The sequence below is a fragment of the Papio anubis genome, chromosome 14 (genome assembly GCF_008728515.1).
Source record: "Papio anubis isolate 15944 chromosome 14, Panubis1.0, whole genome shotgun sequence".
NCBI classification, from domain to species: Eukaryota; Metazoa; Chordata; class Mammalia; order Primates; family Cercopithecidae; genus Papio; species Papio anubis.
This window is the reverse complement of record NC_044989.1, coordinates 9879918-9949933: the sequence shown is the minus strand read 5'-3', so window position 1 is coordinate 9949933 and position 70016 is coordinate 9879918. Positions and strand designations below refer to the sequence as shown.

General features: G+C 50.5%; 2 protein-coding genes and 1 pseudogene across 5 annotated transcripts; 2 read left to right on the top strand and 1 right to left on the bottom strand.

Moving 5' to 3' along the window:
• Positions 1-15037: 15037 nt before the first annotated feature.
• Positions 15038-15151, top strand: LOC116270430 (annotated as a pseudogene).
• Positions 15152-25313: 10162 nt separating this feature from the next.
• Positions 25314-49172, top strand: CYS1 (cystin 1). Its single transcript, XM_003908266.3, has 3 exons — positions 25314-25824; positions 40031-40083; positions 47011-49172. Exons 1-3 carry the CDS (start codon positions 25507-25509, stop codon positions 47114-47116), a joined length of 477 nt encoding a protein of 158 aa, XP_003908315.1. The 5' UTR covers positions 25314-25506; the 3' UTR covers positions 47117-49172.
• Positions 49173-51146: 1974 nt separating this feature from the next.
• Positions 51147-63613, bottom strand: KLF11 (Kruppel like factor 11). Of its 4 annotated transcripts, none has more exons than XM_009183669.4 (4): positions 63209-63613; positions 59946-60215; positions 57908-58853; positions 51147-53741 (listed from the first exon to the last, which is right to left on the bottom strand). In XM_009183669.4, the coding sequence occupies exons 2-4, from the start codon at positions 60204-60206 to the stop codon at positions 53461-53463; spliced, it is 1488 nt and encodes a 495-aa protein (XP_009181933.1). In that variant the 5' UTR covers positions 60207-60215; positions 63209-63613; the 3' UTR covers positions 51147-53460. The 4 variants fall into 4 exon arrangements, with proteins under 4 accessions (XP_009181933.1, XP_003908312.1, XP_003908313.1 ...); XM_003908263.4 differs by lacking the exon at positions 63209-63613 and adding an exon at positions 62581-62794; XM_003908264.4 differs by lacking the exon at positions 63209-63613 and adding an exon at positions 61890-62170.
• Between the last annotated feature and the right edge of the window lie 6403 nt (positions 63614-70016).

The window sequence follows — 70016 nt, the reverse complement described above, 5'->3', positions numbered from 1 at the left end:
AATGAAAACTGGCCAGCATAGTGGCTCACACCTGCAATCCTAGCAGTTTGGGAGGCTGAGCAGGGAGGATGGCTTAAGCCCAGAAGTTCAACACCAGCCTAGGCAGCATAGTCAGACCTTGTCTGTATGAAAAATAAAAAATTAGCTGATTGTGGTGGCATGCATCTGTGGTCCCAGCTATTCAGGAGGCTGAGGCAGGAGTATTGCTTGAGCCCAGGAAGTTGAAGCAGCAGTGAGCCATGATCAGGCCACTGCATTCCACCCTGGGCAACAAAGCAAGATGCTATCTCAAAATAAATAAAAATAAAAACCACAACTATGTGCTTTGTAACTCTTAGAATTTAGAATCCACAGATTTCAGTATGTTTCTTATGCTTATTTAAAAATTCTTAGTCTGTCTGGGCACGGTGGCTTACGCCTGTAATCCCAGCACTTTGGGAGGCCAAGGCTGGCAGATCATGAGGCCAGGAGATCAAGACTATCCTCACTAACAGGGTGAAACCCCGTCTCTACTAAAAAATACAAAAAGTTAGCTGGGCATGGTCGCGGGCGCCTGTAGTCCCAGCTACTCAGAAGGCTGAGGCAGGAGAATGGCATGAACCTGGGAGGCGGAGCTTGCAGTGAGCTGAGTCGCACCACTGCACTCCAACCTGGGCAACACAGACTCCGTCTCAAAAAAAAAAAAAAAAGAAAAAAATTAAAATTCTTAGTCTGTCACATCTTTTTTTTTTTTTTTTTAAGAAACAGGGTCTTGGCCAGGCTCAGTGGCTCACGTCTGTAATCCCAACGCTTTGGGAGGCCGATGTGGGCGGATCAACTGAGGTCAGGAGTTCGAGACCAGCCTGACCAACATGAAGAAACCCCGTCTCTACTAAAAAAAGTTACAAAATTAGCTGTGCTTGGTGGCGCATGCCTGTAATCCTAGCTACTCGTGAGGCTGAGGCAGGAGAATTGCTTGAGCCCAGGAGGTGGAAGTTGCCGTGAGCTGATATGGCGCCATTGCACTCCGGACTGGGCAACCAGAGCAAATCTCCATGTGGAAAAAAAAAAGAAAGAAAGAAACAGGGTCTTGCTCTGTCACCCAGTCTGGAGTGCAGTGGTGCAATAATGGCTCACTACAACCTTGAACTCCTGGGTGTAAGTAGTCCTCCCACCTCAGCCTCCCAAGTAGCTAGGACTACAGGTGCACACCATCACACCCGGCTAATTTTTTTTTATTATAGAAACAGGGTCTCACTATGGGTCCCAAGCTGGTTTGAATTCTTGGCCTCAAGTGATCCTCTAGCCTCAGCCTCCCAAAGCACTGAGATTACAGGCCTCAGCCACAGTGCCTGGGCTTTGTCCATTTATTGATCGGGTCATCTATCACTTTCTCATTGATTTATGGGGGCTTTATATGATTTGGACAGTATCTCTTTCTATTATATATGTTGCAGTTTTAGTTTCCTGTTACTCCATTTATGTCTTTTTTTTTCTTTTTAAAAAAAGTATTAAGCTTTATTTTGAGATAGTTTAAGACACACAGAAGTTGCAAAAATGGTAGAGTTTCTTTGTACCCTTCATCCATGTTACTCAACATCTTACATAACCATAGTACATTGTCAAAATCAGGAAGTTGACAGTAATTAAATTACTAACCTTGTTTGGATTTCACTGGTTTCTACATGCAGTCGTGTATTTGTGTGTGCGTACGTGGTTCTTTGAAATTTTATCACATGTGTAGATTTGAATAACCATCACCAAATCAGGATACAGAACTGTTCCATCACCACAGAGAGGATCCCTGTGTTGCTCCTCATTGTTAACACCTAGCCTTAACTCCTGGCAACCACTAATCTGGTCTCCATCACTGTAATTTTTCTTAGAGAATATTCTATAAATGGAATCATATAATGTGGAACCCTTTGAGATTAATTGCCTTTTTTTTTAAACTATAAATAATGCCCTTGAGATTCATCCAAGTTGTTGAATGTATCAACAGTTTCTTCCTGTTTATTGCCAAGTAGTGTGCATTTCCTTAGATGGCTGTGCCATAGTTTATCCATTCACCTGGTGCAGGACATCTGTGTATTTTGCTTTCTTGTTTTATTTATTTTTTTTGAGTTAGGGTATCACTACGTTGCCCAGGCTGGACTCGAACTCGTGGGTTCAAGTGATCCTCCCACCTCAGCCTCCCAAGTAGCTGTGATCACAGATGCATACCACCAGGCCCTTGCTCATATCTTGCTTTCTAACTAATTAATTTCTATTCTTATCCCCTCTCAAACATTGGTTGACTTTACTTCTTTTTTTTCTTTTTTTTTTTTTTTTTTTTGAGACAGAGTCTGTCTGTCACCCAGGCTGGAGTGTAGTGGCACCATCTTGGCTCACTGCAACTTCCACCTCCCAGGTTCAAGTAATTCTCCTGCCTCAGCCTCCTGAGTAGCTAGGATTAAAGGCACCCACCACCATACCCAGCTAATTTTTGTATTTTTAATAGAGAAAGAATTCCACCATGTTGACCAGGTTGGTCTCGAACTCCTGACCTTCAGTGTGATACACCTGCCTCAGCTTCCCAAAGTGCTGGGATTACAGGCATGAGCCACCGCACCCGGCTGCCCTTACATTTTCTTTTGAGTACGGCTTTGGCAAATCCCACAGGTTTTAATGGATGGTGTTCTCACTTTTGCATTTTTTAAATAGTCTGAGATGTGGGTTTTGATTTCCTTTATTACCTAGATCTGGTTTATTTAGAATGTTAAAACTTTTCATTTCCATGTGCTTTGATTTTCATTTTGAGTATCTTTTCATTCAGATTACATTGTTAGAATCATTAGATCAATTTTAGAAGAACTGACATCTTTATGATATTGAGTCTTCTAATCCATGGCCATGGTATATCCCTCCATTTATTTATGTTGTCCTTAATTTTTTTCAGTAATTTTTTTTGTAGCTTCCTATATAGCGATCTTGCAGATTAAAAAAAAAAAAATTTCCTGGATATTTATTATTTCTTATTCTATGATAAATAGTATCATTTAATTTCTTTATTTTCTAAATTTATGCACTGATACATATAGACATTGTTTTTCATGTTATTAACCTTAAATCCCACAACCTTGATCAATTCGTAAATAATTTGGTTTATCTGTGGACTCCTTTATATTTTCTTCATTCACAGTCATGGTGCCTGTAAAGAATGACAGTTTCATTTCTTCCTATCCAATTGTTATGCTCATTTTTATTTTATCTTATTATCATTATTATTATTTAGATACAGGATCTCACTCTGTCTCCTGGACTCAAGTGCAGTGGCACGATTGTAGCTCATTGCAGCCTCGAACTCCTGGGCTCAAGTGATCCTCCAGCCATCACACCATCTACATGGAATCTAATTACTTATATATTTGGTTTACATCTACTATATTAGTATTTGTTTTCTACTTACCCACCTGTTTTGTGTTCTTTTGTCTCTTTTTGAGACAGAGTCTCACTCTGCCACCCAGGCTGGAGTGTAGTGACACGATCTTGGCTCACTGCAACCTCTGCCTCCTGGGCTCAAGCAATTCTCCTGCCTCAGCCTCCCGAGTAGCTGGGATTACAGGCGCCAGCTACCACGCCTGGCTAATTTTTGTATTTTTAGTAGAGACAGGGTTTCACCTTGTTGGCCAGGCTGGTCTCGAACTCCTGACCTTAAGCGATCTGTCCGCCTCGGCCTCCCAAAGTGCTGGGATTACAGGCGTGAGTCACTGTCCCTGGTGTTTGTCTCTTTTCAAATATTCTTTGGAATTAAAAGGTTATTATTTGGCTGTGCCAGGCCTCACCAGGTGCATTCTACCTAGTGACTTCAGCTTATATCACATGGAGAAGAAAAATTACCAACCTGAGTCCCATCCAAATTCCTGAAACACAAAATTATGAGATAAAATGGTGGTTGATTTAAGCGGCTAAAAGACAGAAGTCTCATTTTGAAAGCTTAAGGCCAGACATAGTGACTCACGCCTGTAATCCCAGCACTTTGGGAGGCCAAGGCAGGTGGATCACGAGGTCAGGAGATCGAGACCATCCTGGCTAACACGGTGAAACCCCGTCTCTACTAAAAATACATTTAAAAAAATGAGCCGGGCGTGGTGGCGGGCGCCTGTAGTCCCAGCTACACGGGAGGCTGAGGCAGGAGAATGGTGTGAACCCGTGAAGCAGAGCTTGCAGTGAGCGGAGATCGCGCCACTGCACTTCAGCCTGGGCGACAGAGCAAGACTCCGTATCAAAAAAAAAAAAAAAAAAAAAAAAAGGATAACAGGAGGGAACACTTACCTCATCTTCTGGGCCTTTAATTGCTCTGAATCATCATAAGACAAGGGAAAGGAGATCACTTTTATTCAAATTTTGTGACTTTTATCATTAACTTTTCAAAAATCCTTTTTAAAAATGGTAGTAAAATACATATAGCATAAAACTTACCATTTTAGCCATTTTTCTTTTTTTTTTTTTGAGACGGAATCTTGCTCTGTCGCCCAGGCTGGAGTGCAGTGGCACAATCTCAGCTCACTGCAAGCTCTGCCTCCCGGGTTCACACGATTCTCCTGCCTCAGCCTCCGGAGTAGCTGGGATTATAGGCATGCACCACCACGCCCAGCTAATTTTATATTTTTAGTAATAATGGGGTTTCTCCATGTTGGTCAGGCTGGTCTTGATCTCCCGACCTCAGGTGGTCTGCCCGCCTTGGCCTCCCAAAGTGCTGGGATTACAGGCGTGAGCCACTGCGCCCCTCCAACTTCTTCAATTTTTGAATTAAAATTTATTTTATGTTTCCCATGATAAAACCAACGCAGGCTGGGTGCAGTGCCTCACACTTGTAATCTCAGCACTTTGGGAGGTCAGGTGGGAGGATTACTTGAGCCCAGGAGTTCGAGACCAGCTGGGCAACATAGCGAGACCCTGTCTCTACAAAAAAGAAAAAATTATCTGTGTGTGACGGTGCACACCTATAGTCTCAGCCACTCAGGAGGCTAAGCCGAGAGGCTTGCTTGAGCCTGGGAGATTGAGGCTACAGTGAGCTATGATTATGCCACTGCACTCCAGCCTGGGTGACAGAGCCATAACACAAAAAAACTAGTGCATATTCATTGTAGAGAGTAAGAAAAAATAGACAGAGTAAAATCATCCCTGTTATTATCAACCAGAAATAGGCACCAGTGGAGTTTAGACACATTTTTCTCCCTTAAGATTTTCTTAGTCATGGACAGCTCTTGTTCTTGCCTGCCTACGCTTTCCCCTATCTGTAGTTAGCAACTCTCCACATTTACTGGGGATCACCCTCCCCCATCCCCGGTCTGCAAGATTTAAGGGAGCCAACTCCCTCCCTTCCCCTCTTCCTTGACCCCAAAGGTCTAGGGAGGGACATTTTCTATTCTCCTGACCCATTAGGAACAGGCAACCCACACAAGCCTTACAACAGAAGCTGGATTTCAGGCCATCGGCTGCCTGTGCAGGGAGAGAGAAACCGTCTTTCTCCTGTATGTGAAGCTTGGAGAACTGAGGCGAGGGCTCTGGGGAGCACAGAGTGGAAAATGGAATCCACAAAGAGGAAAGCAGAACTGAGACAGAAAGAGACTCTTCATGAGAACAGACAGGCAAGGGAGTGTTTATTGGCTCCTGTGCTCCCAAAGCCCAGAGTGGCTCTTCCACTGTAACTGCTCCTAAACACGAAACAGAGCCAGAGGTTAGCCATACCCTGCTGCCTCCACCTGCATCCCCAGCACTACACCGTGTGGCTGTGCTCGCCCCATGGCCACCTGATTCCTAGGCAGCTGATCTTCTGACCTGTAGCAGCCCCCCTTCTCCTGTTTCCTGCCCCTCCTAAGACTGCGTGCGCACGTATGTGTGTCCAGTTCTGCTTTGACCTAGAAAGCAATTCAAGGGGAAGAATGTATCAAGCAAAGAGCTCAAAAGCAGTGCAGAAAATATCTAAATATTAATGTTACCTTGAGTAGAAAAATAAAACTATTTCAGCTGGTACTTAGTTCTTTAAAATCTGAACCTTTTACTTGCTTCCTCATAAAAAGACTCTAGTGATTAAGGCCTGACAAAAGACATCTCCCTGACGTACAGACAATATTCCATAAATAAACACCAACACTCGAATAGAGAGATAGTCCTCAACTTATGATGGGGTTACACCCTGATAAAGCCATCATAATTGAACATATAATTGGAACATGCATCTAATACACCCACCCTACTGAACATCACAGCCCAGCCTCACCTGCCTTAGGTGCTTGGAGCACTTACATTACCTACAGTTGGGCAAAGTCGTCCAGCAGGAGCCTATTTTAAACAAAGGGTTGGATTCCGTACGCAGATGGGCATTGTGTAGACATTATGGGATCCGTAATCACAAAATACAGTATCCAAAGAACGCTGGCAACACAGTGCACTGTGGAGTGCTGGCTGTTTACTGCTTGTGATCGCCAGGCTGACGGGGAGCTATGACTGCCCATCATGGCCAGATAGTCCCCTACTGATATTGCTAGCCCAGGAAAAAATCAAAATTTGAAGTACAGGTTCTACTGAATGTGTATCTCTTTCACAGCATTGTAACGTTGAGCAATTGTAGTTGAGCCATCCTAAGTCAGAACCATCTATATGTAAAACAAAACATTAAAAATCATTATGTTATGCTGGGTGTTCGGTGGCTCACACCTGTAGTCCCAGCGACTCGGGGGGCTGAGGCAGGAGCATCGCTTAAAGCCAGAAGTTTGGCCGAGAGCGGTGTCTCACGCCTGTAATCCCAGCACTTTGGGAGGCCAAGGCGGGCGGATCACGAGGTCAGGAGATCGAGACCATCCTGGCAAACACGGTGAAACCCCGTCTCTACTAAAAATACAAAAAAAAATTAGCCGGGCGTGATGGCGGGCGCCTGTTGTCCCAGCTTCTCAGGAGGCTGAGGCAGGAGAATGGCGTGAACCCAGGAGGTGGCCGAGCTTGCAGTGAGCGGAGATCGCGCCACTGCACTCCAGCCTGGGTGACACAGCAAGACTCCGTCTCAAAAAAAAAAAGCCAGAAGTTTAAGACTAGCCTGGGCAACAAACATAATGAGACCCAATCTCAAAAATATTTATGTATATACGTGTGTGTGTGTCTGTGTGTGTGTGTGTGTGTGGTCTTAAATATTTTTTAAATTATTGCAAATTTATATCAATTCTCATAAGTGATTTAAGCCATATTTACATATTATTATAATTGATTCACTTGAATACTTTGCTATTGCAAATAAATAAAATGCTCACAAAGTCACAAAGAGCATTGTTGGGAGCCCCTGCAGATGCATCCCCATGCCCCACTCCACTCTGTGCAGGGAGGGAGGGGAATGCCCTGGCCTGGGTGGAAGCAGCAAACAGCTTCCCCATGGCCTCATTCCAGCAGGTTCAACTGATGGGAGGGAGTGTCCCTAGGAGACAGAGGGAGGAGATGAGGTGGGCGATTCTCTCTCACTCCGTGAGGGTCACCATAGGCTGTCTGCATCCCTCGATCAAAGGTCTCAACTCCTATCCTCATACAATCCTGCTTCTCTGGGTCTGGTAACTGCTCGCTCCCCACCCCACTGTTCCTAGCCCCAGGGTACAGTACCACCCTTAGGGTTTCCTTCACCTGCAGAGAGTTCGGGTGGAGACCCATGAATAGGCCAGGCATGGTAGCTCATGCCTGTAATTCCAGCACTTTGGGAGGCTGAGGAGGGCAGATCACCTGAGGTCGGGGCTTTAAGACTAGTATGAGCAACATGGTGAAACCCCATCTCAACTAAAAATACAAAAATTAACTGGATGTAGGGGCAGGCACCTGTAATCCCAGCTTCTTGGGAGGCTGAGGTAGAGGTAGGAGACTCACTTGAACCCAGGAGGCAGAGATTGCAGTGAGCCGAGATCGTGCCATTGCACTCTAGCCTGGGAGACAGAGCAAGACTCCATCTAATAAAAAAAACGTTTTAAAAGACCCACGAATAGATTTAGCTTCAGAAGCCTTTTGGAGAAGCACTCTTTGGAGTGCCTTGCATTTGGTCAAGGCTGATTTTCTGACGCCCCAACGAATGCTGCCATGCTGATTGCAGGTTCCAGGTCCCCAGAACGCTGTGGGACTCTCTTCCTCCCCCTCTGAACACTCATCCCTGAGATGCTCCTTGACAAAGAGCTCTGGGAAGTGTTACCTACTCACCTCGTCTCCCTCCTGGAGCTCTCATTAGCAGAGTGAAGGTCCTGAGAATTCTTGCAGGAAAGAAACCTGTGTAGCTTTAGTGGACTTAGGATAAAATTGGATCAGGTAGCCTGTCCCTTGGCCCTTCTTCTGGGCTCCCAGGCCCACCACCTGCCCTCACCGTCTGGATCTTCCCCTGCAGCTGAGGGTGGAAAAGAAGGCCAAGGAACACTGCGTTCCCTCCCCAGCCTCCACCAAGACCCCCCCTCACTCTTGCGGGCTTTTCAGGAAGGAGAGGGAAACCATTCACGCCATTTTTCCAGTACCATAGATGTTATTAAGAGAGAAGAAACGCATTTGAACCAAAGCAGCAGGTGTAGGGATGTGTGCGTGTGTGTGTGTGTCCTTTATTCTACCGAAAGCCCCATCTCCCACTCAGATCCTCAATGAGTCCATTTTTCCTTTTCCTGAGCACACACTATGTGCCAACATTTACGAGGGAGTGTCTTGCCCTTGGAGTTGTTAAGGATGATTATCTTTAAACAATTGCAGAGTGCAATCCTCACACATAACAGGTGCTCCACAAGTGGAATGGAACGACATGCTGTGTTTGGGGCCAGACATAAAGATCTTATTAATCTCTGTATTTCCTCCAGCACTGGGCCCTACCCATGGCAGGACCACATAAATAATAAATTTTGTTAAGAGCCAATGATGATGCAGGGTAGGGGGTAGGGTCATCAGTCTCCCAAGCGCTGCCCTCCTCAAATACACAGAGGACCCTAATCCAATAGTGTGCTTTTCCCCTTGGCATCTGTCAAGCCCCTTGGTCACTCTCACCCCCTCCACTGAGGGGCAGATGACTGGGGCTGCCCCCAGTCCTCCTTTGTGGAAGTTCCAGGAGCCCGAGCTCTGGGGTTGTCCTGGAAATGTGTGCCGCTGGCGGCCGCTGGGGATGCCCCAGCCTCGCGGTAGCTCAGGGCCTCTTCCTCCAGGCAGAAGTAGTGAAAAGCTCTGGCTCCCCTGCTGGTAGGAACTGAGAGAAACTGACCTGAAACACCGCCTGAAGAGGCCAGGTGGGCCTTGTTTGGAGGCGAGGGCAGGACGCAGTTGTTCATTATATAGAAGACAATGGGACATTTTTATTGCAGAAGAGATGTTTTATTGCAGAAGAGACATTTCTTTTCCACACTGCACGCAGGTGTTGACACAGTCTGCTGAGCATCAAAAAGAGCAGGAGGCTGGGTGCGGTGGCTCACACCTGTAATCCCAGCACTTTGGGAAGCCGAGGCAGGCAGATCACTTGAGGTCAGGAGTTGGAGACCAACCTGGCCAACAAAGTGAAACTCTGTCTCTACTAAAAATAGAAAAATTAGCTGGGCGTGGTGGCGTGTGCCTGTAATCCCAGCTACTCAGGAGGCTGAGGAGGGAGAATCACTTGAACCCAGGAGGCCGAGTTTGCAATGAGCCAAGATCGCACCACTGCACTCTAGCTAGGTGACAGAGCGAAAGTCTGTCTCAAAAAAAAAAAAAAAAAAGCATGAATTTGGAGGACAGACCTGTGGAGCTGTGGAGCCCCTCTCTCCTCACTTGCTGCTGGGCCCTGGGCCAGCTCCACACTCCTCTGGGAGCCACTGCGCTGGGAGGCCTTCACCTGCTACCCTGCACAGTCCTCCCACCGGTCCTCTGTCCTGTGATCCAGGGGAGCTGCTTCCCCCTCCCCAGGCTTCTGCTTGCCCACCTGGAAGGATGGCGTTTAGACTGCACCAGCTCTGTCCTTTGAGCTCTAATTTCCAATCCTATTCATATGTCCAGAGCCAAAGGAAAAATAAGGTTGTGCTTTTGTTTTGTTTTTTGTTTTTTGAGACGGAGTCTTGCTCTGCTGCCCAGGCTGGAGTGCAGTGGCCAGATCTCAGCTCGCTGCAAGCTCCGCCTCCTGGGTTTACGGCATTCTCCTGCCTCAGCCTCCCGAGTAGCTGGGACTACAGGCGCCGCCACCACGCCCGGCTAGTTTTTTGTATTTTTTAGTAGAGACGGGGTTTCACCATGTTAGCCAGGATGGTCTCGATCTCCTGACCTCGTGATCCGCCCGTCTCGGCCTCCCAAAGTGCTGGGATGACAGGCTTGAGCCACCGCGCCCGGCTACTAAGGCTGTGCTTAAAGCAGCCCCACCCATCACCAGAACAGGGTGGCCAGGGCTAGGGCCTCAAAAACGGTCATTGAGTTGACAGCAGCCTTCAGCTGGTGATACGTTCTCCATTCAGTTACCAAACTTTTCTCATGAACTCCAGGGAACAGGTTTTTTCCACGGACTTTCTGGGAAACTGTATTTCGAGTTTTAAGTAGCTGTCTTTTGCAAAAGCATTTATAGCTCACTGTTTGAGCCTCGTTATCTTCTACACCCTGTACTGATTGCTCAACATGCATAATCACTTTTAATTGTATTCACTTCTCACAACAACATAGTGAAGTGGGCATTTATTATTCATCGCACTTGAAGGCGAGGTGAGATGAAGTAGTTTATCCACAGCACACAGACAGGAGACCCCCCCTGAATCCAGAGTGCCTCCATTTCCCAAGTGCCGCTGCTCCATAGAGCTGGAACTTGGGAACAGACCCCACTCCTGCTCCAGACAGACAGTGTGCATGTGGCCAGAAATATCCCTGCTCTAGAAGAACAAAAACCTACGAGGAGCAGTTCTGAGGACCATTTGCCCAGGCTTGTCCCAGAGGAGACAGAGGCTCTCATACATCTCCTCTCACACTATTCAGCAAGGTAACAAATAGGTATTGAGGTTCAGACACTGTAAATGCAATGAATAAGTATAATAATTAATAAACATAATCGATAAGTATATTAAATTGTACCTTAGAAGGCAAAGGGCTATGGAAAGAAAATAGAGCAAAATAAAGGGATCTGGATTGGCCAGGCGTGGTGGCTCACACCTGTAATCTCAGCACTTTGGGAGGCCGAGGCAGACGGATTACCCGAGGTCAGGAGTTCAAGACGAGCCTGGCTAACATGGGGAAACCCCGTCTCTACTAAAAATAGAAAAAATTAGCGAGGCAGGAAACAACCCTCTTGAGATGCCTGTCTCCGCTGACAGCACGAATGGTGAAGGAAAGGGTTTGGCCCCCGCAAGCGCCTTCAGGATCAAAGTATCAGCTCCACAGTTTGCTACCGAGGTGGAAGAATGCTGCCATTTGGAAGGAGAGACCCCACCTCACCCCAGCTCACTGGGACCGCTGTCCCAGCCATCCAGCTGGGCTCTGGACCTTTTGTTTTGTCCTCTCCATTCCATTTCCTGTGTTGAGCAGCTGAAACTCACTCTATAAACTCCCCGCAGCCCTCAGAAGGAAAACCAACCTGCTCGGCAGCAGTCAAGCTTCTTCTAATCTGGACCCTCCCACCTCCCCTCCCATCCCTCCTGGCTTACTGGGCTGCTGGTGATCTTCTCTCTCGGCTCCATGACTGAACCGCCCTTCTCCATTGTCTCTGCCTGGTGAACCCCCAATTATCTTTTTCTCTCTCTCTTTTTTTTTTCTTTGAGACAGTCTCACTCTGTTGCCCAGGCTGGAGTGCGGTGGCATGATCTCAGCTCACTTCAACCTCCACTTTCCAAATTCAAGCCATCCTCCTGTCTCAGCTTCCTGCGTAGCTGGGATTATAGGTGTGTACCACCACGCCCAGCTAATTTTTGTATTTTTAGTAGAGATGGGGTTTCACCATGTTGGCCAGGCTGGTCTCAAACTCCAGACCTCAAATGATCCACCCACCTTGTCCTCCCAAAGTGCTGGGAGTACAGGCGTGAGCCAGCACACCCAGCAACCTCTGTTTATCTTTTAAGAAGCAGTTCAAAAGCTGCCTCTGCTGGGAAGTCTGCCCTGATGCCCCCAGGCAGAGATACTTGCCCCCATGACTTTGTGTGTGAGCTCTATCCAATTTATCCCCTGGACTGCAGTTACTTGTTCACCCTTTTATCTCCCCACCCAGCGTACATGCTTTTTGAGTGCAGGGTCGGTCTATATCAAGCTCATCTCTCCACAGTGCTTAGCACAATGCCTGAAACTAGCAGGGCCGCAAGTGCTTGCAGAATTATAGACGAGATGTTCCCTAGACGTTAGATTCCGTCTCCATATGCTAAAGGCACCCCCATCCCTACACTCAGCATGGGGCCTCACATGCAGCTGGTGCACAGTCAGTGCATGTGAGCTAGCTGACAGGCTAATCAGAGGAAGATCAAATCAAGGGAAGTACCTTACTTAAGCTCTCCTCTCCCCACCCAGTGTTCTGAAACATGCAGCTAGAGGTGAGGGAGGGGCCTGCTGCGAGCTGAGCTTTGTAGCTAAGACCCGAGTAGTGTTACTTGGACTGCTGGAGTCCAGAAGAGCAGGATGGCCCGGTTACCATGGCAACCTGAGCTTGCTCTAAGGGCAGCTGGTGTTCAGATCTCATTTGGACTTGGAGATGCAGTGGAGAGCCTAATGGGGTGATGGTTCAGATGCCACACAAATCCAAATAATCCCCTCACGCATTTGGCCGCTAGAAGCGGGCACGTGGGTGCCAGGTTATATGAACTGGAAGATGGACCATGATCATTTTAGGATTGGAAGATGCTGACCTGGCTCCGGTCTGGGAGAGAGTTCCCTCAAGGACAGGGACACATGCTTTACAGATGCCACTGAAGCCATTTGTGCAACTGTCTGCTGGTCTATTAGTGTCAGTGGCTTGCTGGTGATGGAGGGCACAGCCGGGAGCCAGGATCCTGGCCTCAGGTTAAGGAAGGTGTCAGGAGAGCACAGTCCCTGGAGGGAGACCCCAAGGCTCCCCCATGGATTAGCTGTGTGACTGTGGGCGAGTATCTTGGGCTCCCCAAGACTCCACGCCCTGTCCTTCAAGTGGACGTTCACAGAGCCTACCCCATAATGCTGCTGAGGGAACTTCAGAGCCTCATAGGGTGCCCAGCACACCACAGCCCTCAACAAAGGATTGCTCTGGAGCACGTGCTGGGTGGCTTTGGAGAAGTCACTACCTTCCTCAGGGCTCTGTTCCCAGAGTGAGTATTATCCAGGGTTCCTTCCACTGCAGACTCCAAAACTCCGTGTGTTTGCTGTGTGCTCATCCAGCACCCGCGTGGTGCCACACAGGCCACGTGCCCAATGCCATTGTGGGGGCAGGAAGAACCTCTCTTCACTTTTGGATTTCACGTTCTTCAAAATGCAGGATGCTTTTTAGAAATCAGATTGCTCAGCCTCATGCCTGTAATCCCAGCACTTTGGGAGGCCAAGGCAGGTGGATCATTGAGGTCAGGAGTTCAAGACCAGCCTGACCAACATGGTGAAACCTCGTCTCTAAAAATACAAAAATTATCCAGGCATGATGGCAGGTGCCTGTAATCCCAGCTACTCAGAGGCTGAGTAGGGAGAATGACTTGAACTCGGGAGGTGGAAGTTGACATTTTACTCCAGCCTGGGCAACAGAGCAAGACTGTCTCAAAAAAAAAAAAAAAAAATGACCAGGTGTGGTGGTTCACGTCTGTAATCCCAGCACTTTGGGAGGCTGAGGTGGGTGGATCACCTGAGGTCAGGAGCTCGAGACCAGGCTGACCAACATGGTGAAACCCTGTCTCTACTAAAATTACAAAATTAGCTGGGCGTGGTGGCGCACGCCTGTAATCCCAGCTACTCGGGAGGCTGAGGCAGGAGAATTGCTTGAACCTGGGAGGCAGAGGATGTGGAGAGCTGAGATTTACCATTGCACTCCAGCCTGGGCAACAAAGGCAAAACTCCATCTCAAAAAAAAAGAAAGAAAAAGTCAGATTGCTCTTTTCCTCACTCGAGCAGTGAACTTAGTCCACATGGGAAGTAGCACCATCTCTTGCTGTTCTGCCCTTGCCTGGCACACTGACCTCCTTGAAGGTCCTGTGTCCTTAGTACCTCAGTACCTTCCCTTCTCATTTTTCTCTGCTTGGAGGCACTCCTACTTCTTTCTTTTTTTGAGACAGGGTCTCATGCTGTTGCCCAGGCTGGAGTGCAGTGTTGTGATCACGGTTCACTGCAGCCTCCATGCTCTGGGCTCAAGGGATCCTCCCACCTCAGCCTACTGAGTAGCTGGGACTACATGCATGCACCACTATGCCTGGCTAATTTTTTTTTTTTGTAAAGATAAGGTCTTACTAAGTTGCCTAAGCTGGTCTTGAACTCCTGGGCTCAAGCAATCCACCTGCCTTGTCCTCCCAAAGTGCTGGGATTCCAGGCGTGAGCCACTGTGCCCGGGCCTTCCTTTGTATTTTGTACCTGTTATTACATGTTTCTCCAGTTACTTTAACTATTTAACATCTGTCTCTCCCACTGGCCCCTGAGCATCTTGAGGGTAGGAATTATGGATTATTCATGCCTATATCCCCAAATGTATCACGTGGTAGGTGCTCTATAAACATTTGTAGAATTGAATCAAATGGAACATGTGGGGTGTACACTTGTGCAAACAGATTGAGCTTCTTTTCTGATAATTTCATTTTGGTGTAAGTTTGCTTTCAGTTTAAGTAGTCAAAACATTTGGATAGCTATTTTTTTTTTTTTTTTTGGATAAGTATTCTTGAGTGGACTAAAAATAGCTTTTAATTGATTTCTAGTGCCGATGGTGCAAAACTGGAAATCTAAAAGATTTTATCCTTTTATTAGAGTCTGAAGAAGAAAAGAACAAGGGAGGGGAAATGCTTTTAACATTTTATCTGCCCCCTTTCCTGTGCCTTTTTTTTTTTTTTTTTGAGACGGAGGCTTTGTCACCCGGGCTGTAGTGCAATGGCGTGATCTCGGATCACTGCAACCTCCACCTCCCAGGTTCAAGCGATTCTCCTGCCTTCCTGTGCCTAAGGTTAACACAGTGCCTTAAGAGGCTAACACAGAAGGGCAAAGTAAGTCTTCATAAAACCCAAAGACTCTATGAACCCCTCTCTGGATCCTGTCTGGAGTCACAGCTGGAAAAAAAAAAAAAAAAAAAAAAAAAATTTATTTTTTTGGGGGAAAAAAAAAAAAAAAAAAAAAAAAAAAAAAAAACATATTTATCTGCTGGGATAAAGAAATTTAGAAGAAGCAGAAAGGAAACATGATTTTCAGATCTAGTTTCTCGTTCTTCTGAAAGGAGGAATTTAAACTTGAGGGAGGCTAATTTATTTCCTCTTTTTACTTTGGGTTTCGTAACTCAGCAATCTTCCCTGAGGCCCCAGGTGAGAACAGTGAGCTAGCTATGAAGGCAGAAATAAGTAACTAAAGATCTTAGGTGGTTAATATTAACGTCCTTTGCTTTTGTGAATAAACCATATCACCTGGAATTAATAGGTGAAACGTAGAGAACTATTAACTAAACCAGGGATTGGCAACCTTTTTCTGTAAGGGCCAGATGGTGACTATTTCTCAGCCATAGTGATGCAAAATCAGCCAAAGAAACATGCAAACAAATGGGTATGTAGCTGTGTTGCAATAAAACTTTATTTGCAGCAACAGTTGGAAATCAAATTTGGCTTGCTGGCTACAGATTGCTGACCCCTGAATGCAACACTCCATTTTCAGGTCTAAGTATTCCCATTCTCTTAAACGCACCATCTTAGCTCAGGATGTTCTAACAGAATACCACAGACTGGATGGCTTAAACAATAAACATCTCTTTCTCACAGTTCTGGAAGCTGGGAAGTCTCAGATCAAGGCACCAATAGATCCAGTGTCCTGCGAGGGCTGTCTTCCTGGTTTGCAGACAGCCTTCTTGCTGTGTCCTCGCATGATGCAGAGAGAAGAAAGGGGCAAGCTCTCAGGTCTCTTATATGGACACTAATCCCAGTCACGAGGGCTCCACCTCATGACCTAATTACTTCCCAAGGACTCCACCTCCTGATACCAACACACTGGGGTTTAGGATTTCAACCTGTGAATTTTGGAGGAACACAAACCTTCAGTCCATAACACACAGCATGCTTATATAAAAGGAAGAGATGTCCACCAAAGTTGTAAGGTGGCACAGGGACCAAATTATTATTATTATTTTTGTTTTGAGATAGAGTCTCACTCTGTCGCCCAGGCTGGAGTGCAGTGGTGCAATCTTGGCTCACTGCAACCTCTGCCTCCTGGGTTCAAGCGATTCTCATGCCTCACCCTCCAGAGTAACTGGGATTACAGGCATGAGCCACCACGCCCAGCTAAGTTTTGTATTTTAGTAGAGATGGGGTTTCGTCATGTTGGCCAGGCTGGCCTCAAACTCCTGGACTTAAGTGATCTGCCTGCCTCAGCCTCCCGAAGTGCTGGGATTACAGGTGCAAGCCAGAGCTCCCAGCCGTGACCAAATTATGAATGAAAAAAACACACCTCTCAGGACTGGAAAGATGTCAGATGAGGCCGGGAACACTGGCTCACACCTGTAATCCCAGCACTTTGGGAGGCCGAGGAGGGCGGGTCACCTGAGGTCAGGAGTTCGAGACCAGCCTGGTCAACATGGCAAAACCCCGTCTCTACTAAAAATACAAAATTAGTCAGGCATGGTGGTGCATGCCTACAGTCCCAGCTACTTGGGAGGCTGAGGCAAGAGAATCACTTGAACCTAGGAAGCAGAGGCTACAGTAAGCCAAGATCACACCATTGCACTCCAGCCTGGGCGACAAGAGCAAAACTCCATCTCAAAAAAAAAAAAAAAAAAAAAAAAAGATGCCAGATGTGTGTGTCTGAATGGTAGTTTCAGATCCAGAAAGGATGACTCACCTCCCACCTGGGTAGACATCCCCTCCATCCCCTCTCTTTATTCCTGGTGCCTTCAATGGCCTATCTGGCTTTCACTAACGCCCTGTTTTACCTAGTCCCCACTGACTTTGAGCTCTGAGGGGCCATGAAGGGAATGGGCTGAGATGTGGGGATTTGCTTTACAGTTGGGAAGGCCACAAAGCTACAAAGAAGCATGGGCCGGTTCCGTGACAGAGAAAGCCCAAGATAAGCAACTAGAAATGTCAAATTTTAAAAATGTGTAGGAATGATAATTTGCTTATTACCCAGAGAGATTTTATGTGACTATCATTAAAGTAACTTTTACCAAAAAAGTATAATCACAATTATTAAAATCTTAGTTTCTAAGAATATATTTAAGACTAAGTCCACTATCAAACGTATTCATGTTTAAAACCCCCAAAGAGATACAGAAGGTTGATCTTTGACAAGTGCAAACCTAGACCAGGTACAGGAAACACAGTCTCATGACTGTAATCCCAGCACTCTGGGAGGCCAAGGCAAGAGGATCACTTGGGGCTAGGAGTTCAAGATCAGCCTGGGCAACATAGTGAGACCACTATCCCTACAAAAAAAAGAAAAAAAATAGCCAGACATGGTGCCACGCACCCGTAGTCCCAGCTATTCAGGAGGGTAAGGCAGGAGGATCACTTGAGCCCAGGAGTTCAAAGTTGCAATGAGCTATGATCGTGCCACTGCACTCCAGTCTGGGCAACAGAACGAGCCTCTGTTCTTTAAAATAAGAAGAAAACTGCAAAGCTGACTCCATTACTCTCCAGGGGCGCTGCGTGGCTCATAGAATTAAGTGCACGTTTCCTTACCTTGGAGTCTCAGTGAGGACAGCTAGGCTGTGCCACAGCAGGAAACAGCCCCCAGCAGAAATGGCTTCTGACAGCAAAGGTTTGGCTGTCAGCCAGGCTGCACATCCATCACCAGCCAGCCAGGGGATCTGCTCCACGACTCCCCTTCCAGGCCCCTGGTTGATGGAGCTGCCACCACATTGAGCGGTACCAGTTGCTGCAGCCAAGAGAAGGAGAATTTGGATGGGATCTTTCACCAGGATCGAATGCTCTAAGCCAGAAGTGACACCTGATCACACAGGGGAGGAGTGCCTTCCTGCTGTGTATCCAGGAGAAGATGTTTGGAGAACAGCGTTCAGGGCTATCAGACATGGCATTTTGGATCTCCCCTATTTCTCCAGCCTCATTTCCCATGACTTGAACAGTTCATAAGAACGTGATTAGGAATGTGTATGTTGATCATGTGTGTGTGTGTGTGTGTTTAGGGCAGAGGGAGAAATTCCCTGGCAAGAGAGAGGTTAGTTTAAAATGAGGTCATTACCCAAATCACTGAACTGCTCAAACTTCTGGGTTAATAGTGTCAGAGGAACTAGCGGGGCCTTAGCTAGCTCATATTGTACCTTCCTCTAGGGGGATACAGCCCTGCTCCATGAGGACAGCTTGGTGAATGGAACATGGCTGACCTGCAGCCTCTATTTGCTTCTTGGTCAGGCACTCTTGTTTAGTGAACAACCCGTACAACCCTACATGTAGGGTGACCAACTCATCTGGTTGACCTCCATGACCTGGGAATATTCTGAGTTCTGGGGAAACAGAAATAGGTGGTCACTGTATTAGTCCGTTCTCACATTGCTATAAAGAACTACCCGACTTTGGGGGGCCGAGGCGGGCGGATCACAAGCTCAGGAGATCGAGACCATCCCGGCTAACATGGTGAAAACCCATCTCTGCTAAATATACAAAAAAATTAGCCGGGTGTTGTGGCAGATGCCTGTAGTCCCAGCTACTCAGGAGGCTGAGGCAGGAGAATGGCGTGAACCTGGGAGGCAGAGCGTGCAGTGAGCCTCCGAGATTGAGATCGCACCACTGCTCTCCAGCCTGGTTGACAGAGCCAGACTCCGTCCCCCCCCCCTAAAAAAAAAACACACTACCTGAGACTGGGTAATTTATAAAGAAAAGAGGTTTCATTGGCTCACGGTCCTGCAGGCTGTACAGGAAGCATGGCTGCAGAGGTCTCAGGAAACTTACAATCACGGCAGAAGGGGAAGCAGAAGCCAGCACATCCTACATGACTGGAGCAGGAGGAAGTGGGAGGGGGGGACACACTTTTAAACAACCAGATCTCATGAGAACTCACTCACTATCACGAGAACACCAAGGGGGATGTCCACCCCCATGATCCAATCATCTCCCACCAGGTCTCTTCTCCAATTCAACATGAGATTTGGGCAGGGACACAAATCCAAACCATATCAGTCACCCCACCTACATGGTGGCCCTGGGTAATGGTAATAGTTCCATATATTCAGAGCTCAGCTGGTCTATTCTGTTACGTTTGTCATTTATTTGGTTACAGATAGCATAACGAAAGGACCATGGGGTCTGGACAGACAGTGGGTCGAGTCCCAGCTCTGGCTGTCACCGACTTCAAGACCTTAGGCCAGCTCCCCACTCTTCGGAGCCTCAGTTTTGCCATCCATAAAATACAGGCAGAAAATATCTACCTTACAAGGTTGGTGTGAGGCTCATTTAACGAGCCACGGTCGGTAAAGGGTCGGGGCAGGGCCTGGTGGCTTCTCAGGAAGTGTCCGCTGTCCCCGTTGGGTGGAGGTTGACTGCTCGATGAAGGAAAGTTGCACTCCGCAGGACAGGCGATCGGGCAGCCAGGGGACTTGTACAAATGTGCACAGGCATTAATCAGTAATCGCCATGAGCAGGCTGGGACTTCAACTCCACTTACCAAGTTAAACAGCTACAAGTTAAAGAGCTAAGAGATGCTTTTAATATTTAACCTGGGCCTTGACTACAGCACTGTATTCCATTGAGCTGATTCATTGACTGGTTGGTTCTCAGATCTCTAATGAAAAGAAAGAACTTAAGTATCTTCCCATGTGTCTGGGACCATGGGATGCACGTGTGCAGAGGTGACCATCCCCACAGGCAGCTTCCACATTAGAGAAGTTGATATCCACTGTGGGGGGCTTGAGCTTAAAGTTGGACATTTTGTTTGTTGCACACGATTTTTAGCCAACAGTATTTAAAGGTTAACCTCTGTAATAACTATTGCATGTTAATGGCCAAATTTACACAGACTCAATTCCCTTTCCCAGCACTGCCCTTCCTCTCCCCTCATACCTTGTCCTCAGAATGATAAATGACCCCCACAAAGTCTAGGGTCCTAGTGTGTTTTCAGTGGCCTCCAAATCTCATGCTTAAAACTGTGGGTTCATGGACAGGGGAGTCAGCTCATGGCTCACTTTGTGTAGCAGATTTGCAAGGAGAAGGAAGCTTATGTTCACTGAGGCCAGTGACTGTGGACACTGGACCTTTCTCAGCTGCTGTTGTGCACAGACCCTGGAGACAGGACAGTCCTTTCACGCAAACATCATCCTACTCAGTGGGCCAGGGATGTGCACCTGAACCTGGAGCAGCTCCAGTTCAGGGCGGCCAGCTTCCTGCCTGCTCAGCTAATCGAAGCCTGCCCACCCCACCCCACAAACCCCCCACCCCCCACCCCCCGGTCTAAATTCCTAGCTGGAGTAAAAAGCCAATGGGAAAAGAGTCTTATATACACGGCAGCAGAGTGAAACCACATCAGCTACCTGGTCATTTTTTTTTGTCTTAAATATAAGCAGGAGTCAGTGGGGGATGATGCCCTTGTCGCATGTAAAGATCTTAATCGCTCCTTAGATCCGATGCTCACTTCTCACTCCCACCTCCTTTTATACCCGCTGATCGCATCCCGGAGTCTCATCTGTCAGTTCATTGACCCTGTTTCCTCTCCAGCGTCTGTTGTCATGACATAGTGCAATTGCTCAGCCTGTGCAGCTCTCTACTGTCAGCCTTCCATCTTTCAGACATGCGTTGAAACCTCTCCTTTGTGATTTTCCCTCCTTCCTATAACTCCTCCTCTATCCCTTTTTCTTTTATCTTAATTCCAGCAAAGTCTCAAGTACCAAGGGAAGGCAACTCTGCACCCGAGCTGCTGTTTTGAGCCAGAAGCCACAAGATGTCTCTAAACAACGAGAACTGCTCTAGTCATGGAAAGTATGCATCGTAAATTCCAGTGGAAAAGATGGAAACCTTTTGTTTAGATGGGGCACAAGTCATTATCATTTTACTTCAGATTGTTTTACAGTGTTATAGAAAGGGCCAAATCAGCCATAACCAAGACCTGCTAACCCTGAGGACCTCATGTATCTTATTTCTTAGTAAATATTGAAAGGAGTTCTGTAACTCATTGATTGTCCTTAATGAATAATGGTGACTCACCCTTATATTTTGTTTTCCCCTCTTGATGCTGAAACCATGAAACCAAATGCAAAAGCTTGGACACTTTGGAAAAAGACAATAGCAATTATGTGGGCTACTGCTGTCCAAACATAGCAGCATTCGTTAATGGCACTGTGGCTCTCTCAAGTTACCGATTAAGCATTAAAAATAGAAACATGGCTTGCTTATGTTTCAAATGCTGTCTCATTTATCACCCAAATGCAAATACTATTTGTCTGCATATTCATAAGAACCAGCACCTGCACAACACGTCTTTCTTACATAATGGCTCGGGAGTGCCATGAACAGTGGGAAACTGCAGCATATCTGAGCTGAGAGAGTGGATCTGCGGGTCCTGAAGCAGGGGCCCTGGAGTGGGGTTTTGAAAGGTGGGTTGGTTTGGCAGGCCATCATAATGACTGGTCCACGAGTCATGGTGGGAGCAACTGGCTTCATCTGCAGATAGATGCCAGGCTACTCCTGAAGCCAAGGAAAACATCATTCAGGTGCCCGAGTCTTTCTGAAAAGTATCATCAACTGTAGTCCTCTTCCAAGGTTTAATTTGTTTAAGGAAAGGAAGTTCTATTTTCCAAGAGTTAAGCAGAGAGCTCCCAAACTGGGCTTCACCTTCCACCCACCATCACCAGCACCCACGAGCACTATCACTGCATAAAAGAGTCCTTCAGCTGCAGGTGTGGCTGCTGGATATTTTCTTTTCTTTTCTTTTCTTTTTTTTTTTTGAGACGGAGTCTCGCTGTGTCGCCCAGGCTGGAAGTGCAGTGGCCTGGTCTCAGCTCACTACAAGCTCCACCTCCCGGGTTCACGCCATTCTCCTGCCTCAGCCTGCCGTGTAGCTGGGACCACAGGTGCCGCCACCAGGCCCGGCTAATTTTTTTTTTTTTTTGTATTTTTGGTAGAGACAGGGTTTCACCGTGTTAGCCAGGATGGTCTCGATCTCCTGACCTCATGATCCGCCTGTCTCAGCCTCCCAAAGTGCTGGGATTACAGGCGTGAGCCACCGCACCTGGCCCGGATGTTTTCTTAAGAAGGATTACACCCCATTTCAATTCTCCAATATTCCTGAGATGTGGCTAACTCTTTCGGACAAAGATTCTTGGTTAATTCTAGAGATGATCTTCGGGGTATTCGTCATGTGGAAAGTTTTCAGGTTGTTTGCTTATTACGGGAAGCTTCTAATAAAATCAATCTGGGTTTTCAGCTTATTTGATGGAAGCCAGGTCTACAAATGTAGCAGATTTTAAAGTGTTCTCTCAAAGTGGAAAGAATGCAGGTTCTGGCATTCCTCCCACTGAAGCGGAGCTAATGACAAGTTTTGGGAAACAGTATTGGAATCAAGGGTGGCCAGAAAAATTGATTGCCCTGGGAGGTGAACGCAGGGAGCTGTGGATGTATTTAAATGTGAGTCACATGACTAGCTTCTACTAAGGCAGGAGCAAAACATGATTTCCTTTAAATGATTAAACTGAGTGAATGCAAGAAAAATCTTGTTTCCCTCTAAATGTTGTTGCTCTTTGGGGCTTAAAGAGTTTCAAGATGAGATTTGTTTTCTTAAAAACTTGTTATCAATAGCTTCCAAATGAGACACATCTGTGGACTTAGTGCACCAAATGACATCTGTGTTTGGCCCCACATCCTACACCTGGACGGTTAAAATGGCCCATCAAAAAAAGGTGGGGGGAGAGGCCAGGCATGGTGGCTTATGCCTGTAATCCTGGCACTTAGGGAGGCCAAGGCAGGTGGATTACCTGAGGTCAGGAGTTCAAAACCAGCCTGGCGAATATGGTGAAACCCTGTCTCTACTAAAAATATGAAAATTAGTCGGATGCGGTGGCCCGCACCTATAATCCCAGCTGCTCAGGAGCCTGAAGCAGAAGAATCGCTTGAACTCGGGAGGCAGAGGTTGCAGTGAGCGGAGGTTGCAGTGAGTGGAGATCGCACTGCTGCACTCCAGCCTGGGCAACAGAGCCAGACTCCGTCTCAAAAAAAAAGGTGCCAGGGATCATAAATATTTTCTTTTTTAAATTTTTTTTTCTTTTCTTTTCGCTTTTTCTTTGTTTTGTTTGTTTGTTTTTGTTTTTTTTTTTTTGAGACGGAGTCTCTTTGGTTGCCCAAGCTGGAGTACAGTGGTGTGATCTCGGCTCACTGCAACCTCCGCCTACCGGGTTCAAGTGACTCTCCTGCCTCAGGCTCCCAAGCAGCTAGGACTACAGGTGCCCTTCACCATGCCCAGCTAATTTTTGTATTTGTAGTAGTGACAGGGTTTCATCATATTGGCCAGGCTGGTCTCGAACTCCTGACCTGAAGTGATCCACTTGCATCAGCCTCCCAAAGTGCTGGGATTACAGCCTCTTTTTCTTTTCTCTCTCTCTCTTTCTTTCTTTCTTTTTTTTTTTTTTTTTTTGAGACAGAGTCCCGCTCTGTTGCCCAGGCTGGAATGCAATGGCGCGATCTTGGCTCACTGTAAATTCCACCTCCTGGGTTCAAGTGAGCACACAGGCTAATTTTTGTATTTTTAGTAAAGACGGTTTCACCATGTTGGCCAGACTGGTCTCAAACTCCTGACCTCAAGTGATCTGCTCACCTCAGTCTCTCAAAGTGTTGGGATTACAGGAGTGAGCTACCACGTCTGGCCAGATATAAATACTTTCTTGTTCTTTCTTTTTTTTTTTTTTTTGAGACAGAGTCTCGCTCTGTCGCCCAGGCTGGAGTGCAGTGGTGTGGCCTGGGCTCAGTGCAACCTCCACCTCCCAGGTTCACACTATTCTCCTGTCTCAGCCTCTCAAGTAGCTGGGACTACAGGCGCCCGCCACCACGCCCGGCTAATTTTTTGTATTTTTAGTAGAGACGGGGTTTCACCGTGTTAGCCAGGATGGTCTCGATCTCCTGACCTCGTGATCCACCTGCCTCGGCCTCCCAAGGTGCTGGGATTACAGGTGTGAGCCACCGCGCCCCGCCTCCTGTTCTCTCTTAATAATAAAAATAAATGGATGTGAATTTGAGTCCCATTTTTATAGCATTTTCTTAGGCATAAATTTTTTAATGTCTACTCCTGAAGTGATAAAATAGTAAAATTTCAAGTCTGTGGTTGGGAGAGTTTAGCCGAAATTCCATTTTCACAGTTATTCTGGAATCCAATCAATCAGGGTAAGAGTGAATGTCAAGTCAAGAGAGGTGAGTTAAACCCAGGACTTTTGAATTGCCCTGTCTTGGAAAGGCTGGAATTTAAAGTTGCAGTAGGTGGGCAAGGGAAGGAAGTAATCACATCTAAGTAAAATACAGGACCAACCAACAGGAAGGCTTGCTGAGTTTGAGTTCGGCAGCTTTGGAGCGTTTTCTACTCTGGGTTGTGGTTAGTTCACTTAAAAAGAAAAGCGGTTAAGGAAGAAAAAAAAAAAAAAAAATCCAAGACCAAAAGTTGGACTTCTGACCTCCATCAGGTATTTCCTTTTGCTTCTTTCCTGGGGCGGGGGGCGGGGGTGGGGGGGTGCTCTGCCTTTCTCCCTCATTTTTAAAGTTTTTCTTTCCCAAAAGTAATGACTATTTGGAGGTTTTGATGAGGCTCGACCTTCACACATCCAGTCTCCACTAGGGCAACAGAGGGAAGGAGAAGGCTGGAGGGGACAGTCGGTGCCCAGAGGATCGCCCCTTCCCTCCCGGTGCGTCTTAGGTCTGGCGGACACTGAAATGTCTGGGCGCACTGACCGCCGGATCCCGCGAAGGCAGCGCACGCAGCCCTGGGGGTCTTCCCCTGCCCGCCCGCCCCGCGCATCGCTAGGGGGCTCAGGCGCTGGGAAGTCCCCCGACGTTCCCGCAGCCTCCCACGGGCCCCGGGAGCGTCGTCTGGGGAGCGTTTCCATAAATGAACAAACCCAGCCGGGGCCCCCGCGTGTTCAGCAATTCCACGCGGCCGGTACAGGGCTGACCCGAGGGCGGGGAGCAAGGGGGCCCGTGGGTGGAAGTTGAGGGACTGCAGGGGGAGACCCGGGAGGGGAGGCCGCGCCCGCACCCGGTGCCCCTCGCCTAGGGCGGGTGTGGGCCCCCTCGGGGCACCCGTGCAGCCCCTGCCTCGCCCGCCCCTCCCCAGGCTCGGGTTCGCACCCCCGCCTCGGCGCCCTAGCCCCTGGCCGCGGCCGCTTCCCGGGCCTCGCCCCGCGCCTACCCCTGCAGCCCGCCCCGGCCGCGCCCCCCAGCGTCCCCGCCCCCGGCCGCGCCCCCTCACCGGGGCCTGCTCGGCGGTCCCGGAGGCGGCGGGCGCGCCATGGGCAGCGGCAGCAGCCGGAGCGGCCGAACCCTGAGGCGGCGGCGCAGCCCCGAGAGCCTCCCCGCGGGGCCGGGAGCTGCTGCCCTGGAGGGCGGGACCGGGAGGCGGATGCCGGTGGCGGCGGCCGAGGCCCCGGGGGCAGCGGCGGAGGAGGCGTCCGGCCGCGACCCCAGCCCCGTGGCGCCCCCCGACGGCAGGGACGAGACGCTGCGCCTTCTGGACCAGCTGCTGGCCGAGTCGGCGGCCTGGGGCCCCCCGGAGCCCGCTCCGCGCCGCCCAGCCCGGCCCCGACCCACGGCGGTCGCGGGGAGCGCGGTGAGTGTGGGAGCCGCAGGGCCTCGGGGGACGGCAGGGACCCCACTCGCCGACCGCGCGTCCCCGCCCCAGCCCTGGGCGCCGGTCGCGCTTCGTCCCCTTCCAACCTCCGACCTGCGTGTCCCCAGCCGCCCCGGCCTCCCGGTCCCAGGGCCCCCGGGTTTCCTCCCTCTCTGCCCCGTCTCCGGGTCTGTGTCCAGGCCTGGGGGCGATCACGCTGGGAGCGGTCGGGGAAGGACACCCCTAGGCGCAGCGCGCCGGGCTCCCGGCTCCCCTCGGGCCTGCGCCCCCACCTGGCCTTCCCGGGCCGCCCTGGAAAGGGGCGCCGGGGGTGGTGGCACAGCCGCCAGACGGTGGCTCAGAAGCGCCCTGCCGCGCCCACCGGTCTGGATCCTCGCCTTGCTGGGAAGGCAATTCTCGTGTTACTGCTGTTTTTAAGATGCTGCAGAATCTCTTTTGCGCTTCCTATTCTCTCTCCCTGAATACTCGTAATAACAGTCCTGCTGTTCTTAAAAAAACAATAAAACGAGCACTCTGGTTTGGCAACCGTCTTCGCTCCAGCAGAGCTGAATGAACAAGATCTTTAACAGCCGCTCCCGGGCTCGGGGAGGATGCCAAGGGCCGCGTCCTCTTTCCTGGGGTCCCTGGGAGGCTTTGCTTAGCAGCCGCTGGGGGCCGAGGGAGATGCCTTCCTGGGCGGCCAACCCACTGTGGAACCCTGGAAAGGCCCCAGGGAGGGTGGGGGAGAGGGACAGCCCCAGGCGACAGTGCACAGAGCTCTCTCCCTCCGGCCCTGGTTCCCTGCTACCCTCCCTTGGGTCTTTAAAAAGGAAAAGCGAGCTGCAGTGAGTAGGGCTGAATTATATAACAAGATTCCTTTAATACCACATCAGCCTGCTGTTATATAACACTGACTGGCCAAGTAGCTGAGAAATTTGGGGGGAATTCACACACAGCAAGGAGGCAGTTACTTTTAGTGTTCATTTTCAAGTGCTTTGGAAACTCAGAGGTGAAAATGAGGGGCAAATAAAGAGTGGATGTTGTGCGCTCTGATTTGCTGATATTCATCATGGTGACTGCTCGTTCTTTAAGTCACTTTCCAGCTATCCTTTGAGCACCGATCCCGCTATGGGCGCTAGGGATGAGGCCACACGGCGTAGCCCTTGCCCTAAAGTCTGCAGCTCAATGGGGGAAAGTAGAAAGCAGGGCGATGAGAGATATGTATCCAGAGGCCACAGGAGAAAGAGGCTAATCCCAAGGGAGGCAGGGAGGCATTCCCGAAGGGATGAATTTGGAAGTTGTCCTGAAACTGGAAGGGTCTGTGGATGTGATCCAGGCAGCAAGTTCTGTGCAGAGAGAACCTCATGCCTAATATCACTGGTGGCTGGGCCAGCTGGTACCCGGGCATGGGTCAGAGAGGTCTTAAGAGAATATGCCAGGCTGCAGTGCGCCATGCCAAGGCTATTCCACGTTAGCGAGTTTGGATTACTATGAAAGCTCTGGGTATCTGAAAGGTAAGGATTGTGACAGTCTGTGTTTTAGAAAGGTCACACCGACAACTGTGGGGAGGATAAACTGAACAGAGTCAGACTAGGGATAACATGACCACCTGTGTGTGGGGGTGGGGGAGTCTGCAATGGTCCAGGTGGCTGAGTCCTGAACCGAGGCAGTGGCGGTGAGAAACTTGCAGAGGAGACGGTTTCAGGAAGTATTGAGGAGGTCAGCCAGCTGCAGTTGCCCTTCTGGGTGTGAACTGTGTGTATCTTTTTTTTTTTTTTTGGAAAGGAGTTTTACTCTGTTGCCCAGGCTAGAGTCCAGTGGTGTGATCCCAGCTCTCTGCAACCTGTGACTCTCAGGTTCAAGCGATTCTCGTGCCTCAGCCTCCTGAGTGTCTGGGATTACAGATGCCCACCACCACGCCCAATTTTTGTATTTTGAGTAGAGACGGGGTTTTGCCATGTTGGCCAGGTTGGTTTTGAACTCCTGACCTCAGGTGACCCGCCCACCTTGGTCTCCGAAAGTGCTGGGATTGCAGGCGTGAGCCACCTCACCCAGCCGACTGTATGTATTTTCTGCACCATAAATGTTTCTTGATTGAATGAATGAATCCTAGAATCACAGATTACTCGAGGTGTAAGGGAGCCCTTGGGTCCAATTCATTATTTTCAGATAATGCCTACATACTACAGATGTGCGCCACTACACCCAGCTAATTTTTGTATTTTTAGCAGAAACGGGTTTCACCATGTTGCCCAGGCTGGTCTTGAACTCCTGACCTCAGGTGATTCACCACCCCCCCCCCACTTGGCCTCCCAAAGTGCTGGGATTACAGGTGTGAGCCACTGTACCCAGCCAATAACTACTTTTAGTTTCTTTAGGAAGAAAGGAGGAAAGGAAACCTTTTATAGCTTCATAACTATCTAGCATTTTGGAGGAGAGACATATTCTTCATAAGAAAACATCAAACTTGAGTGACAGTTATTCTTTTAAGCACTCACATTTAAAAATTTTAACCACTGTTGACTGGGAATGTCTTAGGGACTGTCTGTTTATCCCCGAATCATCATTCTCAATATTATGTTTTGTTTTGTTTTTGTTTTTTGAGACAGAGTCTCGCTGGAGTGAAGAAATGGGGAGTGAAGTGGCAGGCACAGAAGCTGGGGTTGTGCTGGGGGAGGGGAGCTTCTGTAGTCATCCAAGTGAGATGTGGGGTCGTTTGGACCAGGTTGGCAGGTGGTAGTGAGGGGTGGTTGGCTTATGGACTTACTAGTGGGGTGACTGGGATGTGTGAGGAAGAAAGGAATCGAAGGTGACCCCAAAGTTCTTGGCCGGAGCAGCTGGAGGGATGTAGTTGCCATGAACAGACACAGAAAATGTGGAAGGGGCAGGTTTGGGGTGTCATTAACCAGGAAGTTGGTTTTCAGTATGTTAAATTTGAGATGCCTGTCAGACAACCAAACAGAGATTTCAACTGAGTAGATCTTTGTAAGAGTTTAGCAGTCAGGGGAGAGGTCAGGTTTGGAGTTCATTTAGGAGCCATTAGAACATGGGAGGATTTAAACCCATGAGATTAGATGGGATCACCAGTGACGATGCTGCCAGCATGTGCTTAGGAAGCATGGATGGGCACCGGGCTCTGTCCTGGGAGCTTCATGTATGTGAACTAACGTGGGGCGAGGCCAGGGGTTGAGCACGCTGTTCACAGGTTGAGGAGATAAGGGCATCCTAAAGAACAGCCAGTGAAGGGGAGAAAACCAAGAGAACGCAGCATCCGGAAGCCAAGGGAGGAAGGTGCTTAGGACGGAGGGCGGGCTCAGCTACTGGAAGTGCTGCTTGGTGGGATACATGCGGAAAGCCTGAGAGCTGGTGGTCGCACTGAGCCACTCGGAGGTCTCGAGGTCCTTGGTGAGAGATGGCTCAGAGGGGCGGGAGGCGCCTTGGGCTGGAGTTCATGGAGAATAGGACACAAGGAGTGAGGCGCAGTCAGTTCTCGTAGGAAGGCTCTTTTTACAGCACAGCAGTAGTGGATGGCAGTAGGGATGGCGCTGCTGGACATGGAATTCACCAGAAAATCTTAGTCCCAGAATGGGCTGGATAAGAGGAGGTTTTGAGCATTAGATGCCCTCCTGAAATTTGAAGGAAACCTTGGAGAAGAAATTTTGGTTTGATCAAGTAGACACAGATTCAGTATTTTAATTTTAATTTAATTTTTTTTTGTTTTTGAGATGGAGTCTTGCTCTGTCGTCCAGGCTGGAGTGCAGTGGCATAATCTTGGCTCACTGCAACCTCTGCCTCCCGAGTTCAAGCAATTCTCCTGTCTCAGCATCCTGAGTAGCTGGGACTACAGGAGCACGCCACCACGCCTGGCTAATTTTCTTGTATTTTTAGTAGAGACGAAGTTTCACTATATTGGTCAGGCTGTTCTTGAACTCCTGACCTCAGGTGGTCTGCCTGCCTTGGCCTTCCAAAGTGCTGGGATTCAGCATTTTTACTAGCAGGTAGTAATTCAGACTGTTTTCCTCCCTCTACCTATAAACCTGGGTCACTCAAGATCAAGGGAAGTACGTTATCTGAGACTTTTTCTGTTTTGCAAGAAACAAATAGTGTCCTCTTCTTAGGCTGAAGGACTCTGTCATCCACCATTTTTGGGAAGGTTCCATTTGCTGTAGCCATGGAGCATCCAGATAATTCTTTCTTGCCTGTTACCCTAGCCAGGACTTTCCAGTAATCCTGGCATGCAGCTGCTATGGAACTCACAGGGTAAAGAGAGCAGTTGCAATGAGTGCCTGGTGGGACAGCAGCTCCACAGAAGGACGCCAAGTTGATGGACAACTTAATGGACTTGCAGCGAGAAAAATCACTGTCCTGAAGACGGTGACTATCTGCCTGCGTTCAAGTCTGTAGCAAAGAATACAAATTTAAGTGGCAATAAGTAATATTTCCATCGATCCAGGGGACAAGAAGAAAGGATGGTGCAGACCCCCAAAAAGCTCATACCCGTGTTGGGAAGGGGTGCGTAAATGAGTGTTTGCAAGTTTCCGTGAAAGCATGTTGCAGAGGCATGTTCCGGTACGTCTGCACACGCAGAGGCGTGGGAATCCCACCCGAGGCGGAAGTCTTCCAGTGGATCTGGTGTCTGAGTTGGTTCTGAAGGATCACTAATGTGTTCCAGCAGTTGACAAAGGGTGGAGCTTTCCATAAAGAGGAAACAATGTGTAGAAAACCCCAGAGGTCCAGAAGCGATTTTTTTTTTTTTTTTTTGAGTTGGAGTCTCACTCCGTCTTGCCCAGGCTAGAGTGCAGTGGCATAGTCTCGGCTCACTGCAACCTCCTCCTCCTGGGTTCAAGCAATTCTCCTGTCTCAGCCTCCTGAGTAGCTGGGATTACAGGCATGTGCCACCATACCTGGGTAATTTTTGTATTTTTAGTAGAGACGGGGTTTTGCCATGTTGGCCAGGCTGGTCTCGAACTCCTGACCTCAAGTGATCCACCCGCCTCAGCCTCCCAAAGTGCTGGGATTACAGGCATGAGTGACCGCACCCAGCCCAGAAGCGCTTCTGAACAGCCTGAAGTTTCTGTGCCATTCAGCTAGGCGATGTTGGAGAGCAGAAACCAACGAGACAGGTTTGGGTCCCATTTTCACAGGATTCCAGGCTAAGAGGTTGAACTGTCCTGTAGGCAGTGGGGAGCTAGGCGAAGTTTTCTGTGTTTCATTAGTTTTAAATGTTTATTTTAAAAATTAGACGAAGTAATACACAGGCACACGACGGGACATTGAAAAGATGCACTGCAAAGAAAGTTTCCCTTCCTCCTTGTTCCCCAGCTCTTTCCCCAGCTCCTCACTCCAGAGACAAGCAGCTTCTCAGTTTCTTGTGTGTCTTCCCAGCCTGTGTAATAAAAGGATACACAGTCGTGGGGGAGGTTGTACTAGGGGAGACTGCATGGGGGCAGGAGCCCAGGTAAGGGAGGAATTCAGGTAAGAGGTGGAGGAGGAGGTGAGGTGAGCCACTGAGTGTGACAAGCAAGGGAAAGCGAGTTTCTAGAAAGACTCCAAGATTCCCTGCTTGTGTGGTTGAGAAGATCAGAACGCCATTAACGAGATGGGCCTAGTTTTGTACAAGTTGAGTTTTGAGTCCTAGGTGGATGATTTCCGTAGGCTGTCCAAAATTCCTGTCAACCGCAAAAAGTGGTTGGAGCTGGAGCTGTCATTTTGTGGACATCAGCATTTGGATAGTGGCTGATGCCATACCAGAGTACAGTTGCTGAGGGAGAGCGTGTGGATGGGTGGGGAAGGATGCCAAGCCCGGAACATGGAGAACATCAAAAACTGAAGGAAGAATTGTTGTTTCTGGAGTTCTATAAAAAGAATAGGATTTGAAAATGTTAGAAGCCCAGTGCCTCGACAGCGGGGAGGAGCGGGCAGCTTCAGAGGCTCTCTCCCTTCATGGTCCCTGGCTGCTGGCTGCTGTAGGTGATTAGAAGCCTGGCTGCATCATGGTCAGGGGTACAGCCTCACGTTTCCTGCCCTGCTGAGACACCGTGGTGGCTGCTGCTGAGTACTGGGCACAGCAGGGTGTAGAAATGCCGTGGACAGGACGATGCTGGCTCATGCACTCTTTGAGAGATGCTGACCAAGAGCTCTTAGCCTTGGAGCTTTGAGTCCCATAGGACTAGGGCAGACCCTAACTAGACTCCGGGGAGGAGGGTCAGAGCAGGGGTTTGTGCACAACAGAGGCCCTTCTGCCCCTAAATGCCGTGAGCCCATTACCCCGCAGGGAAAGCAGCCCCCTGCCCAAGGCCACCCATTCCGATTCCCATCAAGCTCTGTCTCTTAATGGTAAATGGCCAGACCGCTGTCATTTCTTGATATTGCTGAAATCTCAGATGACTTGAGCTTAAGGGACCTCACGGATGGTTCAGTCCCACCTTCTTATTTACATCGGAGGACTTTGGGGCCCAGCAAGGAGTGGGAGGATGCCTGTGTGCAGGTCAGACCAACCGCAATCCACACCCTGCTAGCACGGACAAGTCTCTCAGACCCTGAGTCCAGTGACAGCCTCTTTGGGTCTCCCTTGCCTTTTTCCCTGTGGCTTTGGAAACACCTCCTTCAAGGCAAGGCCTTCCCAGTGGAGACAGGCCCTGGACTGGCAGCCCACAGCCAGGCGGGTTTCCCAGAGCCCCTTGTCGTGTCCTTGTCATGTTAGCCATGCAAGACAGGTCTCATCGCAGAGCCCACCTGCACCGCTCCCACACATCTGCACTGGTCCCCCACGCAGAGCCCACGTGTACCACCCTCCCACGCAGAGCCCACCTGTACCGCTCTCCCTCAGAGCCCACCTGTACCACTCCCACACACAGCTAGCCTGTACGGCCCCCTGCCCCATGCAGAGCCCACCTGCACTGGTCCCACACATCTGCACTGCTCCCCTGCGCAGACTCCACCTGCACCATCCCCCCAACGCAGAGTCCACCCACACCACTCTCCCACTCAGAGCCTGCCTACACTGCTCCCCGACGCAGACCCCACCTGCACTGCTCAGCTTCTGTTGCCTGCAAAGCCCTGCAGTGGAGCTTTGGGAGGGCACTGGGACCTTGGCCTCTGTGTGGGGAGTACAGTGCCCTCTGTTGGTGAGCAACAGAATGCGACTAGCAAAATTGTGAAAGCTGAGTCAGGTCCAGGAGAGCCCTTGTAGGAGCTTCTCTACTGTACATGTTCAAGTTTCCTTAAGAAAACATAGAAAAGCCAAACAAACCAAACCTGGGCTTCAAAGAAGGATAATTCTTAAAGAAGAAGGGGGAAGTGTATCCATATGATGGAATAAAAGGAATGGAATTGTTCTGTCAATTACACATACAACTGGTATGTGTGCATACGTACATAGAAAGCTGCTAAAAATTAAGAGTCAATGGAAGAACTCTTTCAGGAGAAGGAATCCACTGCATATTTTATTTTTGGTAAATATGCAGTGGATTTTCTAAAAAGTAACCTTTGGGCCAGGCATGGTGGCTCACACCTGTAATCCCAGCACTTTGGGAGGCCGAGGCAGGCGGATCACCTGAGGTCAAGAGCTCGAGACCAGCCTGGCCGACATGGTGAAGCCCCATCGCTACTAAAACTACAAAATTAGTAAGGTGTGGTGGCGCAGATGCCTGTAATCCCAGCTACTCGGGAGGCTGAGGCAAGAGAATCGCTTGAACCCAGGAGGTAGAAGTTGCAGTGAGCCAAGATTGTGCCATTGCACTCTAGCCTGGGCAACAAGAGCGAAACTCCATCTCAAAAAAAAAAATAATAATAACCTTTGAAACTTTAATTTTCACAAAAACTTTGGTTTTAAGAGTCAAAGACTTTAAGAGATGATCTTATTCGGTTCTTTCTCATACATTTTCTGCTTCTTGTTTAGCTGTGGTTGGTCTTTCCAAAGCCCCCCTAGAATCTCGAGGGATGACACCCCTCGCGCGTACACAAACATACACATACAAACACGTGCACTTGCACACTCGACCTGAGCTCAGCCCAGTTCCCAGGGTCCCAGTCCAGGTGCCGCCGGCTCCCCATGTCCAGGTGTCTCAGTGACCTGCAGGTGGAGGCAACCCCATGGAGGAGCCCGTGTCTGCAGGAGGCTGGAGCCACCAACTGGGGCTGCTGTGTCTTCGTTTTTCATACCAGCTCCCCCTCGCTGCTTCAGCAAGCTTGTGTGTTCTGGGAGTCTGATGCTTTTTCCATCTGAGAAAGTCAAGTTAAAGGCTTAAATAAATTGGCCAGATAAACGGCCACACAATAAAAACTCAGGCACAGAGAAAAACACAGGTGAAAACGACAGAAACAGCAAGCCTGAGCCATCAGGGAAATTGCTTCCTCCTGCACCCACGCTGGGGGGCCGTTCATGCATTGGATGGCATGCCATCCTTAAGGCTGCCCTGAGGCTGCAGTGTCTTCTTGTTAGTAGTGAGCAGTGCAAAGTCAGGTCCCTACGCCAGGCATTCCAAGCCCCGTGCTGCAAGGGTCCCGCCACCATTTCAGAAGGGCAGCAGCAGGCAGCTCAGTGTCCACCCTGACAGGCCCTGGGCTTGGCTGGGTGTCCTGCCTTAGCTTTAAGAGGTTCTCAGAGCCAGGCGCGGTGGCTCACGCCTGTAATCCCAGCACTTTGGGAAGCTAAGGCGGGTAGATGGCCTGAGGTCAGGAGTTCGAGACTAGCCTGACCAACGTGGTGAAACCCTGTCTCTACTAAAAATACAAAAAAATAGCTGGGCGTGGTGGCAGGCACCTGTAATCCCAGCTACTCAGGAGACTGAGGCAGGAGAATCGCTTGACCCCAGGAGGCAGAGGTTACAGTGAGCCAAGATCATGCCACTGCACTTCAGCCTGGGTGACAGAGCAAGACTCCATCTCAAAACAAAACAAACAAAAAAAGGTTCTTTAAGGCGGGTGGATGGCCTGAGGTCAGGAGTTCAAGACCAGCCTGGCCAACATGGCGAAACCCCACCTCTACTAAAAATAGGAAAATTAACCAGGCTTGGTGGCACACACCTGTAATCCCAGCTACTCTGGAGGCTGAGGCAGGAAAATCGCTTGAAACCTGGAGGCAGAAGTTGCAGTGAGCTGAGATCACGCCACTGCACTCCAGCCTGGATGACAGAGCAAGACTCCATCTCAAAACAAGTAAAAAATTAAAGAGGTTCTCCATCTCAACCCATTTACACAACATCATGGGGAGTGCACGATAGAGGTCAGGGCAAAGCCACACCTGTCAGAGGGTACTGGGCTGGGCTGGGAGAGGAGGGCACCCTGGGAGCTCCTTGGCGTTGAACCAAGTACACCAAGGCCTGGAAGGTGAGGAGAGGGGAGCGTGAAGACGCTGCTGTTGCGATCTCTTCTCACCCTTGCACTCCCCCTCCTCACCTGCTGAGCATTCACAGTGACCCTAGATATAGAAGTGTGTGACTTCAGGGTGTGTGTTTGGCCTTTATCTTGAAGTCTTTTTTTTTTTTTTGAGACGAGTTCCTTATTTTCCTGTGTCACCTTTAGCCAGGCGTGCATTTTATCTCGGCTCACTGCAAGCTCCGCCACCTCCTGGGTTCTCACGCTTGCCTTCCTGCCAGCCTCCCCGAAAGGTGCCACCACAGGCTCTCACGCACCGCTAATTTTGTGTGTGTGTTTTAGCAGGAGAGTTTCGCAACGTGTTGGCCAGGATGGTATCCCACTTCCCCGGGACCTTGACACCATGCTCACTTCGGCCTCCCGTGGTGGCAGGGGATTAAGCAGGCGGAGCCACCTGGCCTGGCCGCATTTTGAATTCTAACAGGGGACATGAGCTGTTGGATCACCCAGCCTCTGTCTGGCTTCAGTGACAGGCATCTCACCGCCTCCTGGGGCAGCCTCTCCCTCACAGGCAGCTCCAACTTAGCCCTCTGTGTTGAAAACAACCCACCTCCCTGTAGTGCAGACACACTGAGCCCCTGGGACAGGCAGAAGTGTGGCCCATTTACACATGAGCTTTTCAGATATTTGGGGCAGCTACTCTGATCACTCAATTTATGTCATGGAAACTTTGGACTTTGACAGGTTGCTTTCTGGTCTTATTACACATTATCCGGAAGTTTCCACTGCCTTGCATTCCTAGGTTAATTCCATTAGGCTCATGAAACCTGTATCTTCTATGATTTAAAAAAAAAATTTTTTTAAATAGTTTTTTCGGCCAGGTGCAGTGGCTCATGCCTGTAATCCCAGCACTTTGGGAGGCGGAGGTGGGTGGATCACAAGTTCAAGAGATCGAGACCATCCTGGCCAACATTGTGAAACCCCGTCTCTACTAAAAATACAAATACTGGCTGGGCGTGGTGGCAAGCACCTGTAGTCCCAGCTACTTGTGTGGCTGAGGCAGGAGAATCGCTTGAACTCGGGAGGCTGAGGTTGTAGTCAGTCAGGATCGCGCCACTGCATTCCAGCTTGGTGACAGAGCAAGACTCCATCTCAAACAAAAACAACAACAACAAAATAAAAATAATTTTTTTTTTCTCCAGAAAGGGTAATAGAAGATAAACTCTAAGTCTTTGTATATCTGAAAAGTTGGTCATTTTCGTCTCGATCTCCCGACCTCGTGATCTGCCCGCCTCGGGTCACCCAGGCTGGAGTGCAGTGGCGCAATCTCACGTCACTGCAAGCTCTGCCTCCTGGGTTCATGTCATTCTGCCTCAGCCTCCCAAGTAGCTGGGACTACAGGCACCCACCACCACGCCCGGCTAATTTTTTGTATTTTTAGTAGAGATGGGGTTTCACTGTGTTAGCCAGGATGGTCTCGATCACCTGACCTCGTGATCCACCCATCTCGGCCTCCCAAAGTGCTGGGATTATAGGCATGAGCCAGCGCGCCTGGCCATCTTCATTTTCTTAATACCTGATTAATAGTTTATTTGGAATTAAAATTCCGTGTTCAAAACAGCTTTCCCTTATACCTTTGCAGCCATTATAACAGTGGCTTCCAGCGTCACTGATGAGCAGGTGAGGCCACCTGACTCTTGGTTTCTTGTAGGTGGCCCGTCTCCGCCTGCTCATCCCTTCCTGGAGACTTCTATTTATTTAATTTTTAAAAATTAAAAACAAAATTTTTTTTGAGACAGAGTCTCGCTCTGTCACCCAGACTGGAGTGCGGTGGTGCAGTCTCAGCTCACTGCAACCTCTTCTTCCTGGGTTCAAGCAATTCTCCTGTCTCAGCCTCCCCAGTAGCTGGGATAAGAGGTGCCCGCCACCATGCCCTATTAATTTTTGTGTTTTTAGTAGAGACAGGGTTTCACCATGTTGGCCAGGCTGGTCTGGAACTCCTGACCTCAGGTGATCGACCTGCCTCGGCCTCCCAAAGTGCTGGGATTACAGGTGTCACCCACTGCGTCTAACTGGGTCATCTTGATTATTCTTTCATGCGCCCTCCCCCTCTAAATGTCTGTGAGTCCTTTTACAACCATTTATATTTATGAACCAAAAACTGGTTGACTAGCACATACAGCTGGAGTGGGTTTCTTTGTAGTCGTGTATACCCATTTACCCAAAAGTTTTTTCCTTTGAACAGAAAGATCTTGCAAGCTCTAAGAAGTTGTAAGCTCAACCCAGGCACCTCTTATGTTTGCAGCCTAAATTCTCATCACCTGGATGGTCCAAAATACTTCAAAGTCTAGATTTAATTTAAAGTGGTTTCAGACTAGGGATGCCTGCTATGTGCCTGGCAAAAGCAAATGCATCCCCTCTCTGGAGGAAGGCCTCTTAGGCCTCAAAGAATACCCACAGGGAATTTTTCAAGGATGACAAGCTGCAAATGACAAAAAATAACCAACTCCCCAAAGAACCAAGTGAAGACTTAGAAGAAACAATAAACAAAAATATACCAACGAAGAGCTCAGTTACTAAGATCACCAGACACAAATTAGAATCAACTGCGTTTATTATGTTTAAAGAAAATACCTGCAAAGGACAAGGACTATAGAAAGTGACCTAGAAGATCTGAAAAAGAACCCAATAGGACATCTGGAAATGGAAAATATAATAAGCAAAATGAAAGATATCAATGGTATGGGTTTAACAGGTTAGACAGAGATGAAGAGAGGATCAGTGAGATGGAGAGAGGGAGATAGAAATGACCCAGAACACAACGTAGAGAAACAGGACCTGATAAAAGATAGCTGGAGAAGAAACTACAGCAAATAATCATATTCGGTCATGATGTGACGGAAACTTTTTCTTTCAATAAAGGATTAAGATGGAGGTGACTGTCATCATCACTTCTTTTCACTGTGCTACTGGGGGTGGAGGTCCCAGCCAGTGCAGAGAGGTTAGGGAAAAAATGCAGAAGGACCAGAAAGGGAAAAATCAAATGGTCATTATTTCCAGATCATGTGAATGGGAAGTAAGAAAATTCAAAGGAATCCATAAATTACTAGAACTAATAAGAGAGTTCAGTCAGACTGCTAAGCACAAGATAAATTCACATATCGCTGGCCAGGCCCAGTGGCTCATGCCTGTAATCCCAGCACTTTGGGAGGCTGAGATGGGAGGATCGTTTGAGTTCAGGAGTTTAAGACCAGCCAGGGCAACACAGTGAGACCCCATCTCTACAACAAATGAAAAATTAGCTGTTCATGGTGGCACGAGCCTGTAGTCCCAGCTACACGAGAGGCTGAAATGGGAGGGTTGCTCGAGCCTGGGAGGTGGAGGCTGCAGTGAACTATGATCAGGCCACTGCACTCCAGTCTGGGCAACAGAGCAAGACCCTGTCTCAAAAAAAAAAAAAAAGAAAAAATTTTAAAAAATGTATATATCTCAGTCATTTCCGAAGCATCAAGCAGGCAGAAGATTTTATTTTAAAAAGATAACATTACTGGCTGGGCACGGTGGCTCACGCCTCTAATCCCAGCACTTTGGGAGGCCGAGGTGGGCGGATCACCTGAGAGGTGAGGAGTTCGAGACCAGCCTGGCCAACATGGGAAAACCCCATCTCTACTAAAAATACAAAAATTAGCTGGACGTGGTGTCAGGCACCTGTAATCCCAGCTACTTGGGAGGCTGAGGCAGGAGAATCGCTTGAATCCAGGAGGCAGAGGTTGCAGTGAGCTGAGATCGCGCCATTGCACTCCTGCCTAGGCAACAAGAGCAAAACTCTGTTTCAAAAATAAATAAATAAAATAAAAAGAGATATCCATGGTATCTCTATAGGGAAAATGATAACTTCTTAGAAGACACTAAAGGAGTGCTAAATGGATAGATATTCCCTATTTATAAATTTGAAGACTCATTATTGTAAAGCTGTAAGTCCCCCTGAAATGATCTATAGTTTAATACAACCCTAGAAAAATCCCCAAGGTTTTTTTCCCCCAAATATGACAAGCGGATTATAATACATGTACAGATGGTCCCTGATTTTGATGATTCAACATAGGGTTTTTCCACTTTACAACGTTTTCTTTGGGCCGTAACCCCATGGTAAACCGAGGAGCACCTGTACATGGAAGTGCCAACAGCCAAGAATCACCGAGACTCTCTTGGAAAAAGAAAGAAGCTGGGAAGACATGCTTTAGCAGACAGCAAGACTTGCCTGATGCCAGGAATGAGACAGGGTGATTCTGGCACTGCACAGGTTGGCACGTGGACTGCTGGACCATAGAATCCACGGCAGCCACATGCTGTGTAGACACATCCTTGCCTTATGAAGAGAAAGTGCTGCAGGGGGCAGGGAGAGAGTTCTAGGCGATGTTTAGAGTGGGGTCGGGGTCGCGTGGTTACTGGAGGTGACACACGGCGTGTCCTCGTGCTAGGTGGCAGTGGGTCACATGACCCCTGGAGGTGACATACAGGGTGTATCCTTGCTAGGTGGCAGTGGGTCACATGACCCCTGGAGGTGACACACAGGGTGTGTCCTTGCTAGGTGGCAGTGCGTCACATGACCCCTGGAGGTGGGTGGCCGTCTGGGAGGCAGCGAGTCTGGCCCTGGCTCTGCCACTTGCTCTGTGCGTGAGCTTTCCAAGACACTTTCCTCTTGCAGCCTCCGTTTTCTTGCCTGTGCAATGAGTGAATGGAATTGGACAGCTCGAGAGCCTTTCCAGCTCTGAGGCTTATGGATCCTGGGTTGAAAGTCGTGGCCATTGTCTGTCCACACAAAACCAAAGCCTTAGGCAAGCCTGTTGACAATCTTTGAATGTCTCTTCGTTCCATCTTTCTCAAGGTGTCCGCAGAGCAGAGCACAGAGGGCCACCCGGGGAGCGGCAGTGTCTCTGAGTAAGTACTGGGGAGACACATCTCTCCCAGAAGCCATGGGTTCTTTTCGTTGACTCCAGCCAGCCTCAGAGCCCTCCTGTCCCCCACACTTTCCTCCAGGTCCTCACGAGGTTTCCAGAGGCAGCTTCCTCTAAATGCAAAGCCCTAGACCTCAAGGGAAGGTCCTGCCAAGGAGACTGCAGAAGGCTCACAATCTCACCACAGCTTTGCTCTTCCTCCTAAAAAAGGCCATGACCTGGATCAGACCAGGGCATGCCCAACCCATTTCCTATTTGCACCTTAACTCATTCGAAATTATTCAGGTGCCATACTGTGCGCTGTGGCCAGATCTAGGAACAAGACACAGCCTTTAAGGAACTCACAGCCCAGGGCCAGCAGTGGGCCCACCTGCAGCTCCCCGGCATGTTACCAGGGAACCATGCTGAACACCCTTGAAGGTAGCAGGCGAGGAGCCTGGTCTCATTTCCTCCTTTAAAATCCCCCAGCCCCAGCGCCCAGGCCTTGTCTGTCTGCTCCAGGGATGACTTTCCACCCCAGGCCAGTCACCCCCTTGGCTTGCTCACCTCCAACTAATGTGGTCACTGGGAGTGGGTGATTGTCAAGTAAGATTGTGGGAGTGAAAAAGGTTGGAAATGTTAACCATTGTCCTTCATTACAAATTATTTTGGGACAGGAACCCTGCTGGACTCCCTTATTTACCAGACACTGGGAGGTCCCACCCTGAGCCCCACGGCGGTGCTGAGGGGTTCTGAGGGCTGCAGTGCAGGGGCTGGGACTGAGGCCCTACCCAGGAGGGGCGTGGTCTTGGGAAATGCAGGCAGCAAGCTCCAGGGGACGTCAGAACTGGTGTTTTAACACAGCTTGAAGGGGCCAGGCCCAGTGGCTCACGTCTATAATCCCAGCACTTTGGGAGGCCTAGGCGGGCAGATCACTTGAGGTCAGGAATTCAAGAGCAGCCTGGCCAACATGGTGAAACCCTGTCTCTAGTAAAAAAATACAAAAAAAAAAAAAAAAAAAAGCCGGGCATGGTGATGTGCACCTGTAATCCCAGCTACTCTGGGGGCTAAGGCAGGAGAATCGCTTGAACCCAGGAGTTGGAGGTTGCAGTGAGACAAGATCATGCCACTTCGCTCCAGCCTGGGTGACAGAGGGAGAATCTGTCTCAGAAAAAAATAGATAAATAAATAAAAATAAAAATATAAAAATAAGATGGCTTGAAGGACGTACAGGAGTTGGCTGAGGAGAGAGGAAGGAAGGAGCCTCCTGGGACACTGTGTGGGCAGGCAGGGGAGGTAGGAGGGAATGGGGGAGGGAGGATTAAGGTGTTGGGAAGGTTTTGAATGCCGAGCAGAAAAGGCTGGCCATTGTTCCCAGTAGAAGGCTGTGGCCGGCTCTGGGCAATGTTAGAAGCCACTGCAGAGCGGGAGGTAGTAAGGATGCCCGCGCAGCTCTGCCTCTGCCCTGTCAGCAGGGACTTTAGAGTTTCCATCAGCCCAAGGAATTTAGGATTAAATCCTACCATGAACTAATTAACTATTATTTCCTCTGACTTTTACACATGCACATTCCAGGACTCCCCTCAAATTTCCGTTACTGCCACTCACCAGTGGTACTTCACTCATCCAGTATACTTTATTTACATATTTTTATATTTTTAAATTGTTTTGGGATAGAGTTTTGCTCTTGTCGTCCAGGCTGGAGTGCAATGGTACGATCTCGGCTCACTGCAGTCTCCGCCATCTGGGTTCAAGCGATTCTCCTGCCTCAGCCTCCCAAGTAGCTGGGATTACAGGCACGAGCCACCCTGCCCAGCTAATTTTTGTATTTTTTGTAGAGATGGGGTTTCGCCAAGTTGGCCAGGCTGGTCTCGAACTCCTGGCCTCAAGTGATCCGCCCGCCTTGGCCTCCCAAAGTGCTGGGATTATGGGCGTGAGCCCCCGCACCCAGCCTTTTCATTCAGTATACTTTAATGGGAGTCTCCCTGGGTGCTGCCCTGGGTGTGGGAGTGCCCAGGGCTCTCTCAGCCCCTCCAGTGCCATGCTCCTACCAGGAAGGAAACCCCAGGTCCCAGCAGGCCTGCCCCAGGGTCAGGGCTGGCAGCATCTGCCTGTACCCACTGTGCTTCTCGCTGCCCGCAGCACAGCACCTGGCTCCTGTGGCAGCCACAGACCCTGTAGGCCAGTCTCAGCCCCGCTGGCGTGCAGCTTTCGGGCACCAGTGCCTCGCCCTGTGGCTGTGACAGTGTCCTGCCCTTCAGTCTCCTCCCTCCAGTGTCACCCTCGCCCTCCCAGGCAGGGTCTTTCCAACAGTGTTTCAGGGTGGAGGTGCTAATGTCTGCCGCTGACTCTGGGATGCATCAGAAAATCAGATGAAGAAGTAAATAAGTATGTGATAAAGTAAATATACCAAGTTGAACTTAATTGTTGAATCTACAAATTTTAACTTTTCAGTATGTTTAAAATTTTTCATAATAAAATACCGAAGAATAAACCCTTCAAAGCACAGTTTAAACATCTCCCTCATACTCTATCCCCTTCCTGCTCAAACTAGTGTCCCTTCTCCCGCATGGTGCAACTTCCCAGCCCTCCTACAAGTGGCCTGTCCTGTAGTAGGTCCACGTGATATGGCCCTGCCCTGTCCCCTCTCTTCAGGCCTCATCACAGAAGGAATCAGATTTGCCTCTGGTCTCACATGTACGCCAGGCACATGGTAGCATTTCATAGACCCTTGTTGACAGGATTGTTTAATATCAGCCTGGGGCCTGTGGGCCTTGACCCCACTGCTGACCATCCTGACAATGCCAGGTCCTCCCCCGGGAGGGCCCTGCGGAAGCAGCAGAGGGGAGCAGCTATGCCAGAGGAAGTCGCTGCTTCCCTGAGCTTTTGGCTGGGCCATCCTGACCTGAAGTCTGTAAGGACAAGGTAGTGGAAGCCCAGGGGCCCATGGAGGGGACCACAGGGGTTCTAGAAACTTCTGTCTGCAGCTGCTGCTGAAATTCACCTATTGTTCATTCTGCAAATGCTCGTTGAGTGCCCAGTGTAAGCCAGGCCTTGGGCCAGACACATTGGTGTCTGAGGTGAGAGAGGTTACTCCTCCCCATTTTCCTAGTGAGTAAACTGAGATCCAAGGCAGGCTGTCCCCACGTTGCGGAGGCAGCAGATGCTAGAAAATTCTAGACCCAGCCAGGTGCAGTGGCTCACACCTGTAATCCCAGCACTTTGGGAGGCCGAGGTAGGTGGATCACCTGAGGTCAGGAGTTTGAGAGCAGCCTGACCAACAAGGTGAAACCCCATCTCTACTAAAAAAATATATAAAAATTAGTCGGGAGTGGTGGCACATGCCTGTATTCCCAGGTACTTGGGAGGCTGAGACGGGAATCCCTTGAACCCGTGATGGGGAGGTTGTAGTGAGCTGAGATCGCAGAGTGTGCCACTGTGCTCCAGCCTGGGTGACAGAGCAAAACTCCGTCTCAAAAAAAAAAAAAGAAAACGGAAAAGAAAATTCTAGACCCAATAGAATAACACAAATGTTCTTGCCTCATTTAACGTGTGGGTTTCTGAGGCCCAATTACAATGAGTTTGTTCTCTCTGCAGAAGCGTATTGGTGTCTTTCCTCGGAGTGATTCTTCTTGGAAAGGTCTTTTTCTTTTTAAGAAATGTGTGACTTTCAGCCTGGGTAACATAGGGAGACCTCGTCTCCACAAAAAATACAAAAGTTAGCCAGGTGTGGTGGCACATGCCTGGGGTCCCAGCTGCTCAGGAGACTGAGGTAGGAGGATGGCTTGAGCCTGAGAAGTGGAGGCTATTGTGAGCTGTGATCCCGCCACTGTACTTCAGCCTGGGTGACAAAGCAAGATCCTGTCAAAAAACAAACAAACAAACAAACAAAAGCATGACTTTAGGAATCCTGCTGATGGAAAACCTGACAGTGAATGAGAATTTAAACAAAGATTCATTTCTTGACTCCCTCAAGAGTGGGGAGGGAGACTTCCCAAGAATCCCTTTAAGATTAATTTTTCCCTTTTATCTGTGTTCCCCATCCAGATAGGGGGAGAAAGAGCTTACGGCCCCACCTGGCTCTCCAAGCCCCACCCGCTGCCCCATGGTGTTGGTGGAGCGTTGCCAGGCAGACAGGGCAGGGGTGGCTGTGGAGCCCAGTGGAGCCTGACTTCTCACAGGCCCTGGACTGCCTGCCGTCCTGCCCACCCCAGCCCCAGGGCTGCCCGTCAGCTTCCCACGTGCCAGTCCCTGCTCTTTCTCCCCAAGATCCCAACTACAGGGCATGTCAGGTGCTGAGTGAGACAGGATGAGTGAGGAGAATGGCTGTGTGACCCTGGGCGGCCACCTCCCTCAGGGCTCAGCTTCACATCCACAGGCAAGTGGGGGGCTGCCTGGTGAGCCCAGAGGGGCTTCTATTCCTGTGGGGGTCCCTAGGCCCAGAAGTGCTGCTTGGGGTTCCTGCTGACCAGGAGACCCTGTTGCCCTTGAGGGTGTCTGGGCATCCCTTGCCCATTCCTCTTCTTCCCAACAATCCTCAGGGGACTTGAGCCCAGGAGGATGGTGGGGAACAGGAGGGGCAGTGGCCGGGCCTCTCCTCTGTACTGGGTGCTTTGCTGGGCCCTTACTCTGTTTTTTTTTTGATTTGTTTGTTTTTTCTTTTTTGAGATAGGGTCTTGCTCTGTTGCCCAGGCTGGAGTGCAGTGGTGCAATTTCAGCTCATTGCAAACTCCACTTCCCAGGCTCAAGTGATTCTCCAACCTCAGGCTCCTGAGTAGCTGGGACTACAGGCACGTGCCACCATGTCCGACTAATTTTCATACTCTTTGTAGAGACAGGGTTTCACCATGTTGGCTAGGCTGGTCTCAAACTCCTGAGCTCCAACCCATCCACCTGCCTCGGCCTCCCAAAGTGCTGGGGATTATAGGCATGAGCTACTGCACCAGGCCAGGCATGAGCTACTGTGAAGCTAACAGCATCGCGGCGACTTCTGTTGAGTGTTTCCTTAGTGCCCAGCTCTGTGGTAGACACACCGCGGGCAGTGCCTGATCCAACCTTCAGGCTGGCCTCGTGGAGTAGCTGCTGGGTTTTATCCACAGGGGCATGAGGCCTGGTACACGCCTTGCCCACAGCCACACAGCAACTGCGTGGCTGAGCCAGGTGAGATCTGCCTGCCTCCAGATAATCTGCATTTCCACTGTGTCTCAGGGCTGCAAGGAACACGTGTTGCCTTCAGTGCCTTCGAGGACAGGCAGTGTGCCAGGAGCCCTGCAGGCGTCAACAGGGACCACACAGCTGTTTCTGCACACCGGCCGCGGGCGGTGATAATAAGTACAGTCCGTGGAGCCAGCTGGGCAATAGGGGCATGACATCTCCGGGGCATGGGAGGAGTGTGTCCCCTGGACGCCTGGAGGCCCACTGCTAGATTCCGATCCTTCCTGGGGAATGAAGTCAAGTGGTTGTGCCAGGGGCCCAGCTCTTGCCCTGAGTTCCGAGAGAGCCAGACGGGGACCCGGAGGCTGTGCTCTGAGCATCAATGGGAGTGCAACCACTCAAAGAGGGACCTTTGAGTCCATCTGGCCCAGCCCCCCAAGCTCGCAGGTGGGGAACCAGGTCGGGAAATGGGGGGCGGTTCGCCCCAGTGTCTGGCAAGTGGCAGAGCAGTTGGCGGTGTTCCCCTTGCCCAGAGTCGCTGGCTGGCCACCGGGAGGGCAGCGTCCCACACCTGGCCGTGGGCAGCTGGCCTGCCTCTCCCAGACCCTGTCAACTGCAGACCTGCACACCTCCTTCCGAGGCAGCATCTCCAGCCTGACTGAGGCTTCACACCCTGCCCTGGGCTCCAGGACTCCCTCCTGCAAAGGTCCGCACATTTCAACACAACCGTGGCAGTCCGGGGACAGTTAGCACCACCCAGGTGTCCACACAGTCCACAAGGTCTGGGAGAGCGGGACGAGCTGGCAGGGTCCAGGCTGGTGGAGCCACTTTCTGGAGCCCAGGCAGCAGGAGCAGGAGCTCTAGTCTCAGTCCCTCTCAGCTAGGCTGCCAGGTGGGTTGAGGGAGTGGCAGGATCCTGAACATGTGGATCCATAAAACGAGCAGCTCCTGTGAGACCCCAGAGGGTACAGGCACAGACCGATGTCCGCAAGCAACCAACATGACAGTAATTCCCTTTTATTTTTTATGTATTTTTTTGAGACAGAGTCTTACTTTGTCTCCCAGGCTGGAGTGCAGTGGCTCATTCTCGGCTCACTGCAACCTCCACTTCCTAGGTTCAAGCCATTCTGCCTCAGCCTCCTGAGTAGCTGGGATTATAGGCACCTACCACCCCATCTGGCTGATTTTTGTATTTTTAGTAGAGACGAGATTTTACCATGTTGGCCAGACTGGTCTCGAACTCCTGACCTCAAGTGATCTGCCCACCTCAGCCTCCCAAAGTGCTGGGATTACAGGCATGAGCCACTGTGCCTGGCCGTGATTCCCATTAAGGCTGTGGTGTGCTGGATTCTATGTCATATGTTGCCCATGCATTATCTTATGCCTCAGAACGACTCATGAATAAAGTTGTGTGCTTGAGAACAAACTCGGAGGCTCAGAGATGCACTGGCCTTGCCTGAGGTTGCCGCATGGGTGAGCCGCAGAGTTGGGATTCAAGCTCGGGTCTTCCCAGCCCAGAGCCTGCCCTCCCTCAAACAGGGCAGGTGCTGGCTTCCACTCAGCGCAAGGGCTCAGTGTTGTGGGAGATGAAGCGATCGCAGCAGAGGCCTGCTGGTGGCTGTGTGCTGGGCGAGAGAGCCACAGGGTGTCCCAGGGCAAAGGCTTTTGGTTTGTGTTTCAGGATGGGCCCACCAGGAGCCATTGTGGTGGCCAGGGGAGATGAGTGTGAAGGCACCGTCCTGCCTCCTGACAGCCCTATCCCATTTCTGGCCCACAGAGCTCCAGGCAGTAGTGGCAAGAAGCCCGAGAGGCCGGCAGCCATCTCCTACGACCACGCGGAAGAGGGGCTGATGGCGAGCATCGAGCGGGAGTACTGCCGCTGATGACAGCATGCCCCGCCAGGCCTCGGAGGCACCTGCTGGCTGGGGCACCCCCTCCTCGCCCAGAGCTCCAGCAGGAGCTGAACCACCTCCAAAACGCAGCCACTCCCGGATATTCAAAGCTGACCTTGCAAATCTACTTTCAGACCGTGCTGACCTGGGCCAGCCACTGGCGGTCATGGTTGCTGGTGGGGGCGATTAGCTGTGCAGACCCACAGGTGCGTGGGCCCGGGCCGCCGGCGCCTCCTCCCCAACACGGGGAGCCTGCCTGGTTCTCCTGGAGCCTGAAATGCGTGCGCCTCTTGGTTGTCCGCTCTCCACAGTGGGGAGGGCTCACCAGGCTTGGGTGACACAAGCGAGCCCCTCCTGGCATCCGCGCCACAACACTTCCGGAAGGTTCCGCTGTGGAAGGTACACCCGCGCTGCTCCCTCAGTCTCAGGCCCATCTCTCCAGGGGTGACCGGGTCAATTTAGAGCTTCTCAACTTTAACTCCCTAATGAGCAGCCTGGGGGTGCCGCTGACATGCAGGGCCTGAGGTTCCCTACGTCTAACCAGCTCCCAGCCAAGGCCCAAGCTCCAAAGCCCCAACTGCACTTTGACGAGCGAGAATCCCAGCTTTGATCTGCCTTGCAGTGGGAGGTAGAGCGCGTCACTGCCTCTCTGGGCCTCAGTTTCCCTCTCTGGAAAATCAGCTCTGGCAGCTCTTGGAGGCCCTTCCCAGCTCTGACAATCTGGAACTGCACAAGCCCAGGCTGCCACTACTGTTCCCCCACCCCAGGCACAGCACCGCCTTCCCTGCAGGCAGCCAGCGCCCAGGTCCCACGGGGAGAGGGTCTGCCTGACACTGGCTTTCCAGTTCTCCCTCTCACAGGCAGCCTGGCCAGTGCCTACGTACGGGGCTTTTAAATTCTCTTCCCGCCTAGGTGGAAGGTGAGAAACCACAGCAGTAAGGCAGGAAGAGCCTTGGAATGTTCCTGGTTGACAGATGGGAAAACTGACCTGCCCAGGACGCCCTGGGAACAGGGGGCAGAGCTCCGGCGAGAGGGGACTCCTGTGTGGGCGGGCAGGTCTGGAGTCTGGGCCCAGGTGCGCCCTGCTGGGGGACAGCTCCGGGGGAGAACTGCGGGGAGAACAGCGGTCTAGGGAGGCAGGAGGCAGGCGGCAGGCTCCTCCCCAGCAGCCTGGAGGGCATGAGGACAGAGGGGGAAGGAGGAAACAGCGCGGCTTCCGCTGAAACCAGTACAAGCCTGGTTATCTGGCTTGACCCGCCAACACGGAGGCCCCCCCCCCCCCACCGTTTTCTTTTTCCCCCTGAGAAGAGCTCCGCTCCCACGTCCTTAGAACACGGCAGAGCAGGAGCATCTCAGGAATCAACGCCAGCTTCTTGGCGCTGTCCCCAGACCCACAGGCCTGCTGCGGCCATTCGCAAACGGGCATTTCCTTGAACTTTTGAGAGTGCCTTTGACCAGCTGTTCGCAGCTGGGAAACTCCAAGTTTCGAAGTCGGAGCTTGGAGCGGCCCCGCAAGGGCATGGCTCAAACCCTCCGCAGAGCTGGGAGCCATTGCTCGTGCAAGCTCAACCGATTCTTTTGATATAAAGATGGAAGTCTTTATATTAAATACATCTTTTAAAATAAGTTAACATTTTATTTCTTACCACCAGATGGATAAGGCTTTGAATTTAATCATGTAAATGTTTATAATTTTATGTGATTTTGTTAAAATGGGACGCTTTCAATTGGTTTCCAAGAAAAAGATAATACCTCTGCATTTTCTGGTGGAAAACGCATGATACCCTTAATGAGATCAACGTGTTACAGGAAAAAAATTCCAAAAGTAGTTACAAGCTACATCAATGTCAAAGTAAATGCACTTCAAAGCTAAGAAGTCAAAGGAATTGTTCTCAGGTCTTTAAAAAAAATTTTCCTGAATTCAGGAAGTGTCTTCTGAACAGCAGCTAGCCAAATAAAGTGGTGTGTGTGTACTGCAGCTGCAGGTGAACTTAAAAATAATAATAATAATAATAAAAAGAACAAATAAAGCAGTGTGTACCAGCCACTGAGCCAGCCCTGTCTCTGTCCTGTGAGATGGAGGGGCTGTGTCTGGAAGTGGAGGCGTGGACGTTGCTGCAGCCTGCCGCCCGGCCGGAGTCTGTCCCGGTGCCTCCTGTGTGCGGGGTGGTGCCTCCTGTGTGCGGGGCACCGCCTCAGGCATCTTCCTGGCTGCCCCATGTTGCACCTGAGCCTCAGTGTCCTGCTCAGAACTGCGTGTGGGATTTGCTCACTGCCAGGATAGGACTGTGGCTGGAATCGAGGCAGAAAGAAAAACACCTCACAGGCAAAAATGACACGTTATTGTCTGGTAAAGTCTTAAGTGACCACAAACGTGTCTCCTGGTTTCTTTTTTTCTTTTCTTGAGACAGAGTCTCGCTCTATTGCCCAGGCTGGAGTGCAGTGGCGCAATCTCAGCTCACCGCAACCTCAGCCTCCCAGGTTCAAGCAATTCTCCTGCCTCAGCCTCCCGAGTAGCTGGGATTACAGGCATGCGCTACCACACCTAGCTAATTTTTTTGTATTTTTAGTAGAGACGGGGGTTTCACCATGTTGGCCAGGCTGGTCTCGAACTCCTGACCTTGTGATCTTCTCGCCTCTGCCTCCCAAAGTGCTGGGAATACAGGCATGAGCCACCATGCCCAGCCATGTGTCTCTGGTTTCTGCAGTATGAGAGCTCCTCGAAGATGGTGCAAAGCCCCAGGAACTGAGAAAACACTTCCATCCCCAGCTCTGAGAAATGCTGGGTGTGTTTTCTCAGGGAAGGAGCAGAGTCCTGCTGTTGCCCTCCTCCTGGCATGTGTGTTCCCAAGTCTCTCCTCGAGGGCCCGTGGGCTCCTAGCCTCACCCAGGCAGGGACCTCCTCCCTTGGCTGCTGTTGGCTCAGGCTCCCTGCACCTCCCTGAAACTGCCCTTTATAAGACACTTTCCGCTGCTGTTCCAAAGACCTAGGCCCACTTGTCCCCAAGGAATGCTACGCCCACTCACACACATTGCCCGGACACCTGCTGCTGACACTGGCGGATCCATGAGAGCATTCTCTGTTCCCAGGAGTGGAGCACGCTCGTGCACATGTGAACACATGGGACAGCGTTAAGGCTGTCGAAGAAGTGTCACCAAGCGCCCCATGGAAGAGAAAATCTGTGGCCCCCTTTTTTTTTTCTCCTTTTTCCTTCCTGGCAATAAAGAGGCAGGAGAAAAGTCTTGTCAGTTGCCACGAGGAGGATAATCACACTTGCAGTTCTAATACTTCCCTCTAGGAAGCGGCTCCGTAATCAGATCTTTTGTGTGGTGAGGGTCTGGTCCCCCTAGGGACAAATCAGACCTCCGGAGGTGGCCAGGGGCTGTGTTTTCTGGGGATATGGCAGCCTTTAGTTTCAAGAGTTGGGAAGGAAAAGGAGGAAGAAGAGTGAAGCCTGTGGCTTCATGATGTACTTTGTAATCTTGGGCCGGGGGTGGAAGGAAATAATGGAAGAGACTTCCAAGCACTTCTTCCAGAGTGGCTGGAAAACCACTTTCAATTCTACCTCTTTGCAGCCACCCCCTGACACAGAAAGGGCATGAGCACTGACGGCCACAGGGTCACCCGGCACACTACTGGGTCTGCCTGGACCCGACCCACTGCCAGAGTGGCCACTTCACATGTTGGCTTTTTGAGACAGGGTCTTGCTCTGTCACTCAGGCTAGGGTGCAGTGGTGTGATCGTAGCTCACGGCCGCCTCAAATTCCTGGGCTCAAGGGATCCTCCTGCTTCAACTCCCCAAAGTGCTGGGATTACAGGTGTGAGCCACCACACCCAGCTCTTCACACATTTTTTTCCGGAAAGGACCCTCCAAAGAACCTAAAGAAACAGAATAAAACTCCAGAAAACAAAGAGGAGAGTTTAGTTTGAGCCAATACACCATGAATTTTATAGACTCTTCCAAAAACTCTCTAGGTATACTTAGGCCACCAGGCACAGTTAAATGACACAGGACACATGTCCAGTTTAAAATCAAGTTTTATATGATTCAAAGAAAAAAGTTACATACTCATTTAAATAATGTCAAAGTCTGTTACATAAAACATAATTATGAAACATTTTAAGTCTTACTCAAACTACTTAAAAGGCTCAAAGTCACAAAAGATCAAGCAAAACTGCCCAGGCAATAAAGTGCACGAGGGGAGCCCGCCTCTCCAGCGGCCATCAGCACCCACAGCCGCCAGCTGAGGGGCTCCATGCTGAATCCACACACAAGGTTTGTGGTTCTCAGAATAGTTTTCAGACAGGAACTGTTTCCAACTTAAAATCTTTCAACAGACAAATGGAGCTGGAAGGGGGATGGTTTACACAAAGTATTTCCAAATGTAATCAGGAAATGGAAGTGTAAATTAAAACCATTTTCAACCTGTATCTCTTCTTTAGAAATAGCACTACTTGGAGAATGTTCTGTGACAAGCAACCAAATACTCAAAAGACCTTATCCACCAGAATACTAGCAGGACTAACACTACCTTGCATGTCATAATTAAGAAAAATATCCAAATTTGATGCCATTTATAGTGTACAAAAATGTTTATGCTTATTTTGATGAGCGGGAGAAAGGACTGGGTGGTGAGGAAACACGAACTATGCACAACATAAGACAGCAACTGCACTGTCTCACGATGACAGGACACTCACCTATGGAGTGTCCAAACTAAAAACCTCTGAAAAACACATGTGTGCCAAGTAACAGCTGATACTAAGGGGCAAGTTAATGGGTATCAAGTAACATACAATGAATGACCAGGTGGAGATTTTATCAGACTACAAAAAATAAAACACAAAACCTAATTTTACTCAATAGTCCACCTTACCATCATTTTAATAAAGGTAAATGCCGATAATTAACACACAAACTTTAAATACATACTTCACAATAAAAAAAAATCCCAGGCCACCAAATTAAATTAGTGCAATGTTCTGTATGTTCCTACATTTATTCCATTGCCTGAACTTCCAATGTTTAACAAAAACCAGTGTCAGTGGCTTCTTGAACACAGGCGGCCACATTCTCTCGTTTATCTACGACGTGCTCACACAGTTGAAAAACGTCCATTTTCTAGGTAGACTGTAAAACACACCATTCCAAGTAATATTCTGTTTGGTCAAAAAAGTTTCCTTCAAACAAAATGAACAGAAATGCAGTTGGCTAGTATTACCGCCATTTAGCGTAACCTGCATTTCCTTGCGTTTCTAGTATTTGGCAAACAAAAGCAGCAGAATCTTGGCACTGCCTGCCTGCACATGAATCTCACCTCAGCTAAGCTGTACTCTGGCAGAAAGTTCATCCAACCACTGCAGACATTTCCTTTTTTTCTGGGAAGTTACTCTACCCACAATGCAGTATGGATGCAGCCACAGCAAAAGGAGTCAACTGACCATGGACAAAGCAGCTGGATTTCAGTGTTTATCTTTTTTGGTGTTTTAGGTACAAACAAGAAACTGAATGGCTTGCTTTCAGCAGAGCCATGGCCAAGACTATTACACACAGACTAGATCCTGCAGCAAGTACTGGTCCCTGGGATCTGCCCAGTGCCTCATGTTACTTGCTGGGGTCCATCCTTCATGACACACCAGGGACACAGCTCACTAGTTCCAATCAACCAAAATTCTAGTTCTTGGGTGACAGGAATGATTGCCTAGAATTTCCCTGACAATGTTATGAAGAAGCTGACTGCAAAATTTATTTTTCCCTTTTATGAGGTCCTTATTCAACCAGGTCCAATTCCAAAAAGATCTCAAAGGCCAGATAACTTGTGATTTTTTTGGTGGAATAACATGTCAAGTTTACTAAAAGATGGGTCATTTTAAAAAACTTTGTTATTAAATGCTGAAAAGAAGGTTGCAAAATGATCTAGCTAGAAATTGGTGATTTGAGCACCAACAATATAAATATTTTTATAAAAAACAGTATAAAAATTAGTACCCTGTCTTATTTCTACAAAACTTCAATAGAAAGGTCGTAAAAATCCATTTTGTAAACTTTATTGCCGAAATATTTGTTTGAATGCTGGTGATTTAGATTATCAAATTTTCTACCATTTCTTTAAAAAAACAAAACAAAAAATCTTCTGAAACTACAAAAGATACTGAATAGGGTCCCAAGTGGAAAGGAAAGTTAACATACTTTCATCAAAACCAGCTCCCCGATCTTCCCCTAGCTCCCCAAGACCATTTTTTTTTGGGTGAGGCAGTGGGAGAGAAATCCATCAGTTCCATTCCTGAAAAGAAGGTTTTTAAAAACCCCATGAGTGATATCCCAGGGGACCTTTCAGGCAGAGGCTGGCATGGTGAACAGTGGGCTCCCTGGGCTCTCTGCAGAGGTGATTCTGTTCAGCTTGCCAACCTCTGCCTGCCAGCCTGGGATCTTCTTGGTCGTCATGTGGCGCCGGGCATGCTTCGTCAGGTGGTCACTGCGCATGAAACGTCGGTCACACACCGGGCACACAAACTTCTTCTCCCCTGTGTGAGTTCTGCGGTGGCGAGATAGCTCATCCGAACGAGCAAACTTTTTATCACAGCCATCCCAGCTGCAGTTGAAAGGCTTCTCCCCTATGAGGTGAGAAAATACATATTAAAGAGAAAGGAAATGCTGAGCACCTTATTCAAGGGGTTAATTCATGTCGTTTTAAAATCACATCCATCAAACTCAGAAAAAAGTGGTATCTTATTATTTCTGGAATTGGATGATTTGGGTCAAGAAATCCTCCAAAAGGCATTTATTCCTCCCACATTTAAAATGCAGTATGTTAGCACACAAAGATTTCAAGCTAATCTTTCAAAATATGTTTAAAAATAAATCAGGCAAAGTACAAGTACAGTGGCTTATGCCTGTAATCACAGCACTGTGGGAGGCTGGGGAGGATCAGTTGAGCACAGGAGTTCCAGACTAGCCTGGGCAACAAAGTGAGATCCAATCTTTACCAAAAAACAAAAATAAATTAATTAAAAATGTAGCATCCGGCCAGGTGCAGTGGCTCATGCCTGTAATCCCAGCACTTTGAGAGGCCGAGGTGGGCAGGTCACGAGGTCAGGAGATCGAGACCATCCCGGCTAACACGATGAAACCCCGTCTCTACTAAAAACACAAAAAATTAGCCAGGCATGGTGGCGGGTGCCTGTAGTCCCAGCTACTCAGGAGGCTGAAGTAGGAGAATGGCGTGAACCCGGGAGGCAGAGCTTGCAGTGAGCCAAGATTGCGCCACTGCACTCCAGCCTGGGCGACAGAACGAGACTCCATCTCAAAAAAATAAAAATAAAAAATGTAGCATCCGTCCAGGCATGGTGGCTCACGCCAGTAATCCCAACATTTTGGGAGGCTGAGGCAGGCAGATCACCTGAGGTCAGGAGTTCGAGACCAGCCTGACCAAGATGGCGAAACTCCGTCTCCACTAAAAATACAAAAATTAGCTGGGTGTGGTGGTGGGCGCCTGTAATCACAACTATTACAGAGGCTGAAGCAGGAGAATCACTCGGACCTGGGAGGCCGAGAATGCAATGAGCGGAGACCATGCCATTGCACTCCAGCCTGGGAGAGAGTGAGACTCTGTCTAAAAAGGAGAAAAAAAGTAGCATAGGCTGGGCTTGGTGGCTCATGCCTGTAATCCTAGCACTTTGGGAGGCCAAGGCGGGCGGATCACGAGGTCAGGAGATCGAGACCATCCTGGCTAACACGGTGAAACCCCGTCTATACTAAAAATACAAAAAAAATTAGCCAGGCATGGTGGCTGGCACCTGTAATCCCAGCTACTCGGGAGGCTAAGGCAGGAGAGGAAAATGGCATGAACCTGGGAGGCGGAGCTTACAGTGAGCCCGAGATCGTGCCACTGCACTCCAGCCTGGGCGACAGAGTAAGACCCTGTCTCAAAAAAAAAAAAAAAAAAAGTAGCATCCATTCACTCTACCTTATTCCAATTTAAAGATTTCTCAGGTTGGTAGAAATATATATAAAAAGCGATCTTATCCAAGGTGAACTTGCCCAGTTTCTACTTCTCACCAAAACTCCAAGTTTACAAAATGGCACAAGAAGGGGATTCTTCAGAACTCTTTTTTTTTTTTTGGGAGGCGGAGTCACCAAACTCGTAAGCCCAGGCTGGAGTGCGGTCAGCCGATCTCAGCTCACGCCTGGCTCCGCCTCCCGAGACCACGCCATTCTCCTGCATCCAGTAGCACTGGTTCAAAGCCGCACCACCAAGCCCGACTTTGGTTTTGTACTTTTTTAGTAAGAGGCGAGTTTCACCCGGGTTAACTTTCAGGATGATCTCATTCGTGTCCACCGTCAACCTCCCAAAGTGCTAATTGAGCGAACCCTTTCCGGCGATTCTTCAAGAACTCTTATGGTTGTTTATTTTTGTTTTTACAGGGGCACGGGTCTGCTCTGTCAACTTTAGGCTGGGTGCGGTGGCTAATCTCGACTCACTGCAGCCTCTGTCTCCCGGGCTCAGCGATTCTCCTGCCTCAGCCTCCCCAAGTAACTTCTGGGACTGCAGAGGCGTGCCGCAGAAAGCCCAACTAATTTTATTTTTCGGCAGAAGTGGGGTTTCACCATGTTGCCAGGATGGTCTCCAGTTACAACTGACCTCCATGATCTGCATCTCGTTGCTCCAAAGTGCTAAGGAATACGAATTATGAGCCACAATGCCCTAGCCATTTTTTGAGATGGAGTCTCCTCTATCTGGAATTTGGAATGCAATAGTACGATCTCCGTTCACTGCAACCTCCGCCTCCCGGGTTCAAGTGATTCTCCTGCCTCAGCCTCCTGAACAGCTAGGATTATAGGCGTGTGCCAGCCGGCCCAGCTAAGTTTTGTATTTTTAGTAAAGACGGGGTTTCACCATGTTGGTCAGACTGGTCTCCAACTCCTGACCTCGTGATCTGCCCACCTTAGCCTCCCAAAGTGCTGGGATGACAGGCTTGAGTCCCCATGCAATGCCTGTCATTGAATTGGAAGTACTTTAGGAAACATGGAAGTAGCTTGTTTCAACCACTGCAGGTCATTCTGTCAGTACTTCTTTTTTTTTTTTTTTTTTTGAGACGGAGTCTTGCTCTGTCGCCCAGGCTGGAGTGCAGTGGCCGGATCTCAGCTCACTGCAAGCTCCGCCTCCCGGGTTCACGCCATTCTCCTGCCTCAGCCTCCCGAGTAGCTGGAACAACAGGCGTCCGCCACATCGCCCGGCTAGTTTTTTGTTATTTTTTAGTAGAGACGGGGTTTCACCGTGTTAGCCAGGATGGTCTTGATCTCCTGATCTCGTGATCCACCCGTCTCGGCCTCCCAAAGTGCTGGGATTACAGGCTTGAGCCACCGCACCCGGCCTCTGTCAGTACTTCTACCAAGGAAAACTGAATAAACAGTAAAACCTCATTCAGTCACCTCCCCAAATTTGGAAGCTGTGCTCTGGTATAATGTGAAGTTCCCTTGGAGAGAGTCCCGGTGAAATGCAGAGCTCACTGAGTCAACCAGCCCGTTAAGAGTGGCGAGCAGGTCCCGTTCCCTGACACAGCCCCACATCCATCTGCCGCGCAAATGACCAACCCTCATTTACTGCCTAGTGTTAGGCCCTTGTACCAAGCACCAGGAATATATCCAGGTGAGGTAAGTATATAACTACAAAACAAAGGGAGAATACGGTAAGACCTACAGTAAACCACCAGGGTCAAAGAAGGAAGATAAACAATCCAGTAACTAACCCTAGGAAGGCCCTCGAGGGTTTCAGTAAGCAGAGATGGGCAGAGGGCCAAGGGGGAAGGGTGGAAATATGGAATCAGACACGGAACATTGGGGAGGCTGTTTCTGCATGGGCAGAGGCGAGTACTTCATGGGCCAAGTTTGGCCTTATCCTCAAAGCAAACAGCCACTCAGTAGAATGGAGTAGTAGAGTTCCTCTTATAATGTCTGAACACCAGACTGCACTTTATTCTACACGTGGAGGCTACCACGATCAGAGTAACAGAACACAAACTCGCAAAACCCCTGAGAAATGGTGCCCTCACCTACTGAAGCGATTCTCTATCCAGCAACACTCAGACCACTGCCGGGCGGCAGGGCAGCCCCAGGTCCCATGGAGCTATTTAAACTTCAAGTATTAAAACATGTAAAATTCAGTTCCTCAGACACACTAGCCACACTTCAAGTGTGAGCAGCCAGTGCCTACCCTAATGGACAGACGGCAAACATTTCCACCATTCAGAAAATTCTATTGAACAGAGCTGGTTAAGCAACAGAGAGATCATTAGGTCAGCATAGTTTCTTGCACAACTTAAATTCAAAACTACTCAGAGATAGGAAAACTATACTCTTTTTAAAAATATTTTAGAATTTGAACTCTTCTATAGTTTGGCCAGACCTTTTCCCACAATAAACATGAGTCACACTGGTGAGATACATTTACTGAATGTGAATGATGTTCTCTTAAAAAAAAAAACAAAACACACGAAACATCTACTGCAATGTGCACAGAAGGGGGCACTGTGAGTCACTCTAAAAGCTACCAAGACACAGTAACAGAATTATACTACATTTTATCTTCCAGGGCGAGCGCTCTGTATGCAAACTCCTGATGGCTGTGGTAACAACCCCAGAGGTTGTGCAGGCTTTTCAGAACCAAAGAAAAAGCCACACTTCCACCTTCACCAGGGGTTCTCACAATCCCCTCCCACCCAAAGGCGGCTCAAAGTGTGCTTCCTGGTGTGCCCGATGCCCTGCCTGCCCTGGTGCTTACCTGTGTGAGTGCGAAGATGGGCCTTAAGGTGGGAACTTTTGAAGTAGGTCTTCCGGCAACCTGGGAAGCTGCAAACATAGTTTCTCCTTCGGGAGAAGTCTACCTGAGGGACACAGTTTTGGCTAGAGGCGATGAACACTGGAGCAGGGGCGAGGGGCAACAACTTGGTATTCCCGGCAGCCATGACACTGGCTGCACAGGGTGCAGGCGGAGGGAGGGCTCCCTGGGGCAGGACCAACATCACAGCTCCCTGAGGCACCGGAGGTCCCACGAACACAGGTTGAGGCGCTGGAGCAGCCTGAGCTAGGATGGGTCTCACAGTCCCCACAGACAACTGGGGAGGGGGCTTCAAAAAAGCTGGTAACATGCCACTTTGTCCAGTCACGGGGATCATCTGGCAAAGGACAGGGGGAGCAGGGACAGAGACAGAAATCAGAGGAGTGGTTTTCCTGGGCAGGTCATTTTCATAATTCTTTGGTGAGCAAGTCTGAACTGCAACAGGCCACCCTGCCTGCTGGCCTTTGTCAGTGAGGAGCAGGCCACCAGACTTGTGCAAGCAGGGCTGACAGGACACCAAGTTAGTGTTGAGTAAAGTGTCTGTGAGGTGTGTGTCCTGTAGAGTTTCAAACTGTCCCAGAAACTGCTCTTCTCCTTCTCTGCTGTCAGGAAGCCGGCAATCTGGAGTCTGGGTGGTGGGAAAGCAGGCAGCAGGGCTCTCCCCAGTGTGTCGGATCACGCTGGTCCCCATGGCCCTGCAGGGAGAGCTGGGCACTGGCTCCAAACCCAGCAAGTTCCTCTCCGCGCCCTGGCTCAGCGCTGTGGCCGCTATGGCTGAGGACTGGAGGACGTCTGTGGCTGTGCATGCTTTGGAATCTGTTACTTGGGGAGAAACAGGTGTCCTTGTTGATGGCTCCATGAGATCAGGGCTCTGAGGAGGCGTTATGCACTTAAAAAACAAAAGTACCATGTGAAAAGGTTGCTTTAAATTTTAAAAGGGACTTAATTCATCACAATGCTCCCAATACCTTTACACAGAATCATCTAGACACTCGGCTAACCCTATTTTCAACATCCCAGTGGGTTTCAAGGCCGCATGGGGCACTTTGCTGTCTCAGCTTATTCCCACGGTGTTTACCTCTCCCAAACCTACACAAGAGCCCAATGCAGGGAACTCTGAGAGGAGGTCCTGGCCGCCAGGCCCACCACTTCTGCAACCCTGCTGACAACCCACAGGCCCTTCCCATCCCTCTCCAAATCTGCTTTCTACACTCTTTTTTCAGAGAAAGCTTCCAGCCCAGGACAATCACAATCTCCACTTCTGTTAGCAACCTACCATTCTCAACTTCTCCAAGCTGAGATGCAATTTTTCCAAGTACTTTCACAGATGCAGCAAATTAAAAAACCAAAAACGAGAGTGATTTACTGCACTCAACGAAGGCAATCTGATGTCAAAGCACATGCTTTCTCCAGCTGCTACCCACATATCCTGATACTAGGCTGGGTCACCAGGAGAACCTAAGCTCCACCCCAAGATTCCCCTGGGGAAGTAAATTTCACTTTCTCACATTAATCTGTAGGTTTCACCCCACGGACATTAACCACATAGCAAGGTACGATCCGTCCATAGAAAGAGCACATTTTTCAGAAATGAATGAAGAGTGTTTTTGTTCTTTTATTTTTTTTTGAAATGGAGTCTCGCTCTGTCGCCCGGGCTGGAGTGCAGTGCCACGATCTCGGCTTACTGCAACCTCCGCCTCCTGGGTTCAAGCGATTCTCCTACCTCAGACATCTGGAGTAGCTGGGACTACAGGCGCCCACCACCACACCGGGATAAGTTTTGTATTTTTAATCGAGATGAGATTTCGCCATGTTGCTCAGGCTGATCTCGAACTCCTGACCTTGTGACCCGCCTGCCTGACCCTCCCAAAGTGCTGGGATTACAGGCTTGAGCCACCGTGCCCAGCTGAAGGAATTCAACACACTGAGTTCAGCTACTCTAGTCATTTCACAAAAATGCTCCTCTCCCACCTCCTCTTACCAGAGTTGATAAAGAATGGAAGTCTTTTGGTAGTTCAGGTGTGGCTGCATCCATATGCACAGTGGTGGTGACATCCCCAGAATCAGAGACAGGCGTGAGAGGTCTTATCCGCAACAGGTCACCTTTCTGGGATCTTTGACCCCAGGAGCTCATACAAACAAGAGCCTCAACAGCTTCCATGTCTGTCTGCTCCAAGACGCTGCACGTAGACCTTTCGCTGTCATGCCGCTTCCTCTCCAGGATGGACTCACATATGTCCATGATGTCAACCTAAAGGCGACACAACACAATGGCTTCTCAGTGCAGGGGAAATACAAAGGCCACCCATGATGGGCATGTGGATATGCACACCAGAGGCCTACACTAGGCATGTAATGCACATGCAATATTCCATAGCAACAAACACCAGCTGTAGTAAAAGATGTTCAAGGAATGCTCATGACAATTTGGCTTTTAAGCCAACATTTCAAAGACAGAACTAAGATGGCAAGTGTTGCCACCAAAAATCTTGACTCTTAAAAAAGGCTAATAAGTTCATATTTTTCTTGGGTAAATGATTAATAAAATTAACTCCTGAGGTGCAAGCCAAACAGTGGCTGGGGTAAAGCAGCTGCCCAGGGAAGAGGAGCCAACACTGAGGCCATCTAGTCAGTCTGCCAGTAGCTGAGGTGCCCTGACCATGGCTCTTTGAAGCGGCAAAGCCGCCAAAGCAGTGTCCCTACAGATGCTCTCAGGGGCTCTGGCGCTTTCCCTCTATGCCCCAAGCAGGTAGGGCCCATGGCGATTCCACCAGTTCCCTCCACAGATTCGGAGCAGACGTCATCTGTTACCGTCCCAAGGCTACCAGGTGGTGGCAGGAAGCAAACCTGCCACGATCCCAGAGAGGATCTCTTTGCAGTTTTTTTTTTTTGAGATGGAGTCTCGCTCAGTTACCCAGGCTAGAGTGCAGTGGCACAATCTCGGCTCACTACAGTGCCCGCCACCACGCTTGGGTAATTTCTGTATTTTTAGTAGAGAGAGAGTTTTGCTATGTTGGTCAAGCTGGTCTTGAACTCCTGACCTCCCGGGTTCAAGCGATTCTCCTGCCTCAGCCTCCCGAGTAGCTGGGATTACAGGCGTCCATCACCACGCCTGGCTAATTTAATTTTTTGTATTTTTAGTAGAGACGGGGTTTCACCATGTTGGCCAGGCTGGTCTCCAACTCCTGACTTCAGGCGATCCACCCGCCTTGACCTCCCAAAGTGCTGGGATTACAGGCGCCCAGCCTTGTTTTTTTGAGACGGAGTCTTGCTCTGTTGCCCAGGCTGGAGTGCAGTGGCACTATCTTGGCTCACCACAACCTCTGCCTCCCAGGTTCAAGCGGTTCTCCTGCCTCAGCCTCCCTACTAGTAGGATTACAGGCGCCCACCACCATACTCGGCTAATTTTTATATTTTTTATAGAGAGGGGTTTTCCCCATGTTGGTCAAGCTGGTCTCAAACTCCCGTCCTCAGGTGATCCGCCCACCTCGGCCTCCCAAAGTGCTTGGATTACAGACCGTCCCTTTAATCTGGAAGGGGAGGAGGAGGAAGAGGCTGGAACGAGCTGATCTCTTCCAAAAGAAAACTAATCCGGGGGTGAGAAGGTGATATTACTCTGAGAGGGAGTAATATCCCTCCCTCCCAGGGAGGTTACGGGGGCCGAGATCGCGCACCCACTGCACTCCGGCCTGGGAGACAGACCGAGAGACCGTCTCAAAAAGAAAAAGGAAAGGAAACGTTAAATGTACGAAGATACACGTTTCTTCTCAATTTGCCATGCACCAAAGCATCAAAACTTTCCCTCTGCCCGGGTTCCCCGAGATCAAACAAGACGAGGCCACCTCAAATCCCCGGCCTCTGTCCCGCAGGCTGCGCCACCAAACCCCCTGTGAAGTCACAGAACCCGGCGCCGAGGCCCGCTCACCACACGGACGGGAAGGGGCCCGGCCCACAGTGCCCGCACACCACGAGGCCCACACTCGGCCCACGTCCACAGATACCTCCCCGAAGTCCCCGGGTCGCGACGCTTAGGGCCCCCAACGCTCGCGTGCCGCGTTCCCGCCTCCAGGCGTTGCCCCGCCCCCAGGGTCGTGCCGCGCTTCCGCCTCCCGTCGTTGCCCGGGCCCCCGGACTTTGCCCCGCCCCGAGGGCCGAGCGGCACTCCCGCCAGCCGCTATTGCCCCGCCCCCACGGTCGCGTGCCCCGCCCCCAGGACCGTGTCGCGTTCCCGCCAGCAACTCTTGCCCCGCCCCCACGGCCGCGTGCCGCGTTCCCGCCAGCCGCTCCCCCACCCAACGGCCGTTCGGCTCACAGGACCGGGGTGACGTCATGGCTGGAAATAGCCGCGGGGCCAGCGGGGCGGGGCCGCCCAGGAAGCGCGAGACAAAGCTGCGCGGGGCACACGCCCCCTCCTCGTCCCCGCAGAGCCGGGCGCGCCCCGCGCGGCCGCCGCCCCGCCCGGCTCCAAAGCCCGCCCAGGCCCCCACCGGCGCGGCCGCAGCGAGGACCCGCACGCCCCACCTCCCGCTTTCACAGGCCCGCGGGTCCCGCACCGCGTCCCCCGCCTCGCCCCTCGCTCAGACGAGTAGTCCACCCGCAGCAGCCCCACTACTCACTGCGCGCGCGTCGTCTGGGCCCGCGGAGTCCGGCGTGTGCATCGTGCCGGGCAGCCGGGAGCAACAAAGCGGCCGCGGGGCGTAAGCTCGGCGCAGCAGCGGCCGCACGTGCGCGGTGGGCGGCGGTGGCGGCTACCCGGAGCTTCTGCGGCCGGCACGCGCCTCGCCCGCCCGCGCGGCTCTGCCCCGGCGCGGCCCTCGCGGCGCGGGAGGGGCGGGGCGGCTGCGGAGGGAGCGGCCGGCGGGGCGGGGCGCGGAGGCGAACCAAAATACACCGCGCCCCACGTCGGGGCGGGGCCTGCCGCCGCCAGCCAATTCGCACCGGGCCCGTGACCGGCCGGCCAATGAGCGCCGCGGGGGGCCGCGTGATCGGAGCCTGGCCGCGGCGTGATCGGGCAGGGCGGGACGCGGCACGTGTTTTGGTCGGAGCGAGGGGCGGGGCCTGAGGCCCTGGAAAGTAAGGGAAAGGTCGCGGGGGCGCGCGGGGCGGAGAAGGCGGCGCGGCGGCGGCGGCGGCGCCTGGGGAAATCCCAGGGCGGGGTTCGGACTCGGTGCGGGGAGGGGGGACCGCGCTTATAGGAACCTCCTCTAACCCCACCGGCTGAATCAGTCGGTAGCGGAGACCCACCTAGAGGCTTCAACCCGGCTTTCGTTGTTTTTATTTCTGTCACTCTCCCTTCGTTTCTTTAGAGTGAGCCCATGACCTGAGAGGTCGGAAAGCTGGCTGGTTCTAGGCGACATTCTTGCATCCGGTCATTTTTGCAGACACCCGGAGTCGGAGCTTCTCGGCCTGAGTGTCCGCTGATGCCCCTCCTCTGGCGTCTCTGGGCCTCTTCCGCTCTGTTACGGGGTCAGGGGAAGCCGAGACGGGCAGTCACCCAAAAGACGCCCGCTGAAACCCGCTCATTCTTCCCAGGCCCGGCGAAAACGCCGCCCCCTCCGGGCAGTCCTCGAGCCTGCAGGAGAGATCTAGCCTGGTGTCCAGGGCACCTTTTTTTTTCTCCTCATATTTCGGTTACTGGCGTCTCTTGGTGTGGTTTGCCCACGTTTGCAGCGCCAGGTTCATGGAGAGCAGGAACTATGCTGTTTATTTGCGTCGCCGCAGCCTTCAGCTCAGGGAGGAGTCACCCCTCCGTCTGTCCAATGCGCGCGCATTTGCTGAGCCGCGATGCGTGTTGGCGCTTAGTGCAAGGGGCAGAGGCCGCAGTGAGGAATCGTCCTTAAAAGCTCACATCCAGGGAGAGGGAGCAGAGAGAGAATCCCAGCACCCGGGGGCTTTGCTCTGAGCCAGAGAAGCCTGGGCTCAAGGGAACAGGCCGGGCCCCACCACTCACCTGAGCAGGGCTCTGGTCCCCACTTGTTCCTGCGGGGCCCACTCTGGTTGAGCAGAAGGGTTGAGCAGGCTGAGGAGAAGGTGTTTGCTGAAATAGTAAGAGGGTTTAAGTGAACCGTGATAAACCGCTCTCATGAAGACCCCGGAGGCTCTGACAGGGGTGCAGGATGTTGTGTATGTGAAAAGTTAAGTCTTAGATACAGACTGGAATATTCTCTTTTGCCTGGCCTCCTGCTTTTGCCTTACAACTGGTCTCCCTGCGTCCACTCCAGCTCCCACAAACCCCTTGCCACTCAGCACCCCCGGGGGTCTTTAACCTTTTCAGTGGCTCCCACTGTCCTCAGCGTAATGCTTTTGCTCCCCACTGTGGCTTGTGAGCTCCTGCAGGGACCCAGCCCCTCCGTCTCCAGCCGCACGACTCTCCCCACTCCCCCGAGGGACAGCCCGGGCCTCCTCCTGGACACCTGTCTCACCAGCCCCTCTGCCGTCTCCAGGTCCTTGCACCTGCTGTTCCCTAGAATGCTTTTCCCCCCATATGTCCCCTTTGCTCTTACCCGCAGTCCACCTAGAGAGGCCTCCTCTAGCGAACGCACCCTTGGGGAGACCTCCAGTTCCCTTCTCCCGGGCCTTGTTTTCTTCCTTCACAACACTTTCCATGAACTGTCCCTTTTCCATTACTTCAGTTATTTGCTTATCATCTGTCTCCCCATCAGAAGGACTCTCCCAAGGCCAGGGAGCCTGGCTGTGTAATTCATCCACGTAGGTGAATGAGCGAATCGAAGGTATCTACCAGCTTCCCTGCTTGAACATCCTGTGGGCACCTCTAATTGTGTCCTTAAAACTGAACTCAGGGCCGGGCGCGGTGGCTCACGCCTGTAATCCCAGCACTTTGGGAGGCCAAGGTGGGCGGATCACCTGAGGTCAGGAGTTCGAGACCAGCCTGGCCAACATGATGAAACCCCGTGTCTTCTAAAAATATAAAAATTAGCTGGGCGTGGTAGCGGGCGCCTGTAATCCCAGTTACTCGGAGACTAAGGCAGGAGAATCACTTGAACCCAGGAGGCAGAGATTGCACTGAGCTGAGATCGCACCACTGCACTCCAGCCTGGGTGACAGAGACTCAGTCTGAAAAAACAAACAAACAAACAAAAAACTGAACTCAGATTCCACCCAAATCTGGATTTCTCACCTCTCTGAAGGGGACAACTGGAGACCCTATTCCTTGATCTAGAAACCTGAGCGTCACCTTTACCTCCTCCCTTTCCCACAGTTGCTTTCTTCTGCCAATTATGCCATGCCCTTCTTCCTTCTCAGTTCCTCTCAAACTCTTATGTCACCCATGCCAGCCCTTGTCCTGGCCACCACCTGCTCGTCTGAATTGTTGCCACTGCCTCCCAATAGGTCTCCCTCCCTCCAGCCAGACGCCCTACAATCTGCCATCACCTTACTGCCAGAATGCTCTTCTGGAAGTAGAGATGGAGCTGAACCTGTACTCAAGCCGTCAGTTGGAATCCAAACAGTTATAGGACTGACTTCAGGCTCCGTGGCCAGGAACCCATGAGTCTTTGTAACCAGGCTCCAGCCAGCACTTCCTGCATCATTTCTGACCAGTTTCCCAAATTGCTTTCCCTGCTACCTTCCTGCCCCCAGTGACCCAATACAGAACCCTGTACTCCCAAGGTTATGCCACTCTCCTGTTTCTAGGCAGCATTCCTTCTGCGTGGAACACGCCAACCCTTGTCTGCTTTGACCCTGCAAGACTGCATGAGATGGCCAGGCATGGTGGCTCACACCTGTAATCCCAGCACTTTGGGAGGCCGAGGTGGACAGATCACCTGAGGTCAGGAGTTTGAGGCCAGCCTGGCCAGCATGGTGAAACCCCGTCTCTACTGAAAATACAAAAAATTAGCCAGGCGTGGTGGCAGGCACCTGTAATCCCAGCTACTTGGGAGGCTGAGGCAGGAGAATCGCTTGAACCCAGGAGGCAGAGGTTGCAGGGAGCCAAGGTCATGCCGTTGCACTCCAGCCTGGGCTACAAGAGTGAAACTCTGTCTCAAAAAAAAAAAGAAAAGAAAAACAAAAGAAAAAGACTGCATATGACTGCCGGGCGAAGCCCTCCCTGATACCCCCAAATAGCTGATGCTTCAGCAGAAGGCAGTGTGCCTGGGCTTTGGAGTCAGACCTGGATACAAATCCTTGTTTTGCTGGTGTGACCTTGCCAAGTCTTCTTTCCTGCAGGACAGAAGGCGGCAGCAGCTCTCCCTGACCTGGCACTCTGGCTTCTCTTGTCCCAGGCTCTGTTTCTGCTCCTTGGACAGCAAGCATTGGTGGGAACTGTGACCTCTTCAGCCATGAGCCCCTGTTCTGCCCACATCTAGCCCATCTTCCAGATGGACAGACAGGCTGTGGTCGTTGCCAAACCCCTAATTCTGGCCCTGCCCACAGTCAGAGGGATGGCAATTTGTTTGTAAGCTACAGACTATTGCGAATCATTCACTTGGAGACTTCACTAAGACCACTGGCACCTGGCTCCGTAGGCCCTCGGGAAGAGCATGGTCTGGCAGGCAGACTGGATGTGGCCACAGACCTAAGGGGAGAGTGTGAGCCTGCAGGTCAGAATGCCACCCCTTTCTCCTGTGTCCTTCCAGAGAGAGCCCATGGCTATGCACGCATGCTGCTACAGAGGGTAGTGCTCTGTACCTCCTTTGCAGCCTTAGGGCTTATTGCCGTTGGTACATAACGATCAACCTCTTACTTTGTAATGGTTAAGTAATATTCTATCGTATGGAATGTGATGTGTTATTTATTTAACATTCTGGTTGAATGACAAACACGGGTGGTTTCCAGTTTTCCAGGAACATCATGCCCCTCCATCATTTGCCCACGTGGAAGGATCGCTACAGGATAGGCAGCTCCTAGAACCAGAATTGCTGAGTTAACTGCTCTGTGCATTTCCTTGCTTTTTCTTGCTTTTCTTTCTTACTTTTTTTTTGGTAAATGTTTATTGAAGTGTAGCATAGCATAGATATAGGAAAGTGCAAAAACTTACATGTACAATTCAATAAATTTTCACTAGGCAAACACACTGTGTCACCAGCACCCAGATTTAGAAACAGAATATTACCAGAGTCCCAAAAGCCCCTGAGCTGCCTTCCAGCCACTACTTACGCTTTCCCCAATCCCCTGCATAGGATAATCCTTATCATGGCCTCTGACACCGTGGGTTGGTTTTGCATGTATTGACACTTTTTGTGTGGGTGTGACACTTTTATAATACAAAGAAAATCATATAGTATGTTCAGTTTGGGGTCTGGCTTCTTTCACTCAGTGTGGTGTTGTGGGCAGTTGGAGTTTGCTTATTCTCATTCTTCTGTTCTCTTTCTCTCTGGTTGAGCTTACTGGGCTGGAAGCCATACAAGGACCAGAACATGCTGTGAGCTGACCGGCCACTGGGCTGGCTGTCTAGTTGACAAATGACCTAACAAATGGTTGACAGAATGGATGGGTGAATGAATCACAGATCCACCAATCCACTGACGTGTTCAATGCCTGACTGGAAGTGAGTGTCTGTTCCTCCGAACACCCCGGGCCCCTGTCTCCCTCCGCTAGGGGCACTCACGATGGTGAGCAGAGAGGTCTGTAGGGGGTAGCTGAGGCACAGATCATCCAGGTCAACCTGCGTATTTTACGGGTGAGGAAACTCAGACCTAGCAACTTCACACAAAGCCACTTTGCTCGGGGAGAAATCATCATGACGCTGTGTCTGATGTGGTTGAGGCACAAAGGAGGACCAGATCAGAAGACGTTTATTAAATACCAAAAGTAGGCCAAGTATCATGCTAGGGGCTAGTTCTTCATGCCTTTTGATCCCCTGATTTCAGCCGCATTCATAGATGAAGCCACTGAGGGACAAGAGGTGAAGCCACTTGCCCATCATTGCTGGCCAGTGAGCAGAGGGCCCAGGATCCATCCCTCCAGCTCGGGTCCAGTGCTGCTTTCTCCCAGCTGCCTGCCCCTGGAAAAGGGGCTGCTAAGAGCACGTGCTGAGTCCTTGTAAGCCGGCCCAGAGTCAGGGGGCTGCGGGCAGCTCCCACCAGGCGCAAAAAGGGGTGCTCAGTCCGATCACTCCGGGGAGGGTGAGGACGCCAGTGCGCTTTGTTCCTACTATGGCTGCCATACCCCTCCCCGCACTGGACACACCTGCTGCGTGGCTCTGGCTGCCTCGGTGGCTGCACTCAGCCTTCTTTCTGTGTCTCCAGGCTGGGCTACAACCTCACTGTGTGTTACATCTTCAAACCTCCCAAGAGGGAGAACCAAGTTGGCTTAGGCTTTTAGGCTCAGAGTAGAGGGGCCACATGGCCCAAACTTCAACTTTTGCCAAAGGAAAGCCCCAGAATGGTGCTATGGGTGTAGTGGGCCCTGAAAGCTTCTTTGAGGACATGGGCACTTGGCAGGGGCCTTGCAGAGGCTGGACTAGTACAGTCTGTGGCGGGGACGGGGACCCCTTGGTGCTCAGGGCTGTGGGATGGTGGAGGAACAGGAACCACCCTCGGCCCTTCCCATCCCTACTCTTCAGCAGGAAACACTCACAAATATCCTATATACCAAGAGCTGTGCTGGCACAGGTGTTGGGGGAAGAGGTGGGAGCTGCCTACTCGTGTCTGAGGAACTGGTGGGAGGGCTGGTCTGGGACAGTGCACAAAGAAGACATCATTTGAGCTGGGTGTTAAGGACAGATAGGAGGCAGCCACCCAGGAAACAGAGGTGACCTTTTGGTACTAGCTTCATACCTCATCCACCTCTGCATTCTCCAGCTCTTAGCACAAGACCCTCCTATGTGGTGGGTGCCCAACGAATTGAAATAAGCATAGGAAGAAACTTAGGCCATTGTCCAGGCCAGTGATTCTCAAGCATGAGCCCAGAAGGCACGTTAAAATACAGATTTCCGGGCCTACCCCCTGGCTGCTGACTGAGCAGGTCTCCGTTGGGTCTGTGAATCTGAACATCTTTTTTTTTTTCAGATGGAGTCTTGGTGTGTCGCCCAAGCTGGAATGCAATGGCATGATCTCAGTTCACTTCAACCTCTACCTCCTGGACTCAAGCAATTTTCTCACCTCAGCCTCCCGAATAGCTGAGATTACAAGCACCCATCACCATGCCTGGCTAAGTTTTGTATTTTTAGTAGACACGGGATTTCGCCATGTTGGCCAGGCTGGTCTCGAACTCCTGACCTCAGGTGATTCGCCGGCCTCGGCTTCCCAAAGTGCTGAAATTACAAGCATGAACCACTGCGCCCTGCCAAATATGCATGTCTAATAAGTTCCCAGATGATGTTGACACCACTGGTCTAGGAATCGCAGGGGTTAGAATGACTGATTTAGTCCAATCTCTGTGTCTTACAGAAAGGGAAATGGAGACACAGAACAGAAGCAGCCTGTCCCAGTTACTCAAAGTGTGGGCAGAGGAATGACTAGACGCCCTGCCTCCAGGCTCACGCTGAGTCCCGCCCCGAACCACACTACAGCGCCACCCTGCCATCTCTTGGACAGAGTGCCCCAGGAGCAGCCCCAGAAGAAAGCCTCAGGAGGCCAGCATGTCACTGGGCAACAGCACAAACCGCCGACTGGCCTGGGAGGGCAGGCTTCCAGGGGTCCTCGTGGCCACCCAGCCCATCTGCTCAGCCAACTGCTTGCATCTGGGTGTGTTGCCAGCCCGACTTCCCCAGTGACCCAGCGTGGTGCTGGCACCGGCGCAGACGGAGCAGCAGGGCCAGCCAGGCCAGGAGCTCAAGGCACTGGCAGAGTGACCAGTGGAGAAACATCTCACAGGGCGACTTGGTGTGGATCCCTGCAGGGACTGAGCAGGAATCTCTTGGGACGCTGCTGTCATTCCTATCCCCTGGGCAGAGCCAGGGGGCACTCACCCAGTTCTCTGCTCAGCCTGATGACTGGTACTGGGTGCCACTCAGCGTTGGGGGCGGGGAGGCCCAAACCGGCTAGCCTCCTGACTCAGCACAAAAACGAATTTTAACCACTTGAAGGAAATGCGCCATCTGAGGCAGGCCAGCCTCTGGCTCAGAGCTGACCACAATGGAACCAGGAGT

Coding starts and splice junctions, on each gene's coding strand:
- KLF11 (XM_003908263.4), bottom strand. CDS start 62,622: ATGCACACGCCGGACTCCGCGGGCCCAGACGACGCGCGCGCA. Junction 60,216..62,580: donor GCCCAGACGACGCGCGCGCA/GTGAGTAGTGGG, acceptor TGTCGCCTTTAG/GTTGACATCATGGACATATG. Junction 53,742..57,907: donor CCATCTTCGCACTCACACAG/GTAAGCACCAGG, acceptor CTCACCTCATAG/GGGAGAAGCCTTTCAACTGC.
- CYS1 (XM_003908266.3), top strand. CDS start 25,507: ATGGGCAGCGGCAGCAGCCGGAGCGGCCGAACCCTGAGGCGGCGGCGC. Junction 25,825..40,030: donor CGGCGGTCGCGGGGAGCGCG/GTGAGTGTGGGA, acceptor ATCTTTCTCAAG/GTGTCCGCAGAGCAGAGCAC. Junction 40,084..47,010: donor GGGAGCGGCAGTGTCTCTGA/GTAAGTACTGGG, acceptor TCTGGCCCACAG/AGCTCCAGGCAGTAGTGGCA.